The 72,089-nt window shown below is 38.3% G+C and overlaps 1 long non-coding RNA gene across 1 annotated transcript; it reads right to left on the bottom strand.

The window, feature by feature from the left end:
• Window positions 1-40,877: 40,877 nt before the first annotated feature.
• LOC139077817 (uncharacterized) lies at window positions 40,878-66,697 on the bottom strand. The gene is made up of 2 exons (XR_011530337.1): window positions 42,900-66,697; window positions 40,878-42,531 (listed from the first exon to the last, which is right to left on the bottom strand). It is a non-coding gene; the product is annotated as an uncharacterized lncRNA (long non-coding RNA).
• Between the last annotated feature and the right edge of the window lie 5,392 nt (window positions 66,698-72,089).

Here is a 72,089-nt window from a genome sequence, read left to right as displayed (position 1 = left end):
GTATTTTCATTCTTGTCCTGGATGAAATCAGAAAGCAGAGAGGCACTGGAGAATTCTGTTTTTAAATAAAAGTAAACATTTCCAAGTGAGTGTAGGTCTCTGTTTAGTATTTTTGCGACCCAATTACTGAGCTTAAATGTTCCACAGATGTCATATTTCTTTGCGGCACAAGTTTATTGAATCAAGATCAGGTTAATAAGAATGTTAATATTGTCATAAGGTGTTTAATAAGCATTTCATATCATACTTTCAGTGCTTGGTCAAGAATTGTGCAAACGGTGGCCTTTGGGTTTTGCTTTTATTTTCCATGGTAACTGCTGAGAACTCCCATGAATAACTTATATGTTTGGGCACCTAGGGCAAAGGTTATTCTGATTTACTCTTCACCATTTGGGTGAAAGTTGTATAGATGGCAATGCCAGATTTTTCTGAACCAAATTTATCATTCAGCAAATGAATTATTCAAAAGGAAGCTAGGCATTTTCTAAAATGTATTGATGCTTTCAAGTCAAAAAGACCCAACCAATTCTAAGAGAACAACTTTGGAATAGAAGAGGGTAGTTCTTGGATTTATCTTCCCACTGATACCTTACTAGGGTATATGTCTGTGGTTGGATCTAAATTCTAATAGTTAACATCACCCCTGAAGGATATGGGGTGCTCTGTCACCTGGATCCAGGCTGCAGAGGAATTGTTACTTGGCTGCTCCACTGACACTCGAATGAGGAGCTCAGTCTGTTAAGGGGCAAATGGAGGATGATTAAACTCTGAGGCAATCGTCTACATGACTGTAGGAACATTGTGAAATCTTCTCTGTTCTTCCTTTTTTTTTTTTTTTTAAATTTGTGCTAATTTTTTTTTATAAAGATTTTATTTTTATCCTTTTTCTCCCCAAAGCCCCCTGGTACATAGTTGTATATTCTTTGTTGTGGGTCCTTCTAGTTGTGGCATGTGGGACGCTGCCTCAGCGTGGTTTGATGAGCAGTGCCATGTCTGCGCCCAGGATTCGAACCAACGAAACACTGGACCGCCTGCAGCGGAGCGCGCAAACTTAACCACTCGGCCACGAGGCCAGCCCCAACTGTTCTTCCTTTTTTAAGGGTTAATGTTTGCAGTAATTTACTTACCAGGGTGGAATTTGCCATTTAGAACCCTGATCATTATCGTAGTTTTGTTTCATGGTGTGACAAGCATGAGTTAATACCTGCATTATTATAATGTGCTCTTCAGTGACTAGGGAGTAACAATGTGACCGTAGTGCGTCATTAATACTTTCCTTTTTCCTTAAGCTCTTTCACTGAAGATGGCAGAAACTCCCTAATTTTGAAACCAATCACCTGGATTCAGGCAAAAGCACAGAAGTGCTATTTATTTGTCTATGACTTTTACAATATTGTCACCAGCAAACTGGCTCCCAGAGCAAACTGCATAGGTTGCCAGGATACAGAAACTAGTATAACATCTTCAAGATCATCTAAAAGTTATCAATAAGCAAAAATAACCTTTGGATTTGGTTTGTTCCCTGCCCACAATTCTATCTGCTGATATCAAAAAATAATATTCCTATGGAAGCTTTTATCAACTTGGTATTGAAAGGGTAAATTAGGCAAAAAAGGAAAGAAATAAACCGTACCTGGAAAGATAATGGCTATTGACTCAGCCACACATTTTTTGGCTCCTCATTCTAGCCTATGGAGATCTCCAATGTAATACACACATTTCACATCTATTTTAGGCAAAGTAGCAATTCTTCCTTAACAGAAATTGTGAACTCCCTCCAAGTCCACATAAATAGCTACAAAATGTGTTCTGCTTAATTATGTCTAAAAATCGGGGAGAGGTAATAGAGAGTTACTCCGACTGAAATCTAAAAAATAGTGTATTTGGTGGTTAAACATAACAGGGAGATTACCTTAAAACAGAATCATTTGTACTAAAATCAGTGAAATCAGAGAGGCAGACAAAGAGAATTTGGTTAAAACTTTAACTTTGAAAATATTGTTATAAAAAGAAGTATAGCACTTGCTCCAAAATGCCTCCTGATACCATATTCGTTGATCAAAAGATTACGCAGGCTTCCTGGCAAAATTCAACACGAGAACTCTCTTTGAAAGTAATTCAATGAAAGGCCATATATAATAGTTTCAGAAGGTAAAAAGAATAAACATGAGCTATGACTACACATTGTAGACTTAGGTAGAAATATGTAGTTTCGTTGTAGTAGAGGATTTCCGGATGTTCACTCAACCCAATATATCTGCTGAAACTGATTAGACAGGATAGTGGCGGCAGTTGTAGCAGGAGAATTCAGAATTCCACAGCACTGACTGTACAATGTCAGTTCCGTTCCTGTGAAACCAAAGGGCTTTTATCTGCCTAATTTCTTTCCTATTACTTTTGACTTTTGATGACAAATATGCAAGGAATGGTGCCAAAATCCAGTTGGCAGTTCATTATCTGAACTTGTTTCATGATGTCTAAATTCTAAAGCATTTGATTCTGTTATAGTAAAAAATAAAAATTGTGACTAAAACTCACGGGAATGTTAGGATAACATGAAGATTGGTAAACTGGGGGCTAAAAATATCACTAACGGGGTCTTATTTTCTGCCTATGCTACTAACTCAACGAATGTTAGGAAAGTTATCCAATGTTTCTTAAAACTTTGTTTAGTGATTAAGCAAAAGCAAAAGTGTTTACCTGCAAATTTGCTGATGGAAAAGCTAATAAATATGAGAATTAAAGATATTCCCACATCTCAAGTGCTATTATATAGTTGCACATAACTAATAAAAGGGATAAGAAGTGTGAGTAATTCAATATATTAAACTAAAAACAGTACATATACTTTGTATATTAAGCTTTGATATGTATTTCAAATTTTTCACTTAATCAGTGGCATACACATATATGACCAAATACATAATTACACCCAAAAAAGCCACACAAATACACACATACAATCACACCCTCCAATAACCAGCTCTGTGCAGGATCGAGGTCCACTCTATTCAACCCGACAGTTACTAAGTCCAAGATCTGGCTTGACAGCAGGAAAAATATCATACATCGTCGACAGAGCATTTTAAAACTCTGATTGTCTTTTTTTAGCTCTATATTACAGGAAGTATTAAATGCTAACAAAAGTAAGCAGAATTAATAACAAACTCCCATATACACAGGACTCAGCTTCAACAATTATCAACTCATGGTTAATCTTAGTGGCCCCATATTTCCATCTACTTCTCCATCTGTATTACTTCACAGTAAATTTCAAACATCATATTATTTTATCTGCAAATATGTCAGCATATATCTCGATATAATAATTATGGTTTAAAAATAGCCAAAAAATCATTATACCACTTAAAACAATTAACAATAACTCTACAATATCAAATAGCCATCCATGTTCAAAATGTCTGTCTCTTTTTTAACAGTTAGTTTGAGCAATTTTTGCAAAAGTGCCAGAACATTTTTAGCCTTCTTCCTTTCCTTAACTTGAGCACTCATCTGCAAATCAGCATGGGCAGAATATGACTTGGATCACAGAAGAAATCTCACTGTGGATGTGTGATAGCCCTCCATTTTAAATGATGTAATTCTTGCTTTAAGCTTGCACAACTATAGGTATTATCAGTTTCTTCCGAGAAAAAACAACCCAATAGTACACATCTCTTTCTAAAACTGGGCAAGAAAAATTTAAGAAGCTTTGTGGAAAAGAAAACCTTCAAGCCCAAACCAATGAATGCTTGAGAATATAAACCTTCACTGAGTCTGTCTGTCACCAAAGGAGAGTGGAGAACTGAGGAAGGAGGAAGTGCTGGTCTGTGGCACACTCTCTTCCCAGATCCCACACATCACTGCCACCTTTCTTCGTCAGACCGCATCCAACAGCATGCCAACAGCATTCCTCCAACAGCATACCACGCTTTCCAGAGTGAATTTCAAACAGTGTTAGAATTTGAAATTGATTTTAAGCACATCAGCTTGGAAGCACTGAGTAGATATTCAACAGGATAATTGAAACCCAAAGAATAAGATTTAAAATTGAAACCCAAAGAACGCAGCTCTAAGATTCTTTTGGGGCCTTTCCTCCTCTATAAGTAGAGATATATAAGCTACTTCTTGAGAGATTAGTAACTAACATGAAAGCATATATTATTAATAAATGTATTCATTAATATCCTACATATAACAAAATCAGTCACAGTCCTTTTTATTGCCTGGAATTTGAGATTGTGCACTGCTTGAAAATTCCAAGTCAGGTCTTGGACCTAGAAGGAATAACGAAAGTCCGCCCCTGGGATCAGCCTAGGATGCCCACATAAATGGGGCTTTCCTGTCTGCTTTCTGTGGTAGGGGGTTCAATTCTTACCCAATCAAATACAAATTGTGAGAGGTTGGTCAATATAGCCACAAGAGCGGGGAAATATCCTCTAGTCCTTATTCAAGCCTCTGATTCCTTCTCAAAGGGATTCGGAGGTGGCTTAAAATAAATGGCACATCTACAATAAACCATTAATGTAAGAACAAAGAACAAAATTGAGGATGACATAGACGTACCGGAACATAGGATAGGAAAAGTTTCTGCAATTGAGCATAGCATATAGGTCTAAGATTCCCTAAAACCAAGAAAGACAAATTTCTTTTTCTTTTCTTTTTAAAGATTTTATTTTTCCTTTTTCTCCCCAAAGCCCCCCAGTACATAGTTGTATATTTTTAGTTGTGGGTCCTTCTAGTTGTGGCATGTGGGATGCTGCCTCAGCATGGCCTGACGAGTGGTACCATGTCCGCACCCAGGATCCGAACCAGTGAAACCCTGGGCAGCCAAAGCAAAGTGCGCGAACTTAACCACTCGGCCACGGGGCCGGCCCCCCAATTTCTTCTTCTTATATATACTTATAAAAATTTAAAAGTCTTTGGAATACCTCCAAATACTTTTTTTAGCTTTGAATAATTAGAAAAGTTTGGCATAATTGATAAATTTATATTTGTCTATTCTAAACCTGAATTCCAAGAGCATCAAAACTTATTCCTTTTCTTCAATAAGACCAGGAATTTCTTGGTTTTACTAATACCTGTATACATTTGGCCTTGCTATTATAATAGGATGCTTTATTCTTATAGCTTACACTCAAAGTTTTCCCAATTGTTCTTGGGTCAAATTGCTATTTACTACTATGGCTAGATAATTACAGAGGTTAGGACCTTCCTATTCTTGTGGATTCAGGACTGCTTAGGTTTCCAGGGAGACACTTTGGAACACTCTTAGGTCATTTGATCCAAAACAAATCAACAAACAATGACAACTAGTCAAATAATGCAAATAATCGATTCATTTCATCCCTTCTCTTGGCTATAGCAGTGCAGGTCATTTTCATGTTCAGAAAACAAGACTAACAAACTCTTCACAGCTGTTTAATTTAGCCAGAAATATTTTTTAAATGTAAACATGTGACAGCTGATTGAAATATAGTCAGTAGGGAAAAAGGTCCTCACCAGTTCATGAATCGTGTGCCAATTATTTTCCCCTGTGCTGCTCTAAAAATCTCAGTACATTAATAACTTGTAGTCAAATGCCTTGGGGTTGCATGAAACAAAAATCTGATTAAGCTCTCTAAAAATTTAACTTAAAAAAGAGTGGGGAAGGTGTGAGGGAGGGGAAACAGGCATCTTGTTAGGCACACACAGCTCCGCCGGAAACGAAGTTCAGCTGGGCTGGACGGAACTGGCCCTCCCAGCTCTTCAGAGCCTGAACCCACACCTCTCTCTCATTCTCTCCTGCCCCCAGGGTTTCTTGTTTCTACTTCTTTCTGGCATCTGCTCTATTCTCTTCTCTGCAGAACGGCTTCCCCTGTAAGACTCTTGAATTTTTGTCCTTCGTGATTTGAGCTTATGGTGGATTTGGCCTGCTATGCCACAGGTTCTGGGCCTGGTCCTCCATGAACTTTTGGTCCCGCTCACTCCCATCGGCTGGATTACACAAGGTTCTAACACTTCCCGGGCATAAGAACTCCTACATTTTTTCACTGAGGAAGAAAATATTCTTGGGGTACCTACCACAGGTCAATAATGTAGTAGGGACTGGAGATTTAAAAATGATTGAGGTAGTTCCCACCCGAGGAGAGAATGAGCCAAAGATCAGTATTCAAATGATATGTGTGTATGGCAGGTTTAGTGTCTTGGTGACTATGAGAGCACTGGGTGGGGGACCGTTGACAGCCTGGTGGTATCAAAGAACATTTCTGTTCCTTTTCTATACCTTACTGTAACCTGTGCATAGGTCTCAAATAGCTCATTTAACTGTTTACATATTTGTCTCCCATAGACTGAAACCTCCTCCAGAGCAGGGACCATATTTCACTCATCTTTATATCCCTAGTGACAATAATGTTTGATGAATAAATAATAAATGAAATGATACTTGAACTAAACCAATAGACACATGGGTTTTAAAAGAAAAAGGAGGAGGCATCCTACAATCGCAGGTAAGCAGGTTTCAGAGATACAGTAGAGCACAGTACATTCAAGGCACTGCAAGCAGTTCAAAGAGTCTGGGCCTTACAGGCTCGCTGGTGAGCAGAGGACAATGGGGCTGGGAAGTTGACAGAGGTTGCCTTATGAAGGGCTTTGCAAGTCTCATTAAGGAATTTTAACTTTATACCAAAGGACATGAGGAGCCCAGAGCAGAAGCGTATTTTCTAAAGTGTATTCTTGCAGCCACATGCAGATGGGCTGCAGTGGCAGGAGCAAAGAGTCAGGAAGATGACTTCAGAGGCGCTTGCAAAACAGAGGTAAAAATAGACCAGTCAAGTCACTTCTGGTGCAGACCACAGCCCCATCCTTGGGCACTATCTAGTACAGGTCCAGTGGTGAGAGCCTTCCTTAGAGAGGCACACTCCTCTTGCTGTTAGGATTTCTATTTCTTAAGAACCAGCATCTACATCAGAACAATACAATTTCCTTCTCTCACATGCCCCTGGATCTATCCTCACAAGATCTTTTGGATTTTAGTTGCCTAAAATCTCATTCTAATATAGGATTTCCCCAACTGGAGGTCCTTGGTGGTCTTGGAAGAGCAGGCCATCTAGCCTGCACTCCTGGAAAGGTCTTGCTGTTTCTATTCCCACTTGCCTGGGGGCACAAAAGCAAACATTCACGGACAAGGAAATCAAAAGTAGTGTAATTCTCACAGTAGATGCAAGACTGTAAGGCTGTTCATTGCCGTATAGAATCTGTCCGTTCCCATACAAACTTCCACACCAGTGGCAAAATGAAGTTGGACCGTATTTTATATTGTCCCTCCCCTGGTGCAATTATCTTCATTATGACTTTTTTCTTTTTAACTTAAAATAGTTTATCACAAAGAATCTTTGGGCTTTCCTGACATTGCCACCAAATTCTGCCTTTAAGTAGGCCTGCATTCTCCAGCTAAGTCAGACATACTAGTCTCTATTCGAGTAAGTCACCAGATATGACTGTACTGGAGAGAGAGCCCCCACCCTGGCATCACACCCAGCTCTTGCAGGCCTGTGTAACCTCGAATGTTTCTGAGTGTGGCCCCTCAGCATCAGCTTTCTCATTTATAAAAAGGGAAAGAAAGATATCTATCAATTCTAAATGATGGTCTTTAGCACCCCGTCTGACTCTGATTCTATGATAAACGTCCAAATGAAACCTGAGATCCAAAATAGCAAATGCCCTGATGTTGCATGTGAGCAAAAGCAGAGCTCTTGCCTTAAACTGTATCTGCAGAAAAGTTCATCCAAGTATACCCCCAAAGATTTATCTTAGGTTCTTAAAAAGCTGCAAACACGTCAGAAGCCAAACCACAATAACAACAAAAAAAATGCTCTCCTAAAAACTGGTATGCTTATGTTTCCTTTTCAGTCAAAGAAATTGGGCAGAATTATTTATCTACTTTCCCTCTCTTTGTCTTTGTTTATATTTACCTTTTTCATATTTTCTATTTTTGAATAGATAATACATCTACATTGTACAAAGTCCAAAAGAGAGTTAGTGAAATGTAAGCCTCGCTTCTTCTTCCTCCCTCCCCTTTACCCTAGCCACCCAGTTTGTCTGCCTGAGGCAACCATTGTTCCTAGTCAGAATTACTTTTGCTATTAGACATCATCAGAAATATCTTTTTTATTAATGCAGAAAGCATTCCTAGTTGCATTAACAGTACCTCCATTTGAGCAGGTGATTATAGTAAACATATAAGGCATGTGGGCCTATTTGTTTGCTCTAGATCCTACTTAACAATTTCCTTTGGCTTGAATGCTTTGAGGTAAATCTAAGGTCAAAGTCTAGCTGAGTCAACGTACAACAGTGACACAGCAACATATTTAAGCCATCTGGTAAGCAGGGCAGCCAGGCAGGAAGAGTTAAGACTGGGAATTTCAAAATCATTCTTTACTCTAGCCACAGTGCTTTAGAATGAAAGGCACCTGCTTGAAATACACAACCTTTAACAAGGGCCACTGACTCAAAGTTTTACTCCCCCAAAGAACTTGGGGGACCCAAGTGCAAGTCTATGGAAGTCACTTGGGACCTCCCAAAGGGGAAGTTGGTTTTAAGAGAAGCTCAGGTAGTTTTTACTAGACTGCAAAGACTCTAGGAACTATAACCTAATGTTAAAACAGCATGAAAGGGACTGTTCCAGCTTAGTGGAGACAAATTAAGAGCCAAAGCCCATCAAGGACCAATCAACACTAGGGGAGGTGTAGGAATTCCAGCAGAAAGGGCAATAAAACTGGCTAATATAATTTAGAGAGAGTCTATTGCATCCCTTGGCACCTACTTACTGACGGTATGAATGACATCCCTTCAGGGAAAGAATTCTCTACCTAAGAAGAAACATAAAAACTGAACTTTAAAGATGAAGCCAAAGATGATACAATATAATGCAATGAAACAAGCCTTCAAAAGCTTGCATTGTTAATATTTTGGCATTGCTTTTCTGATGGGCTGAAACACATTAGGAAGAAAGCAAGTCTAGATGATGCAAGAGGCTGCAACTGATCAAATACAAATTTCAAGTCATGTTTGTTTCCACTACATCCACAGTGCCAGTTTGAGAGATTATTTTTTCAGTCTTTATTAGGGTAATCCGAAGACATTAGACTTTCTATTTCAGTGGTTTACAACAAAACCTCTTTTAATGGATATTAGTATTGGATATTAAAGAGGAGATAATAAGGAAATATGAGATCCATTGATGAGATCCAAGGAATGTTCACATAATTTGTTTTATTGACTCCAAGTGTTGAAATGAATAACATTTGATATGCTCCAAACACTTACCAATTATCAACCTCAAGTAGACTGTTCTCTAAGGAGCTCATATAATCTTCCCATTCTCTTTTCCTTGATTCTCTTTTCCCCAGGGTTGTTCTCATGCACATGAAATCAAGTGGAAAGAATCTTCTCAGCTCCCTCTCCCAGGAGAATTATATGTTCCCTTGACATGGAGCAGAACAGACCTACAGTGAAGTCCTGAGGTGTCCCTGACACCAAGGAAATCCAGAAGCTTTAAGATATACTAGCCTGAGTTGCCAAAGATCATAAAGAAATTTAGCTAAATTGAGGATTTTTGGTAGATTTAACAATTTTGTTGGATCTCTTGAAAAAGGAGCTATTCTTTATAGAAAATTATTTAGAACTTTGCAACATACATTTTTTTGTTAAATGATTTATACAGGTCAACCTAGTTGACCTCTAGATTAGCTTCACTGATGTACACAATCTTTAGTCCTGGAAAACTGAAATTTAAATACTATTATCCAAAACTATAACAGATCAGTGGCTCTGAAATATTTCTACCGTGACCAAGAACAAGAAATATATTTTACATAATTACCCAGACCGCACAGATATATATTGACATATATATCTAAAACAAAATTTCACATAATAGAACTTTTCTTCACAATGTGAAATACATCCTGATATTTTCCACTATATATTCTATAAAGTGATCTATAAAGTCAGCGGGAGCACAGAATTAGCAAACACCAAACCATTGCTTCCAGGGGAAATATAAGGTTAAGTTCTTTTGAGCCTCTGGTCACAATGTTTTCATCAACCAATCAATACATAATCCTATTTTATGTATGTTTGTGATAAAAGACATCTAATTTAACATATATGGTGGAACTCACAGCAGACAGTACTACGACTAATGCCTGAACAAAACATCTCTAACATACATATTTTCTCCATAAGGCACACCACAGCCTTCTTGCACTCAGAAACACCAGACAGCACTTCAGCACTACTCTTAGAGCCCATTTGAAACATGGAAATCACCAACAAAAATGCAAAAGACGTGGCACTAAATAGACTGCGAAAGGATACTTGTTTACAACGACGACTGAAACAAAAATGTAGAGTAAAAAAGGTAAAGTATTGCCTTGTTTGATCTCATCTGGGAACATGTACATTGGCAGATTCAACTTTTTTTATGCTCTCTGCATGTCTGCAAATGACTGCAAAAACAGCATTAGCATTGATTTTGGGGTTACAAATAAATTTTAGGGAGTAGACAAACTTGCAAATATGGAGTCCACCATTAATGAGCACTAACTGTAAATACACTCACATATATCCTACTTAAATGATTTTATTACAAACTAATGGTTTTTGATTGGCAGTTGGAAAAACCCTACCGTAAGGTAAGCAATTTGAATGTCAGGATTGTGACTTGACTACCATTTTATCTCCATACTTAAATGAATGAGAAAAATTATCAACACTGAGGATCTCATTAAACAAGGCTACTTACATCAGAACAATGTAGAGATCATGAAATCAGCAATGCATTATCAATATTGCACATATGTTTATGAGAGCAACAAGGAGTAAATATTTTGGTATGCTAATTCAAAATAAGCATTTTTCCCCAAGATTGTTCAGGGAAACAGAACAACCCTGGGTGGATGTGGGTCAGAGCTATATCTATAACAGAGCTGGGTGGGGGGTGGGGTGGGGGTGAGGTGGGAGGGTGAGGGGAAGAACGATGTCTACAAATCAAAAATCTTTAACCCATCAGAAGATCTTATTAGTCTTCACTACACCAGTATTTGTATTAATAAAAAAATTAGAAACAACCTAATGACCATTATCAACAATAAAATGAATGAAAAACTTATACTATTTTCATATGATTGAATGATAGCAATGAAAATGAACAAACTAATGCAACAGGGAAAAAATATCAAAAATATAAAGTTGAGTAGAAAAAAGGGGCAAAACTGAATATGATATGTGACCATTGATATAAAGTTAAAAATATACAAAACAATACTGCATGATGTTTAAAAATGCATGCAAAGTTAACAAAATATAAAAACATGCATAAAAATTCAAGATCATGGTTACCTTTGTCAAAGGAAGAAGGAAATAGTATCTGAGAAGTCTTCTTAAGCTAGGTTGGGATAGATAGATATCTATTTCATTATTCTGTGCTTATTTTTTTAACATGAAATGTCATTAAAATATTTTTAAAGTACCTATTTAAATATATGCAAAAATTACACCTCCTCATCACAGAAAAGATAATTCAGTAGGGATATTAGTATAATTTAGTATATGTGTTAACTGATGAGAGAGGATTTATCAAGGTAAATATGTTGCATCAATCAAAAAAGTACACATTGCTGTCAGAAAGGATGTGTGGCACACACCTGCTGTGGATTTTTGAATGGGGGATCTTTCCTCCCTAGATATTGAATTTTTTGGTTTTTTTTCCAAAAGATTCCAAATGGATAGTGAATCAAATTATTCAGGAATAAAAATTACTTTAACTGTTGTGACTCAATCCCCTCCTTCAGAGTCCTTCTGGGTCCTTCTAAAATACAATATCAAAAGTGTACTCTACCGCTCAGCACCCAGATCATAGTTTCTAATACCATTCTCCATAAAAAGAACCAGAGCTCTTTGGTGAAAAAGATGATCCTAGGGTTGGAGCAGGGAATATACAAGATAAGCCTGGAGCATCTTGTAGCCTTACAACATAAGGAAGTGCTCAAAAAACAAAGACTCACAACGACGGAGGAATGTTAAAGGGACATAGAAGACAACTGAAAGAGCACCCGATGGCCAACACTGGAACAATTTGAGCCAGAAAATAAAGTGGTATTGGATTAAAACCTGAAGTATAAAACAAATATTCATGAGTCCATAATGATATGAAATAAATAATGGGAAGAGAATAGACAAATCTCCCATGCAGAAGAATTCCAAATAACTCATGTAGACACTCCACTTTCAAGGAAGTGGAACATGACTTCCCACCCTTTGAGTGTGAGATGTACATAGTAGCTTCCAAAAGAGCACAGCATTGGAAGGGGGAATAAAGAATAACTTTACAGTGGAGAAACATGACAAGCACTACCTCAGCCAGGTGATAAGAGTTGACATCATCAGTGATAAGAGATTTTAATAGACTACTCCTGATATGATGTGTTGAAAATGTCACTTTATCTCTCTGGTTCTTCTCCCAAAAACCCATAATTCCAATCTAGTCAAGAGGAAAACATTGGACAAACCCAAATTGAAGGATACTCTACAAAATATCTGACCAATATTCCTCAAAACACAAGGATCATCAAACACAAGGAAAGTCTGAGAAATTGTCATAGTCTAGAGGGGCCTAAAGAGACATAAGGACTAAACATAACGTGGTATCCTGCATGGGATCCTAGAATAGAAAGAGGACATTAGGGAAAACCTAAGGAAAGCCAAGTAAAGTATGGACTTTAGTTAATAATAATGTCTCAATTTTGGTTCCCTAGTTGTGATTATTATACCATAGTAATGTCAACAATAGGGTGAGGTGGGCACCAAGTATAGGGAAACTCTCTGTAATATTTTTCCAACTCTTCCATAAATCTAAAACTATTCTAAAATAAAGTTTATTTTAAAAATGCCCTCTTCAGCTATGACTAGGACTTCAAGCAACAGGTTACAGGGGAAAAACTGGATACTATTCAGGAGAAAGAATAAAGTGTTTATTTCTAAAATTTCACTGTTTTTCCATCAAAAAAAAAAGTTGAACTTCTTAATGTCCTAGTGAGGCTGATTATCTAAAATCTGAACTGACCCACTAGCAGCAATTATTTAGGGATATCTTATGGATCAATGTCTTCTTCAGGCATTGATTCACCAGTCTCCTTAAGTTATCTGCATGAGAAATATTTTAAGTGGCAACGTCAGCTGCCAAGGAAGGAGGAGACCAGATGCCTTACCAGACAATTCTTTTTTCCTGGATCCTTGTCTCTTCCCCAAAGGAGGTGGAACAGGGACAGAGAAGGATAGGGGTAAAGGAGCATTATAAGTGAAAAAGAAAAAAAAGTCAGAAGGGAAATTTTAGCTGACTTGTGAGAAGATGTATTTATTTTGGTTTCCTTTTTGCAGAATTGCTAGCTGGTTATTTTAGGGAATCGTGTTTAAGTCTTCACATCTCTCAGAAACAATTCCTTCGATGAAAAAGCGAAGAAAGACAATAAATCTTGGTCCATTTATTTCAGTCATTTGTATATGGGTTTTGTTACACTTATACAGTGGTTTTATTTGATAATGAAGCCACCCGAAAAAAAGAATAAGTAAAGAAAAGAAAAACCTAGGGGCTGGATTTCATTTCATTCTTTGCTCTGACAATAAAGTTCTACTCCATCGTTAAGTCAACAATTTTCTTTCCTTTTTTTTTTAATAAATCAAGAAGGTTCAAATTCTGGCTCAGAGCCACCCTATGTTATTATATGTGCTGTTCTAAAAGGGAGATTACAGTTTGGCTTCTGGTAAGCCTGGCAGTGAGTATTCGTCCCGTCAGGATTCGGGTAGGGATGAGAAGAGAAAATAAAAGAAAAAAACCCAAGGGAAAATTTCCAAGGAAGACAGCGGGCACTGCAGACCTGTTTTGTGACGAGTGTCCTCAGAGAATGAGATTGCAAAGAGCACAGCTGGCATTACCTAGGGTAATTTTTAGGGTCATCACAGAGGTGAGGTGAGGATAAAAGAACAGTTGTAAAGGAACTTCAACGTTGGCTTGTTGCTCCCCATTTTGGCCATCTGTGTAAGCTCAGGCATATGGTTAGGGCAGGAACGGCAAAAAGACAAAGAACATGGTGGTGACTCGAGTATTAAAACACCTCTGCCCATTACATCTCACAGCTGAGCATTCACGCCTCTAAAATATGGGAGAATTAAGCTAAATGTTGATGGGTGGAGGTGATCCAGAATCTTGCATCCATATTACATTATCTGCAGTTTTTTCAGTAAAGCATTCCAAATATTCGATAAAATTGTTTTCAACCAGTGGATACATTCAGATTATCAACTGATTAAGAACAAAATATAATGAACTTTAATACATAAGTAAAAGGCAACACGCTCTCATCAATTTGAACTCCATTTATTTGGAATTTGTGATATCTGACTTGGGCTTCCTTTGCAGTATTTGGAAAGAAAGCAACTTATCGTAGTTAAATCTCTCTGATGTAAACAAGGTTTCAGGAGGGAATGCTTGACCTACTTAAGAGAACAAACTGTTTTCAAGCACTATGTAACAGCATCCGTTTGTATATAAACAATTAATGTGTTGTTTCAAATGCCATCTTATCTATTCACCAAAACACAGCAGGCCTTCTCGCCTTGAAAAAGCTTTGTTGGCAGGTAACTCAAATTAGTCCATGTCTTTGAAAACAAGGATGGCTTCTTTAAATCTAATGTTTGAACTTTTCAACAATTCAGACTTGCCTCCTCCCCTCCAAGTAATTCAATCTTTGTACAATATAACTTGTCATGTAAGTGATGGTACATGTGGTAATTATAGGAAGTCAGAGTTAGGACTTTGTCTGATACTTTTTCAGTCCAAGAAGATTTTTGGATAGTAAATAATATTTGTGGGGAGCTGAAAGGAACTAAGTCATAGAGATTGAGATTCAAATCCCAGAGAAGTAGTTGAGTCGTACATGACTTTTTCCTGAGCAGAGTTTGGAATTGTCTTCCAAAGGTTACGTTTCCATGACTTCACTAACTTTTACTTTCAGATGGTTTCCATTTCTATATATTTTTTAAATCCCTCCTGTCAACCAAGGAAAAATCACTATAATTTAAACACCAGATATTTATTTGGGCAATTAGAATTGCAATTCGGGAGACGTGGATTCAGGTAAAAACCCAAAATGTGTTACGCTAGGGAGTAAAAATCAGGGGCTTTTCAAGGCAAAGAATGGAGGTTGTATTACAAAGAATTTTAATTGGAGTTGGAGGCAGAGAGCTAGTCTTGGCTAAACGTTGACTGACTATTGATTCTATCTTCAGAAAGTCCACAATCCTCAGTCTTTGTGATCAGGGTGTCCATTCTCCTGCTGATTTCTCAAACAATTGCTTGTAAAACAATTGCCGTTTTGGCCCAGCCCAAAGGTTTGGCCCAGTCCAAGGTTCGAGACAGCAAAGTGGCTTCTCTGGAAAGGCAGCTCTGACTCCATTTTAAAATGGCTCCACTATAGTCAATTTGACACTCCTCGGCAACTTCTCTGCCATTTGTAGCCTTACCTCTTAGTAAGTATCCCTCTCAGAAGAATGTCAAACTTCATCAAACAGTTGCATAAGACCCAACCCCACTCACTTTCTAAATAAATTCACTTAAATCAAGATACTTGGAGCATTTGCTTCAGAACAAGATGTTCCCGAATCCAACTGTTTATGTTGCTGAGAAACTAGTTCTCAAGCATGACAGTCTCACAATTTCTAGCAGAAGAATTGAAGCCACTCACAATTTAATCTATTGTTTGGACTATTCTGGGCTCAGCCAGATCTCCTTACTAATCATCACAGGTTTAATAGGTACATTACAGACTCTGTAAACGGCAAAAATTATTTTTTTTAAAGAAAGAAAGAAAATCAAAATACTCATTATACAACTACAGGAAAATTGAAATTTTGAAATGTTAAAGCGAAGCATCAGAAAAAATATGGATGTAAAACTATCATTTAGAATATACTTGTGCCACATTGATTTGTAAAGGAAATGTCGTCTGCTTTCTATTCTCTATTTTGCCTTCCCTGTATCTCCACATAGCCTCAGATGAAAGTTCTTTTTTTGTCTTGTAATGCTTATGGCACGTTTATCTTCTCTTGTACTAATCACTTTCTACTTTAAATTGTAGTGATTTACAACGTTATAGCTGGAAGACATTTTTTTTAATGACAGCATTATATACATCTTAATTTCTCTATTAGATTATATTTATTTTATCTTTGAGTCATGAGTACTTAGTATGGCACTTTAGGCAAATTGGTGCTCAATGCTCGTTAGAATAATGATGAACCCTAAGAAGATTGCTATCTCAATACCTTTGGCTGTGTTCCAAATCTATGGCTTTTCAAAAGGTGAGTAGACCTCAAATATTGATCTAGCATTCATAAGAAGACATTTCAACAAACTTAACAAGTCCTCTCGGTACCAAGTAATGTAGTTTGTTATCTTATTTAATTTTGCTTACTTTTCACACACACACTTTGAAGCTATATATTTGCCTATTATGGATGTGGAAACTGATATGCAACGAAGTTAGAGCAATTTCTCAAACTGTATATCTTAAGGGCTAGAGGACACGTTTAGTGTTCTTTCCAATATATCCATCCATACACTTTATTCAGATCTGTTCCTTAATGCCAAGTCACTCTCCTCGTGCATCATATAGTTTAGTGGGCAAAAACACCGAGTCACGGACTCTCTCATCAGTTTTCTTAGACCACCTTACTCTATTCCTGGCCTTGGTTTTATTTCCTACTCAATTCCATTGTTTACCCAATATACCACCCTTTTTATTCTTTGAAGCTCAAATTTATCCTTTAAACTCAAAAATAGGCTACTTCTTGATTTTGGCATGACTTGTCCTAACCCACAGGACATCAGCCCAGCCCTGGCTGGACTCACCAGGAACACAGTTCAACTTTGTCCAGCATTCTGTGGTGAGGGAATCAGAAAAAGGAAGGAAGGAATAAAGACTTTGCCAGCCTTGGGAATCACTAAGCTTTGTGTCTCTGAATGCCATGCTAATGCACAAACTGCCATTTTTAGGTGTGTCCTGTTAGAGGTATGCATTTTAAAGAATCACAGCAATTTTTGAGATATTGTTTGAAGGCAGTACTCTCATTACTCACTCCCAGTTTTAAAGTCTTTAAGCTAAAATCTAAACACTTCACATTATAACTGTATATTGGACGTTTGAAATATCCAAAGCATAGTTAACTGACAGTGGATCTGGTATTTTCACTCATTGCAAATACTTGTAACTTTCCTGCACTTTGATCTGTTCATTCATTTATTCAACAAATATTTATTAAGCACCTGTTCTATGTTAGGCATTGTTCTTGGACTAGCAGTTCAGTAGAGAGTAACATGAGGTCGCTGCCCTCTTGGAGCCTACATGGGGCAAGGTATGAGGAGAGACTGGAAATAAACATTTAACACAGTTGTAAATGTTATGAAGAACGTGTTGTGATGAAAAGGAAACAAAGGCAGCATCAGAAGGAAAGTGATGGTGACATTTCAACTAAGGCCTATTGAATAAAATGGAGGCAGCCAACATAAATATCTGAGGAAAGAAACTCTACAGAACAACCAGGAACATGATGAAAGACCAAGCCTTACACAGCTCTTTAAACCAAGAAAATGAAAAAGAAAACCAAGAAAAATAAAAAATACATATATCTAACCAGGAGCGATCGTGATTTAAGTCAGAGCCCCAAAGTTGGCTCAATACAATTTCAGTCTCAGAGGTTTAAGTGGTAATTGTACAATTTCACTGAAAATTTCATTTGGATTAAAATTCTTTCCGTCCTAATCCTCAAAATCAAAAACCCATTAGGCTTAGTGCTGGCCCAGTGGCTCAGTGGTTAAGCACGGGTTACATTTACATGCTCCCTTTTGGCAACCTGGGGTTCACCGGTCCGGATCCCAGGTGCGGGACCTACACACCACTTGTGAAGCCATGCTGTGGCAGGCATCCCACATATAAAGTAGAGGAAGATGGGCACGGATGTTAGCTCAGGTCCAGTCTTCCTCAGCAAAAAGAGAGGATTGGAGGCAGATGTTAGCTCAGGGCTAAACTTCCTCAAAAAAAAAAACAACCATTAGGCTTATTTTACAGAATAAAGTTACAAAGTTCTAATCATGAGTCCATTTAGTCAAAACAACTCAAGAGTTCTGACCTGTACTTGTTGTTGCAATGTAACTTACCTTCTTGCACCATTTTAAAGTGACCAAATGTAATTGTGACAAAATAGTGGTTAAGTGGGGTGATTTTGTGGGTCTTGTGAACTGCATCAAAGCACAATTACAGAGAGCATTTCCCTTATATTTTGTTAATGTTAATTCTATGAATGTCCACAAAGTGGACATTTCCTTGTTCACACCTGCTCTGATGTTTATAACGACTGCACTATGTTGGAAAAATCTATTCTTAGCATCCTTGCTCAATTCCATCATCCAATACCACCACCCCTCCAACAGGACAACTGTGATTCTAGATCAGTGACTTTTACAGTGTGGTTCCCGGCCTACCAGATAATCCTAATGAGTCAAGAATCAACCACAAAAATGAAAATCCTGTATTAACGGTGAGAAGCTAAATTCTTTTGACTTCCATTTTTTACATATCTTACAGGGGGAATTACCCTGAACGAGTAAAACGACTAATTAAAGGCCACTGAAATTTTATATTCATAGTTAACATTAGCTCATGCTTATTGCTTTCTGAGGACGTTCTTTCTATTGAGTCTGGCTATCATTCAATTTTTGGAAATGTTGAAGGGTTTGTACTACGCGTGCAGATGTGCAAAAAGTTAGAATTTCTGCATTTTGGGCAATCAGCATATGCTGTTGCCAAGTAGGTTGTGTTTTTCAACTGTTGCTTTTCTTGCCATTTAAATGTGAATTAATGTTAGTTTGGTTTCATTATGTTTGATTTGTGAGTTGTTTACTTACATCAATAGTAAATACATCTGTAAATAATTGTTTTTATGGAATATAATTTTGCAATATAAAGTAGAAGACACGAATACGTTCCAGAGCATTTTTTCATAATACAGGTCTGCAATCCCTCATCCAAAACTTTTAGGACGAAATGTTTTCTAGAATTCAGAACTTTTCAAATTTTAGATAGGTAATACAGTATATAACGCCCTATATTATGAAACACCAGTGCTGGAATCTGGAGCAGCACCCCATAATCAAGCACATCAACATCTTTGTAGCAGCATGCATGAATGCTTACACTAAATTCATAATGAAAGACTATGAAAAGCCTCACATTAGTTGCAGTTAGGATCTGCAGCCAAATGAAACTGCACCAAACTTGCAGAAAAAATTCCAGTTTTTAGAGCTTTTTGGATTTCAGAATTGCAAATAAGATCTTGTGAGGCTGTATACATCATTTCTGTTCCTTTGTAAAATGAATGTGACGGGCATTTTAAAAAACAAACAAACAATCAACAGCAACAAAAATCCTTGCTTAAGAGTTTGTCACAGTATCCTTTGGGAGAGAGCTATGTTCGATTAAGCCAATAATTGATGATCATTTTATTTGTGAAAAAAAGAGCTTTCAGAGTATTAATTGGGAATGAGACAAGATTATAACTAAAACCCTCTGCATACGAAATGAATAATACTTTTGGAAGGTCAGTGAACTAGTTAGAGAAAAACTGAAGAAAAGGGGGCACAGCAACATGCAGAAGTCCTGGTAGAAGGGATGACCTATCAAAATTGCCCCATATTGGGAGAGTGTTGGAAACAGCCAAAGGATTTATAAGAAAAGAGATGCTCCCTGTTCAATTTTAAGCCATTGGCTTTACCAATTTACTCCTGTCCTATTCCTGCTACCTAAGGGTGTTGGGACAGGTCTTATCTAAATAGGGAAAAATCAAAAGAGTTAGAGCTTCTACTCTGTAGAAATGCTGCCAGGAATTATGGTTTCAGGCTGGCCTTTCAACGTGGACAATCCAGGGTTAGTGATTGAACCTCTCTATGAAAGAACAGAAGGAGATATGGGGAAAATAAAATCAATATTTTTTTGCTGCCTAATATTTTACATGTCTCAATTCACTTAGGACTCCATTTTATTGGTGAGGCAATGAAATTTCAGAAACTAAGCATTGTTTTCTTTGGAAGTCATTGGGCCGTGACACAGACTAAAGACTCTTGCAGAGGAAGCCGGAGGTTGAAAGTGTTGTTTCCAGTATAGTGGAATACATCCCTAACATACAAAACTACCTGAAAATAACATAAATTCTGGACAAACACAAAAGACAGCTACCTCAAGGCTCTACAGAGTTAACAAGACCAAGCAGACATTGGAGGGGTGCTGGAATTTGGAAGAGAAGAACACTGCAGAGTGAGTCTTCTATCTTTGTGGTTTTAATCTGAGAGCAGGTTGCTCTCACGGCAAGTTACAGTGTGGCTAAAACTTTGTTAGAAAACCCTCTATCTTTCTTGTCTGAAGAACTAGAGGACAGAGCCAAAGCAACCAAAGCCACTGGAAAGTGCAGGGGAAATCCTGGAAAGAAGAGACTGAGAGAAAGGGTACTCCAAATTCTCTGTATAAACTTTGCCCAAGTCTTTGGCTGACCACTGAGCTATGCGTGGCAGACTCAAAGCAACTTGCAGCTGAAGCTAAAAGAGTAAAAGTTATATTTAACCTGCCACATACCACAGGAAAGACAAAGTGCACAGTCTGCATCTAACCAAGTAAATTGCCTGGTAACACGGAAACATGAATAATCTCCAGAGAAATATAACCGAATTCAGAGTATACACAATATAACATTCACAGTATCCAGGATATAATCCAAAATTACTTGATATATGAAGAACTAGGGAAATTTGACCCATTCTCAAGGGAGAAGACAATAAACAGAAGCCAACACTGAGTTGAACCAGATGTTGGAATTATCAAACAAGTAATATAAAGCCATTATTTAAACAATGCTCTGTAATTAAAGGAAAATACACTCCAAATAAATGAAAGGACAAAAAATCTCAGGGGAAAAATAGAAACTATAAAAAGGAACAAAATAGAAATTCTAGAACTGAAAAATACAATATCTAAAATAAAAATACACAGGACTGGCTTAATAACAGAATAAAGATGACAGAGAACAGTGCTAGTGAAATTGAAGATAGTGAACTTGAAGAAATCTACACAATAACCAGGTGATATTTATCCCAGGTATGCAAAGTTGGTTCAACATTTGAAATCAATGAATGTAATCCATCACATCAGCAAAGTAGAGAAGAAAAACCACATGATCATATCAATAGAAGCAGAAGAAAGAAAGGGGAAAGAAAATGAGGCAGAAAAAATATTTGAAAAAATAATAGTTGAAAACTTCTCAAATTTGGTGAGATTTAAGGAACCAGATGATTCTAATAAGACAAATGTAAAGAAAAGCAAGAGTCAGCACATCAAAGTCAAAGTGCTGAAACTTAAATATAAGGCAAAAATATTGAAAGCAGCCTTAGAAAACTCACAGATTATCCTGACTTCTCATCCAAAAGTGTGGAACACAGAAGACAACAGAAGACGATCTTTGAAATAGTGGAAGCAAAACAACTCCGAACAAAAAATTCTATATGTAGCAAAGTATCTTTCACAAATGAAGGTGAAATAAAGACATTTTCAGAAGAAAGACAACTAAAAGAATCAATTGTCAACAGACCTGAAGGGACAGTAAATGGATCTATATTATTGCAACGGATCTACATGATTACCTGAAATTGCATGATACTAAAACAAAGAAAATAATAAAAAAAAAAAAGTAAGGAATGTATATTGTAATCCCCTGCAACAACCACAAAAAATGAAAAATACAGCTAAAAGCCAATATAATAAATTAAAAATAGAACTCTAAAAATATTTAAGTAACCCAATTGAAGGAAAAAAAAAGGAGGGGGGAGGGGACTGAAAAACAAAAAACAGAGAGCTGATACACAGATGATTTTTAGGGCAGTTAAGCTATTCTGTATGATGCTATAAATGTTGGATACATGTCATTATACATTTGTCACCAAGAGTGAACTTTAATGTAAGCTATGAACTTTGGGTGGTAATGACATGTCCATGTAGGTTCATCAGTTATAACAAACATACCACTCTGGTCGGGAATGTTGGTAATGGGGGAGTCTATGCTGGCCTGAGGACAGGAGATATGTGAGAAATCTCTGTACCTTCTGCTCAGTTTTGCTGTGAACCTAAAAATCCTCTAAAAAATAAAATCTATTAAAAAAAAAACCAGAGGGCCAAACATAAAACAATAAACTAGAAGAGAGAAATTCAATCATATCAATAATTATACTAAAAGTCATTGAACAACTTACAGTTTCAGCTCCAACATGTAAAGAGTTTGAAAGTTAACACTTCTGCCATTATAACAAGAAAAAGCTGGACAACTTGAAAATCCATGACTTTTCTTGGAACTATCCAAGAACTAAAGTTGCAGGGCAAACCACTACCACCCCAAAATCTGGAGAGACAGAAGAATCCTGAGACTCACAGCTGAGATATAACTACCTGGAGCAGAAGCCACTGGAGCCATAAACTGGTAGGAACCCTTTAATGGAAATTGCTGGAGGCTGAGTGCGGACTACCGAAAGAGTAAGAGTCTCCTGAAAGCCTCTTTCTTAGAGGTGCCTCCAAACTTTCAAGGGCATTACCTCCAGGAACCCCAGCAGGTTATTACAGTGAGGATCCCAGAGAGATTCTCTCATGGCTCTGGAAGGTGGAGATGGAGGAAGATTAATCATTGTGAAATATGCTCAGAGTCTTCTCTACAACAAAGGTCTACTCCCTTAGGTAAAGACTTGCCCAGAACCTTATCCCATCTGGGGGAACGACACTCCTCCTAGTACAGTGTCTTCTATCCTGCCTATCTCCCCTAACGTGGAAAAAAAAACCCACAGTCAATACAGGTCATAGCTTCAAGGAAATAGATGTTGCAGTGAGGGAAGGGAATTCTGATGGAGTTATACTACTGGAGAAGAACATGTAAAGGTCACAGCCCTGAGACACAGACGCACTAAAGCAATGAGATTTAATTTTAGTTGTAAGATTATAAAATGGTACTTCTCCCTCACACCTTACCACCACCCCAACAGGCTCCAATATAACAATGGATTCAGCTGAAAGAGCCGCAAGGTTCAGACTCTATCTGAGCAGTCTAAAAGAAGTTCTTCGGGAACCCTAAAGACGACAGGGGAGACAAAAGCAAAGACATTAGGGGAATTTGAAGCTTCCGGCTCTTAGAATTACAGCAAACATGAAATACAACCCAACTCCTAGCCAGATTAACGTAAAACCTCACACTAAAAGTCTCAGTTCCTATTACCCAATGCATCAGGTCTACATTTCAAGAATAAAACTACAAGTCATGCTCAAACATGAGAAAAACCACAGTCTATAAAGACAAACCAAGCATCAGAACAAAATTCAGATATGACACAGATTTTGGAATTATCAAACAAGGAATTTAAATAACTATGAGTAACATGTAAGGGCTCTAAGTGGAAAATTAGACAACACGCAAGAAGAAATGGATAACGTAAGCAGAAAGATGGAAAATCTAAGAAATAATAAAAAAGAAATGCTAGACCTCTTGAAAGAAATATTTAAAGTAGTTCTTCAGGCGGAAGGAAAATTATATAGGTCAGAAAGCTGGATCTCCATAAGGAAAAGAAGAGCATCCGCAAAGGAATGGTGAAAGTTAAATAAATCTGTTATTTTTCTTATTCTCAATTAATCTAAAAGATAACTTTAAATTAATAATAGTAACAATCTATCAGGTGATTATAGCACATCCACAAGCTTAATACATGATCACAGTGTTAGAGGGGACTGGAGAGAGGAATTGGGAATAGTTATAAGGTACCTGCCCTACACAATTTCTTTGAAGGTGGATTTAGATTAGCAAAAAATATATATATCGTAAACTCTAGGGCAACAACTAAAATTTTTTTTTAAGTATAATTAATTTGCTAGGAGAGAAGATAAAAGAGAATTATATAAATGATCAATTTAAATCAGAAGGAGAGGAAAACAAAAAACAAATGCAATAAATAGAAAACAGTTACAAACAGTAGATATTTATTCACCTGTATCAACCATCAGTTTAAATGTGAATGGCGTCAATACGTTGATTAAAAGACTACAATTGCCAAAGCATATTTAAGAAAATAATAAGACCCAACTATACGTTGTCACATAAAACCCACTACAAATACAAAGACTCAGATAGCTGAAAAGTAAAGGGATGGAGAAAGATATACCACACTAACACTAACCAAAGGAAGCTGGAATAGCTATGTTAACTTCAGACAAAGTTGATTTCAGAACAAGAAAAATTATCAGGGATAAAGATGGACATTACATGATAAAAAGAAGTCCATTCTCCAAGAAGACCTAACAGTTACGAAACAGTTTGTAACAACAAAGTGTCAAAAACAAAGCAGCAAAAACTGATAGAGCAGCAAGGAGAAATCAACAAATCCACTATTATAGTTAGGGACTTTAATGCATCTCTGTCAGTAACTGATATATCAAGCAGGCAGAAAATCAGTAAGGACATGGTTGAACGCAGCAGCACTCAATCAGCTGGATCTAATTGACATTTACAGAATACTCCATCCAACGAGAGCAAAACACATTCTTTTCAAGCTCACATGCAACTGTTCACCAAGACAGACCACATCCTGGGCCATTAAATTCACCTTAACATGTTAAAAAGAATAAAAATCATACAAAGTATGTTCTCAGACTACAGTGGATAAAGTAGAAATCAACAACAGAAAGAGAGCTGGAAAATATCCAAATATTTGGAAACTGGACAATATACTTCTAAATAAGATGTGGCTTAAAGAAGATATCTCAAGAGAAATTAAAAATATTGAACTAAATGGAAATAAAAATACAGCTTTTCAAAATGTGTAGGATATAATAACAGCAGTGCTCAGAAAGAAATCTAGAAATCTAGAGTGTTAAATGCTGTAAAAAGAAAAAAGATCTAAAATCAATAGTTTAAGCACCTCCTTAAGAAAGTAGGGACAGAACAATTTAAGCTTAAATCAAGCAAAAGAAAAGAAGTAATAAAAATTAGAGCATAAGTTAATGAAATTGAAAACAAGAAAATAATAGAGAAAATTAGGGAAACCAAAAGCTGGTTCTTTGAAAAGATCAATAAAATTGACAAACCTATAGACAGGCTAACAAAGAGAAACAGCGAGAAGTCACAAATAACCAATATCAGAAATGAAGTAGGGGTCATCATTACTAATCCCATGGATAATAAAAGGGTAATAAAGAAATACTACAAACAACTCTGTGCCCATAAATTTGATAACTTAGATGAAATTGGCCAATTCCTTGAAAGACACAAACTACCAAAACTCACACAAGGAGAAATAGGTAAGCTGAACATCCCCATAACTACTAAATTGAAATCAATAATTAATAAACTTCCAAAAAAAGAAAACACCTCAGGCTAAGATGTTTTACTGGTGAATTCTACCGAACATTTAAGGAAGAAATGCCATCAATTCTCCACAATTACTTTCAAAAAGTAGAGGCAAGAGGGAACACTTCCTAACTCATTCTATAATGCCAGTATTACCCTACTACCAAAACTAAAGATCTTACAAGAAAGGAAAGTCACAGACCAATATCTCTAATGAGCATAGATATAAAAATCCTTAACAAAGTACTAGCAAATCAAATCTAACAATATATAAAAAGAATTATATGACACAATCAAATGGGATTTATTTCAGGTATGCAAGGCTGATTCAACGCTCAAAAAAAAGAGAAATCAACCTACCACCACATCAAGAGTTTAAAGCTGGGGCTGGCCCAGTGCACATTCCGCTTTGGCAGCCCGGGGGTCACAAGTTCAGATCTCAGGTGCGGACATGGCACATATAAAGTGGAGGAAGATGCGCATGGATATTAGCTGAGGGCCAGTCTTCCTCAGCAAAAAGAGGAGGATTGGCAGCAGATGTTAGCTTGGGGCTAATCTTCCTCAAAAAAAAAAAAAGTAGGTTAAACCTGAAAAATCATATGATCATATCAATTGTCCACAAAAAGCATATGACAAAATCCATAATAAAAACCCTCAGAAAACCAGAAATAAAGGAGGAACTTCCTCAGCTTGATTAAAAAAAATCTACAAAAAAACTAAAGATAACATTATACTTACTTGTGAGAAACTGGATGCTTTCTCCTTCAGATCAGGAACAGGGTAAAGATGTCTTCTTTCTGCACTCCTATTCAACATCATACTGAAAGTACTAGTTAATTATACTAGTTAGACTGGTTATATTCCTTGTTTCAAAGTATATTTTTTTAATATTAATATAGTCATTCAAGCCTCCTTCTTTTCACTCTTTACATGTCATATCATTTTCTATCCACTTACTTTCCCAACTTACCTAGTATTTATATTTAAAGTGTGTGAGTCTCTAGAAGAAAGAGCTTGCTCTTCTAATTCATTCTGGTAATCTCTGCCTTTTAATCGGAGTGTTTAGTCCATTAACATTTTCACCTTCTAGAGACTAGGGATTTGATTTATTCAACATTAAAATGTCACTAAAAAAATTCTAACCAAGGAGATTACAGTGTTTTATTTTAAAAACCTTTTTTAGAATAAATTTGTCAGAATGTCATATAATTCAAACCACACAGTATGTAGCCTTTTCAGACTGGCTTGTTTCACTGAGGACTGTGCATTTAAGATGCACTCATGTCCTTTCATAGCTTGATAGCTCATTCCTCTTATCACTGAACAGGTATGCTGCACCACGGTTTGTTCATCTATTCGCCTACTGAACAGATGAATAGTAGATGCCTTTCAGTTTTTTATGAATAAAACTGCTATAAACACGTATGGGCAGGTTTTTGTGTGGACATAAGTTTTCAACTCACTTGGGTGAATATCTAGGAGTGCAGTAGCCGGATCATATGGCAAGATTATGTTTAGTTTTGTAAAAAACTATCAAACTGTCTTCCGAAGTGGCTCTACCATTTTTTATTCTCATCAGCAATGAGTAGGAGTTCCTGTTCCTCTACATCCTTGCCAGAGATTGGTGTTGTCAGGGTTTTGGATTCTTACCCTTTTAATACCTATCTAGTAGCATAGCGGTATCTCATGGTTGCTTTAATTTGCAATTCGCCAATGACATATGACATTGAGCATCTTTTCATATGCTTATTTTCCATTTGCATATTTTCTTTGGTGAGGGAGCTTTCAGATCCTTGGACCATTTTTAAATTAAGTTGTTTGTTTTCTTATTGTTGAGTTTTAAGTGTTCTTTGTATATTTTGGATACAAGTCTTTTTTCAGATATGTGTTCTGAAAATATTGTCTCACAGTCTGTGGCTTGTCTTTTCATTCTCTTAACAGTGTCTTTCACAGGGAAGTTTTTAGTTTTGGTGTCGTCCAACTTACCAATTTTTTCTCTCACATATCATGCTTTTGGTTATATATCTAAGAAGGCATCGCCAAATCCAAGGTCACTTAGATTTTCTCCTACGTTATCCTCCAAAAGTTTATAGTTTTGCATTTTACATTTAGATTTATGATCTATTTTGAGTTAATTTTTGTGAAAGTTCTGTGCCTAGATTCATTTTGCATGTGGATGTCCAATTGTTCCAGCACCATTTGTTGAAAAAACTATCCTTTCTCCTTTGAATTGCATTTGATCCTTCACGAAAGATCAGCTGGTTATAATTTCGGGAGTCTATTTCTGAGATCTCTATTCCCTTCTGTCGATCTATTTGTCTATTCTTTTGCTAAAACCACACTGTCTTAATTACTGTAGATTTATTGTAAGTTTTTAAGTCAGGTAGTGTCAGTCTTGAGACTTTGTTCTTCTTCCACATTGTGTTGGCAATTCTGGGTCTTTTGCCTTTCCATATAAACTTATAATCAGTTTTTCAGTATCCACAAAATAACTTGCTGAGATCTTGATTGTGATTGCATTGAAGCTATAGATCAAGTTTGGAAGAACTAACGCCTTAACAATATTGAGTCTTCCTATCAATGAACACGGACTATATTTACATTTACTTAGATTTTCTTAGATTTCTTTCATCAGAGCTTTGCAGTTTTCCTCCTATGGGTCTTGTATGTATTTTGTTAGATTGATATCTAAATATTAAATTTTTTGTTATCATGTAAATGCTGTTGTGTTTGTAATTTCAAGTTCCAATTGTTCATTGTTGACATATAGGAAAGCAATTGATTCTTGTATATTTACCTTGTATTCTACAACATTGCTTTAATCACTTGTTAGTTCCAAGAGTATTTGTTATCAATTCTTTGGAATTTTCTGCATAGACTATCACATCAACTGTGAGCAAAGATAGTTTTATTTCTTCCCTCTCAATATGTAAATCATTTATTCATTCATTTGTTTGTTTCTTTATTATTTACATATTGTCTTATTGTACTAGCTAGGACTTCCAGTACAATATCAAATAAGAGTGAGAGGGGGACAAACTTGCCTTGTTCCCAATCTTAGGAGAAAAGTATCTAGTTTCTCATCATTAAGTATTAGCTGTAGGTTTTTTGTAGATGTTCTTTATCAAGTTGAGGGAGTTTCCCTCTATTTCTAGTTTGCTGAGAGTTTTTATCATAAATGGGTGTTGATTTTGTCAAATGACTTTTCTGCATCCATTAATATGATCACATAATTTTTCTTCTTTAGCCTGTTGAAGTGATAGATTACATTAATTGATTTCCAAATGCTGAACCAGCTTGGCATACCTGGAATAAATCCCACTTCATTGTGGTGTAAAACTTTTTAATTCTATTTGCTAATATTTTGTTGTGAATTTTTGCTTCCCTGCTCATGAAAGATACTGGCCTATAGCTTTCTTTTCTTATAATGTCTTTGCCTGGTTTTGGAATTAGGTAATGCTGGCCTCATAGAATGAGTTAAGAAGTGTTCTCTCTGCTCCTGTTTTCTGGAAGAGATTGTAGAGAATTGGTGTCATTTCTTCCTTAAATATTTGATAGCAAAATCATCTAGGTCTGGTGCTTTCTCTTTTGTAAAGTTATTAATTATCAATTCAATTTATTTATTAGATATAGACCTATTCAGATTAGCTATTTTTCCCTGTGTAAGTTTTTAGCAGACTGTGTCTTTTAAGAAATTGGTCAATTTCAGCTACATTACCAAGTTTGCGAGTATAGAGTCTCTGAACTTTTTGACCCCTTCCTCCACTGTCTATTCCACTTTTAATGTGGGACCAAAAGGTTCCAAGAGCAATCCAGCAGTTTACTAGAATTATCTCCCAGGTATCTAGGATACCTGGATGTGTAATATGTTAGAATTTATATGTTAAATTCTATATCACAGGATATAGTAGCCTTATGTCGAAAAACTGTGCTTCATACTCCTCCGTATATTACTCCTCCAGCCTTGATCCAATATCCTCAGGATCTACTCCCAGGAATACTCTCCTAATTCCTATCAGACTATAATAGTTAGGTCCTGATGGCCTTTTAACATAAAATCACTGCCTCCATTAGTTTTCACTGCACATGCCCAGCTGGTTCATGATGAAATTTAATCCTAGTACTGGTCCAGCAGTCAGGAGGTAAACTGAGGGCAGATCCTGAGGAGAACCAACAAAACATTGCTACCTGCCTCATAGTCTTCAAGAAAGAGAGACTCCATCCAACAATGGAGAGTCGATGCTACTTCTGAAACCTGAAAGCACAAGGGAATCTCCATGCTCAAGTTCATCTATCAAGATCACCTCACATCAGGTCTTAGAGTCTCACTCCTTCTCTATCACGGCCTTATCTTAGCTAGGCTGAGAATTCAGCCTTTCCACTCTTAAAAATTAGGTCCTGTGTCTGATCTTCATACCTCTCTCTCCTCCATTAGTAGAAAATGAGGTCACTCTGAAGCTGTCTACAATGATCCCTAACTCTCACACTTTGCTTTAAATTGGTGAGTGACTGCCCCGAGCCTATGACTTTCTATTTTCATCAGCAGTCAACAATAGCCACCCAATTTCACAGTCCTTGTAATTATTCTTTCTCTGCTACCTTCCACATGCCAGAGATATTGTACAAACTGGTGCAAATTCTTCCACTATATCCATCCCAGCTCACCATGGGTGAAAAATCTAAGAAACTGTACTTCTATTGCATATCATAACAGACTACCAAATCTGATGACAAGATATTCTGTTATACTGCCAGAAAGTGACCCAACCTGGAATCCCAAGCTTAAGGTGTGCTTCCTAGGAGCACTTCTGGAAAAGACCGTATTAGGTTGAGTTCCCTAGAAGAAAAGCCTGAGACAGGATTTGTAATATACAAACCCAAAGAGTGCTCTCCAGGAAAAAAATTCTATATAGGGAAAGAGTCAAGCAGAATTGGAAAGCAGAAAGAGCTAAGCAAGGATGCAGTCCTGGGTAAAAGCTAGCTATAGCTTAATCTACAGGAGAAGGCTCAGAAGCATAAACCACACCACAGGTTGATCCTTCTTGAGGCAAGGAAGTCCCCCACATTAGTCATTCACTGGCTGAAGAACATCCCCAAGGGGAACGTAACTGCCCAGAGGAGATGGTTCCCATTAGAAGATGAGCAATTCTCTGAAGATGGTAGGAAGCTGTGAACTGTTAGCAGTTGACACACAGCATCTGAGGCTATGGGTGCACTGGCTTGGTAAATGGGAATCTAGGCAAGACACCAATGCACTATTATAAGTGGTGAAAGAAGGGTTTTTTCAATATATAATGCTAGGTCAACTAGATATCCAGTTGACTGAAAATACATTAATTTTGACCTTTCTTCATACCATAATAAAACCTCAATTTCAACTGGATTATATATATTTATATATACATATACATATATGAAACACGGTACAAAAAAAGTCCTAGAAAAAAGTATACTATCTATATATTCTTAGAGTAGGAAAAGCTTCCTTAAACATTACACAAAAAAAGCATTATCCTTAAAGAAAACGATGGTGAAACTAGTAACTTTTGTACATTCAAAAACATCATTAAAAGAATGAAAAGGTAAGCCACAGAATGGACAAAGATATGTGCAGTGTAGATCTGACAAAGGACTCGTATCCAGAGTAGATGAAACATTCCTACAAAGTAATAAGAAAGACCAATAACTCTTTTTCTTTTAATTGACAAAAGTCATGCACAGGCATTTCATAAAAGAGGATACCCAGATGACTAAATCTGAAATGGCTCTCAAGTTCATTAATCTTCGGGAAAATCTGAAACCACTACATATACATCAGAGTGACTAAAAGTAAGAAGATTAACAGTAATGTGTTGGCTGGGATGTGGAGAAGTGGAACTCTAATACACTGCTACTGGGAAAGTGAGTTGTTACAGCCACTTGAAAAAACTGTTTAGCTGTAATTTATTGAAAGAGAATATATCCCTACTCAGTGAGACAGAAAGTTCATTCTTAGGTAAATACTGAACACAAATGTGTACATATGCAGACAAAAGAACATGTACAAAAATGTTCACAGCAGTGTTATTCACAATAGCACAAAACTGAAACAATCAAAATGCCCTTGAAGAGTAAAATAGATAAATATATTGTGGTATATTCATACAGTGGAATCCTATACAGTAATAAAAATGAACAAATTACTGCCACACACAACAATATAAACTAATCTCACAGAAAAAAAAAATCCACACAGTGTAATTCCATTTATTTAAACTTTAAGTGATCTCTGGGGAAGGGGGGGGGGTATATTGATTAAGAATTGGCATGAGATGTCTTCTCAGACAAGGGGAACAATAGAAAGAATAAACAAATGGAACTTTATCAGTCTAAAAAGCTTCTATGAGGCAAGGGAAAACAGGATTGAAACAAAAACACAATCCACCAACTGGGAAAAAATATTTGCAAATCATATATCTAACAAAAGGTTAATCTCCATAATATATAAAGAACTCACACAACTCAACAACAAAAAAAATCAAACAACCCTATCAAAAAATGGGCAAAGGAGATGAACAGACATTTCTCCAAAGAAATACAGACGGCCAATAGGCACATGAAAAGATGCTCATCATCACTGATCATCAGGGAAATGCAAATCAAAACTACACTAAGATAGTCCCTTACACCCCTTAGAATGGCTAAAATAACCAAGACAAAAATTAACAAATATTGGAGAGGTTGTGGAGAAAAACGAACCTTCATACACTGCTGGTGGGAATGCAAACTGGTGCAGCCACTATGGAAAACAGTATGGAGATTTCTCAAAAAATTAAAAATAGAAATACCATATGACCAAGCTATCTCACTACTAGGTATTTACCCAAAGAACTGGAAATCAACAATTCAAAGAGACTTATGTACCCCTACGTTCATTGCAGCATTATTCACAATAACCAAGACATGGAAGCAACCTAAGTGCCCATAGATGGATGATTGGATAAAGAAGATGTGGTATATATACACAATGGAATACTACTCAGCCATAAAAAAGAGGAAATCGCCCCTTTTGCAACCACATGGATGAAGTTTGAGGGCATCTTATTAAGCAAAATAAGCCAGACAGAGAAAGACAAACACCATATGATTTCACTTATATGTGGAAGATAAACCAACTTATGGACAAAGAGAATAAATTAGTGGTTACCAGGGGAAGAGGGGTGGAGGATGGGCACAAGAGGTGAAGGGGCATACTTATATGGTATATGACAAGCAATAATGTACAACTTAAATCTCACTATGTTATAAGCTATTATGACCACAATAAAAAAAAATTAAAAATAGAAATACCATATGACCCAGCCATCCCACTACTGGATATCTATTCAAAGAACTTAAAATCAGCAATTCAAAGAAACTCATGCACCCCTGTATTCATTGCAGCATTATTCACAATAGCCAAGATGTAGAAGCAACTGAAGCACCCATCAACTGATGATTAGATAAAGAAGGTGTGGTATATACATACTATGGAATACTATTCAGCCATAAAACAGGATAAAATCGTCCCATTCACAACAACATGGATGGAGCTTGAGGGTATTATGTTAAATGAAATAAGCCATATAGAGAAAGGCAAACTCTGTGCGACTCCACTCATATGTGGAAGAAAAACAAACAATGGACAAAGAGAAGAGATTAGTGGCTACCAGGGGAAAGGGGAGTGGAGGGTGGGCACAAAGGGCGAAGTGGTGCACCCATAATATGACTGACAAATAATGTACAACTGAAATTTCACAAGGTTGTAAGCTATCATAAACTCTATTAAAAAAAAAAAGAATTGGCATGAAAGGGTTGTCTAAATGCTGTTAGTACTATGGGTCTTGATGTTCATTTTCTGAAAATTCATCAAGCTGCACAATGAGGACTGATGTCTTTACCTATATGTATTTTACATGTCATTATATAATATTATTTAGTAAATGGAATTGCAATTTTCTGATTTAGCTCAGCAAGATAACCTTTAAAAATCACACTTCAGGTCTAGTGCTAAAACCCATCATAATTACAACTGGATAATTCTTTGTAGTTTACAAAGCCTTTGCACATGCATTATTTTTTCATGAGTGTAATGGTAAAAACAACTAAACCAGTATTAGAACATGCCTATAGTGAAGAGGACCTGGAGCCCAGCTATGCCCACACAAATTTGTATGAAGTTTTCTTAAAGCTTGAGAGGGAAAATGAAATAAATTTTCTCGAAAGGAAAATGACAGAACATGAGACAGAGATAGCTAACTGTCCACTAAAAATTCATGGCCCACATCCATAGTGTAGAGATCATTTGAAAAACGATTGCCCAGCCAGGAAGTACATTTCACAGTCTTTCTTACAGTTAGGTGAGAACAAATAAGTGAGTCCTTACCTATGAAAAGTGAATGGAAACGTTACATGCCCTGTCCAGATCCGGTCCATAAAACTCTCCTATGCATTTTCTCTCTGCTCTTTTCCCCTAGTTGGGGGACCGTGGGACATCCACATGCTGAAGTTGGTAAGGCCTCCATCAACCTGGATTTCTGAATGACTGTGTGGAGGAGGGAATCTGCCAACCTATTCCCCTGCCCAGCACATATGGGTAAGAAACGAACTTGTATTATATTTGAGCCATTATGTACTTTGAGGTCTATTTGTTAAAGCAATTGGCCTACCCTAATTGATAGGGAGTATTTCCATAATCTTTAGTAAACAAGGGTCACTGGATTATCTTTACCAAGTTGAAAGGCTTGAAAGATTATAAGCTCTCTGTGACTATACTTGAACAGAGGGGGACTAAATTTTCCATTTCAAGTAATATTATTAAGCGTGTTCTTCCTCACATGGTCTGCTCTCTGAAACAGGGAACAGAGCAGTTGTAGATTCTATGTTCTGTGTCATCTAGTCAAAAAAAAAAAAGCCCTGGAAAATACCAATTAATTCTTACAAACCAAACAAAGAAGAGGGGTGGCATCTTTTCTCCTTAATTCTACATCAGTATTTTCAGTCAGTGAAATGGTTCTACTAATAGACCATCAAGGTGTTCTGCAGAGAGCGCAACAGTTGAATATGATGATGGGACTTAGAGACATTTCACTCAAAAATAGAGTGGTTTCCTGAAAGCCCCGCTTCAGAATTTTATGGTTTAAAAACCAGGGATGAGGCTTGTTTTGTAAGAATGTTCTATTTTTAAAACAAAAAGGAAGAACAACTGAGTGATCTGGTGAGTGCCCCACCACCCAAGCCTCCTGCTTGGGAAAATAATGCCAAGGAATTCCCGTGGTCTGGTGCACATGTGGCTTGGCAAGGACTTTACACTTACAGGCACATGAGGCTTTGTCAGATTGGCTCAAACTGTTCTAATCATACCCTTGGAGAACCAGTTCATTTCTACCCTAATTCCATCCCAGGGACATCTGGGAATCTCCTGAAAAATTAATAATGAATTGTGGGTAGAAATCTGATAAAGTACTTACGACATTGGCATTAATACCAAATGAGTTTATCACAATTAACTTTACTTTAATAAAAGCCAAAGAAATTAGAAATTATTTAGTCCAGTATTTTAGACTATCATTGACATAAGTCAAGGTACCCCAAGTGCAAAGTTTTAATGAATACAATGTTTGTTATGAGGTCACTAAGATGATAGCATGTAAAGTGTCACTGATTTCCATATGACTCCATTTGGCATTCTAATAGTTCCATTGTTTATAGTTCAGGGCTTTCCGATCACATGGTGGGGTACATTCCATAGCTCCCTCTGACAAAATAATTCCAGTGTGTCATTTCAGAAGAATATTGAACTAGACCCTAACTTGGCTAATACTTGAGTACTCCAAATTCTCAAGAGGTTGCTTTTGATGGGAATCTGGCCCCAACTGCTCTGAAATGTTCATGCTTAACCTCTACAACGCAACCCAAGAACTATCTAGCCCAGATTTTGTGTTTAGTCCAATAGGTCATCCTGGGCTAACAAATGTGAGGACACTCTGGTGAAAAAAAGGGAATAGACTGAGACTGAGGACTATCACTTCAGGTTAATGATCCTCACTGAAAGCCTCTAGGCCACCACACCTCCATGTCTGTGGGGATCGCCAGTATCCACAGAAAGCCCTTCATACACCATCTCCATTCACACACACATACGTATGCACATGCGCGCAAACACACACACACACACACACACACACACACACAATCCCCTGACTGCCTGTAGTACTGACAGAAGAGTCTGTGTTAATACACTTCAGCTGCCTTGAAAGCACAGACTACGTCTTCTAATAGAGGACTTCTTAGAGGTATGAACAAATGGGAGTTGCACCACAAAATCTGAAGTCCCTTTACAAAACACTTTAAAATAAACATAGGTTTTTAAGCTTATTATTAAAATAATAGATGTTTATTGAAAAAACTAGAAAATATAAGTAAGCAAAAAGATGAATTCATAATTCTACCACCTATAGATAACCACTATTAATATTTTGATGTACCTCCTTCTAGCTCTACATTATTCAATATGGTAGCCACTAGCCACATGAGGCCATTGAACAAGTGAAATATATCTAGTCCAAGTTGAAATGTGCTCTAATGGTAAAATATTCACTGGATTTCAAAAACAGTACAAAAATATGTAAAATAGCTCTTTAATAATTTTTACTTATCTTAATATTTTGTTTTATGTTAATATTTAATAATATTTTGGCTATATTGACAAATATACATTATTAAAATTAATTTCACTTATTTCTTTTTACTTGTTTTAATGTGGCTGCTAGAAAATTTTAAATGACATACGTGGCTTGTATTATATTTCTACAGAATAATGCTATCCTAGAAGTTTTCTTATGCATATACATTTACCTCTTTATGAGTGTTATCATATATATGCTTTTTGTTTTTAGTGAGTTTTTTTAAGTTTAACAATATATTATGAAGATATTTCTATATCAGGAAATATTTACTTGCAACACCATTTTAATAATGTCTATTGCACATTATTTAACCAACGTCTTAGTGTTGAACTTTTAGGTTGTTTCAATTGGATATATTTCCAATAAACATATAAAAAATATCTAAAATTCTCAATCACAGTGTGTCTTACTTCACTGTTCCCACACTTCACCTTTTCAGGAGAAAGGAATGAGAATAAACCAGTGGATATCAGTAAGATGAGGGTTTGAGATTCAGTCATTTTATTTATATCGTATATGCTGTATTAATATATATCTTGATATAGATATAGAGAGAGAAAAAGAGAGAGAGATTTATAGGAATTGTCTCACATGGTAATGGAAGCTGAGAAGTCCCACAATCTGCTGTCTGCAAATTGAAGAACCAGGAAAGCCAGTGGTATAATTCAGGCCATGTCCGAAGGCCTGATGACCGGAAGTGCCAACGTCCAAGGCAGGAGAAGATAGATAGTCCAGCTTAAGCAGGCAGCGCGTTCACCCTTCCTCTGTCTTTTTGTCTTATTCAGGCCCTCAATGGATTGGATGATGCCCACCCACATTGGTGAGGCCTATCTTCTCTAGTCAGTCTACCAGTTGAAATGCTAATCTCTTCTGGAAACATCCTCACAGACACACCACAAATAATGTTTTACCAGCTGTCTGGGAATCTCCCAGCCCAGTTAAGTTGACACATAAAATTAACCATCACACGTGCATTTAAATAAAAATTATCAGGCAGAGGATACTGAGGTGTATCTGAAAATCTCCAAGAAACATTTAGTTTCCTATAAGGCTGATTGGCTTTGCACTTGAGTCAGTTAACATTCATTCAATGCTGTAAACACTAATCCTTATAAAAATTAACACGTATAATTATATGTACCTAAATTCTTTAGATGAGTCTAATGAGAAGTTTAATCAGCCATGGGCTCTCTAATTTTTTTCTAATAGATTTTATGAGAACTAGTTTCTGTGCATTGATTTTAAGAAACTAAGCTACGAGAGCTCTCATGGCCTGGTGATATAGCAAAAGAGGAGGAAACAGATCTATTCATAAATACCCACTAGTGACTTTGTTTACAGCAAGTGGACTGGTAAATGTGTTCAGGCAGTCCCAAAAAGCCCTAGCCTAAAAGCTCAGGAGAGTGTTTGAAATTTAGCTTTTAAGTTTCTTCTCTATTATTTAGGAATTTGTTCTTCTGTTACTCTGTTTCCGTTTCCTTCTAATTCTAAAGTCAAAACAGAGTCCCTATATATTTCAAAGGAAGGTCAAAGCTAAAAGGAACCGGGAAGGTGAGAAACTGTCCCTAATCAACAAGGAAAGGCTTGAATAAAAGATTTTCTGTGATTCTGACTAGAGAATATTATAATGGAATTTTAGTTCTGTAAAGAAAGTCTCCACATCTCTAGGAAAAAGCAGGGTCTCCTCCAGTCTTAGAGCTAGTCAGTCAAGGTACAGTTGCTTCCTACTCTGAGGAAAGGTTGGAGAAGCAGTCCCCTCAGCCCTCAGCCCTGGTCTTATTCCCCAAGGCCTTGAGATAAGCAAGAGACCACAGACCCGGCAAAGTCATCACTGTCTACAGCTAGCCATGCCTGATCATTGGCCTAAGGAATACAGCCTACATCCTTCTAAGTGTCGCATTTCCAGAAGGAAAGGAAATCTCTTTCTTCCTGATTTTCCTGAAAGGCTTTCAAAGTATCTAACAGTATCTTTCCTCCACCCAAAATAGAAAGATGAGAGGACAATAAATATCATTTACCACAAGTAGCTATCACCAAGCTAAGGCTTGGAGTTTCAGTACAGTTAATGGAACTGGCTTCGAATAAAAAAGCATAGAATAAATGCACCTACTGTCCAGCCCTGCTCAGGAGACTATGCTGTACTTTGAGAAAACGTGTAATATTTGGAGGTTAACTCTAGACATTGAAAGCTGTTTAACTGTGTTCTATAAACATTGCGAAAGTAAACCACATGCGTTTATTCAGAACATTTTAAATGTGGGATGAAATAAAACCCTAGAACCTTCATTGGTACTGTATCCATTTTAAGATGGTAAACAGAAAGAAGTACCTGTAAACACCCCCTCTCTTAAATATTTCTAGCTTTAAATCCAGCACTCTTGGTTTCTATTTTTCACTGAAATTTTTTGTTGTACCACACGAAACATAGGTCAAGTTGTTGTTAAGTGCCGGATAAAATCTGTTTATATCAAAAAGTAAATGGTAAAATCCTTCCAGACTGACAGTTTAAAAAAATTACTCCTGCCAATGTCTAGTCAGGGTATCCCCAGTAAATCTGAGGAATGCTTAACACAGACCTCTCTGGATGCTTAGATTTTAATCACAATTAAATAACTTTACCTTGAGGACAAACTCATAAGAATTGAAATTCACAAGACCCTCTACTCCTGGGGACCAATAATGGATATAATTGAAATCTTATTCAAGTTCTTATGCTTTATGTCCAGGGAAGTCGTAGGAAGACCCCACATGCAACTAAGGGCAAAAGGTGTGCTATAAACTGAATGTGTCACCCCAAATTCATATGTTGAAGTCCTAATGCCAAATGCGATGGTGAATGGTGGTAGGGTCTTTGGGAGGCACGGGCACACCTTGTTTTATTGCACTTTGCTTCATTGCACGTCATAGATATTACCTCTCTACAAATTGAAGGTTTGTGGCAACCCTGCATCAAGCAAGTCTATCAGTGCCATTTTTCCAACAGCATTTGCTCACTTTGTGTCTCTGCTTCCCATTTTTGTAATTCTCACAATATTTCAAACTTCTTCATTATTGTTATATTTATTATGATGATCGGTAATCAGTGATCTTTGAGGTTACTATTGTAATTGTTTTGGGGTGCCACAAACCACACGCATATAAGATGGTGAACTTAATTGATAAATGTTGTGTATTCTGACTTCTCTAACAACTGGCCATTACCCCATCTCTCTCCCTCTCCTTGGGCCTCCTTTTTCCCTGAGAAACAACAATACTGAATTAATAACCCTACAATGACCTCTAAGTGTTCAAGTGAAAGAAAGAGTCTCATGTCTCTCACTTTAAATCAAAAGCTAGAAATGATTAAGCTTAGTGAGGAAGGCACGTCGTCGAAAGCCAAGATAGGCCAAAATCTAGGCTTCTTGTGTCAGTTAGCCAAGTTGTGAATGCCAAGGAAAAGTTCTAGAAGGAAATGAAAAGTGCTTCTCCAGTGAACACACAAATGATAAGAAAGCAAAACAGCCTTATTGCTGATATGGAGAAAGTTTTAGAGGTCTGGACGGAAGATCAAACAGCCACAACGTTCCCTTAAGCCAAAGCCTAACCAAGAGCAAGGCCCTAACTCCCTTCAATTCTGTGAAGGCAGAGAGAGGTCACGAGGCTGCAGAAGAAAAGTTTGAAGCTAGCAGAGGTTGGTTCATGAGGTTTAAGGAAGGAAGCCATCTCCATGACATAAAAGTACAAGATAAAGTCACAAGTGCTGATGTAGACGCTGCAGCAAGTTATCGAGAAGATCTAGCTAAGATAATTAATGACAATGGATACACTAAACAACCAATTTTCAATGTAGACAAAATAGCCTTATATTGAAAGAGGGTGCCATCTAGGACTTTCATAGCTAGAGAAGAGAAGTCAGTGCCTGGCTTCAAAGCTTCAAAGGACAGGCTGACTCTCTTGTTAGGAGCTAATACAGCTGGTGACTTTAAGTTGAAGCCAATGCTCATTCACCACTCTCACAATCCTAGGACCCTGCAGAATTATGCTAAATCTACTCAGCCTGTGCTCTATAAATGGAGCAACAAAGCCTGGATGATAGCACATCTGTTTACAACATGGTTTAGTGAATATTTTAAGCCCACTGCTGAGACCTACTGCTCAGAAAAAAAGATTCCTTTCAAAATATTACTGTTCATTGACACTGTACGTGGTCATCCAAGAGCTCTGATGGAGATATACAACAGGATGAATGTTGTTTCATCCCTGCTAACACAACATCCATTCTGCAGCCCACAGATTGAGAAGTAATTTAGACTTTCAAGTCTTATTATTCAAGGAATACATTTTGTAAGTCTACAGCTGCCATAGATAGTGACTCCTCTGATGAATCTGGGCAAAGCAAACTGAAAATTTTCTGGAAAGGATTCACCATTCTAGATGCCATTAAGAACATTTGTGATTCATAGCAGGAGATCAAAATATCAACACTAACAGAAGTTTGGAAGAAGCTGATTCCAACCTTCATGGATGACTTTGAGGGGTCCAAAACTCAATTGGAGGAAGTAACTGCAAATGTGGCAGAAATAGCAAAAGAAGTAGAATTAGAAGTGGAGCCTGAAGATGTGACTGAATGCTGCAATCTCATGATGAAACTTCAATGAATGAAGAGTTGCTTCTTATGGATGAGCAAAGGAAGTGGTTTTTTATTTATTTTTTTATTTTTTTGTTTTTTCATTTATTTGTTTATTTTTGGATGTACATGATAATATATTTTGAATTCTGTATAGATTACATCATGTTCACCACCCGAAAACTAATTATAGTCCATCCCCTCACATGGGAGCTTAATTACCCCTTTGCTCTCCCTCCTGCCCCCTTTCCCCTATGGTAACCACCAATCCAATCTCCAATGCTATGTGTTTGTTTGTCGTTGTCTTTATCTTCTACTTATGAGTGAAATCATATGGTATTTGACTTTCTCCCTCTGACTTATTTCACTCAGCATAATATCCTCAAGGTCCATCCATGTTGTCACAAATGGCCGGATTTCGTCATTTCTTATGTATTAGTCCATCATGCATAAATACCACATCTTCTTTATCCATTCATCCCTTGATGGGCACCTAGGTTGCTTCCAAGTCTTGGTTATTGTGTATAATGCTGCAATGAACATAGGGGTGCAAGTATCTTTATGCCTTTGTGTTTTCAAGTTCTTTGGATAAATACCCAGCAGTGGGATAGCTGGATCATATGGTAGATCTATCCTTAATTTTCTGAGGATACGCCATACTGCTTTCGATAGTGGCTGCGCCAGTTTGCACTCCCACCAGCAGTGAACAAGGGTTCCCTTCTCTCCACATCCTCTCCAACATTTGTTGTTTCCTTTCTTGTTATTTATAGCCATTCTGACCGGAGTGAGGTGATACCTCATTGTAGTTTTGATTTGCATTTCCCTGATAGCTAATGATGTTGAGCATCTTTTCATGTGCCTGTTGGCCATCTGTACATCTTCTTTGGAGAAATCTCTGTTCAGATCTTTTGCCCATTTTCTAATTGGATTGTTGGGTTTTTTGTTGTTGATCTGTATTAGTTCTTTGTATATTTTGGATATTAACCCCTTATCTGATATATAGTTTGCAAATATCTTCTCCCAGTTGTTAGTTGTCTTTTCATTTTGTTAATGGTTTCCTTTGCTGTGCAGAAGCTTTTTAGTTTGATGTAGTCCCATTTGTTCATTTTTTCTTTTGTTTCCCTTGCCCGGTCAGACATGGGACTTGAACATACGCTGCTCAGACCAATGTCAAAGAGCGTACTGCCTATGTTTTCTTCTAGAAGTTTCATGGTTTCAGGTCTTACATTCAAGTCTTTAATCCATTTTGAGTTGATTTTTGTGCATGGTGTAAGGGAATGGTCTACTTTCATTCTTTTGCATGTGGCTGTCCAGTTTTCCCAACACCATTTATTGAAGAGACTCTCCTTTCTCCATCGTATGCTCTCGGCTCCCATGTTGAATATTAGCTGTCCATAAATGTGTGGTTCTACTTCTTGGCTCTCAATTCTGTTCCATTGATCAGTGTGTCTGTTTTTGTGCCAGTACCATGCTGTTTTGGTTACTATGGCTTTGTGGCGTATTTTGAAATCCAGGAGTGTGATACCTCCAGCTTTGTTCTTTTTTCTCAGGAATCCTTTGGCTATTCAGGGTCTTTTGTTGTTCAGAAAGTGGTGAAGATTGTTGAAATGACAACAAAGGATTTAGAATATTACATGAACTCAGTTGATAAAGCAGCAGCAGGGTTTGAGAGAACTGACTCCAATTTTGAAAGAAGTTCTACTGTGGGAAAAATGCAATCAAAGAGCATCACACACTGAGGAGAAATCGTTTGTGAAAGCAGGATTCAATCGATGCTGCAATCTTCATTGTTGTGTTATTTTAGAAATCGCCACAACTACCTCAACCTTCAGCAACCACTCTGATCAGTCAGCAGCAACCAACATCAAGACAAGACCCCCCACCAGCAAAAAGATTACAACTCGTTGAAGGCTCAGATGATGGTTAGCATTTTTCAGCAATAAAGCATTTTTTAATTAAGGTATGTACATTTTTTTTAGACATAATGCTATTGCACACTTAATATGCTACAGTATAGTGTAAACAGAACTTTTACGTAGTTGGGAAACTAGAAAATTTGTGTAACTCACTTTATTGTGATATTCACTTTATTGTGGTGGTCTGGAACCGAAACTGCATATCTCCAAGGTACACCTATAATTAGGTTTAGATGAGGTCATGAGGGGGGAGCCCCCATGATGGGATTAGTACCCTTATAAGAAGAGGAAGGGACTAGAGCCCTCTTTTTCTCTTTCTACCTTGTGAGGGTACAGCAAGAAGGAGCCCACCTGAAAGCCAGGAAGGGGCTCTCAGCAGGAACCAAATCCACTGGTACCTTGATCTTAGACTTCCAGCCTCCAGAACTGTGAGAAACAAATGTCCATTGTTTAAGTTGTGCAAACTATGGTATTCTGTTATAGCAACCCCAGCAGACTAAGACAAAGTGAAACTGCAATACTGAAGACAAGTCAGGCACACAGAAGGCGCTGCCAACTTCAGGTGGAAGTGCCCCAGCTCACAACAGCGCCTATCAACACACATTGCTATCAACACACAAGCAGTCATTTCTGAACAACAGCATACATGAAAGCCTCAATGTTGTAGCAGTAGCAGAGAACATGGTAACAGTATAAAATCTTAGTTCTTTGAAATCTACAGAAGAAATACCGATCAACTTTTGGTGATTGGAGGGGATGTCCCAGGTCCTTCTTCTGCTTGACTTTTTGTTCATTCTTCTACTTTACATACATTGCACAGAGAATAAAGGGAAATAAATATCAACCTCACTGTTAGGAAATCCAGCTTAGCAAAAAGCAATTTAAAACTCTTGGTAAAACGAGAAGATGTTACAAAATATATTGACATTCTTGTGCCTGAAATAAAAAGCTAGCTCTTCTTGTGGCTACTCTGAAATTTGTAGAAAATCATAAGCTCCCACAGAGTGAACTAGAAGTTCCTTCAGCTGTTGCCTCAATGACCATCCCCTCAGTCATGGGCCAGCTGTTCACAAATCATCTAGAGTAGCAGCTGGTGAGGGGAGGCAAAAAGAGTTGAACTTTCACAAAGTATCTGGAAAGAAGTTTATTATACACATACCTCCAGCTTGTTTGAAGATAATCTTTTACTAATTTAAGCCCCAAATAAAATAAGCTATATATAATGTCCAAGCAGAAAGATGCATTCATTTTGGAGAAGGGAATAAATTATTTGGTTACCAAGGATTCCTCAAACATAACAACTTATAACTATCACAGCTCTTGCTTAAGTGATTGTCCTATATAAGCACTAGGGTGTATGAAGTGGGATGAGCCAGGTGCTGAGGTCTGGTAGGAGCCAGGTGCTGAGGTCTGGTAGGAGCCGGGTGCTGAGGTCTGGTTCAGAGCGACTCTCGATCCTGGAGCAGACCCTCTTCTGGATGAGGTCCTCTGGTTTAAGCGTAATCTTGACTTGAATTAAAGGATCCTATCTGGCAGGACTCTTTTGGTGTTCCAAGAAGGAAAGACAGGTATTCCTGGAAGTAAAGCATCTGCTGCCATAAAACCAAACAATATACAAACCACAAGAGAAGGGAATGAAAAATCTATCAAGGAAAAAGATGTAAAGTCGAGGATTATACTAAGAGGGCACGGATCCAAAGTTCATAGGCGTACGAGGTGTGCCCTTTAGGCTTTTCTGGCCAAAGTGACCCACCTTAATCGCCAACCATTTACTTCTAACACACGCTAAAACGACAAATATATTCCTGTTGAAAGGAGGACTTCTGTCACTAAATGACAACAGATCCCTACAAGGACTCAGATCTAGTGCTGACTAGATCATGCACAGACTAAATCAGCTAAACTTTCAAATGAAGATGTTGCTAGTGCTTAGAAATAGTCACGATGGTGAGACTAAAAAGGAGGAAAGACAAAAAAGATCTCAGTTGCAGTATTTCTTCCTAGGGCATGTCGAGGTTATGAGCAAAATAAATTAGAGAACTCTAATTCAGAGAACAGGAAATTAAGAAAATCTGCCCTTCTTATAAAAATAGCATCACATCCTTCCTGCGCATACTTTAAAAATAAATATTTTACTTGTTTATGGTGATTTAAGTACCCTTCACTATATTCCTTTGGAACAACTCTTACCCTGGGCTGAGCCACCCTCTCACTGATAAACCTCAGCGCTGTGACTTGCCGTGTTTTCTTAGGGTCTCAGCTTGGGTGGCCAGGGAGCAGTGCATCACTGGATCCAATCTACAGTAGGATCAACTAGGAGCTGAGGAGATAACCAAGCTATGGGCCAAGATTGGGAGCCCTGTTCTTTCCATTCAGAAGTGCTGTGGGTGAATCCCAAGGAGAGGGGCATCAGGGAACCACCCAGTGGGGGCTGTGGCTTATGGAGCTCCCTATTCTCCACTGGTACAGTATGAAAGGAGTGAAGCCCAACCCTGAGGGAATATACCAGGGACGTGAAAGACAAGAGAACAAATCTGAGTCCAAGTTCTAGCATTCCTTGGATTCCTTCTACGGCGAGGCACTGTGCTAGGTGCTGAGGAGAAAGAGAGAAACAATGAATGATGGAGTAGGTCCCTAGCCTCAAGAAGCTCCCCATCTGAAATGTTTTGTAAGATTTTCTCACATCTTTTTGTTTAGCAATTTTATAGTTTTGGCTCTTATATTTAGGTCTATGATCCATTTTGAGTAAATTTTTCTATATAATTTAAGGTAAGGGTAGATGTTCATTTCTCTGTACACAGCTATCCAGTTGCTCCTGGACTACTTGTTAAAAAGATCAGTCTTTCCCCCACTGCTTTGACACCTTTCCTGAAAATCAATTGGCCATATATGCATGGGTCTCTTTGTGGGCTCTCTATTCTGTTCCACTTACTTATTTGTCTATGTTTATACCAACACCACAGTGTTTTGGTTACTAGAGCTTTATCATAAATCGTGAAATTAGACAGTGTAAGTCTTCCAATTTTGTTCCTCTTTTTCTAAATTGTTTTGGTTTTTCCAGATCCTTTGCATTTCCACATAAAGTTTACAATGAGTTTGTCCAAAAAAAAAGGCTGCTGATATTTTGACTGGATCTGACTTCACTTTATAAAAATCAATCTGGGGAGAACCAACATCTCAACAATATTAACTATCCCCATTCATGAACATACAAAATTCTTTTTTGGCACCTTTGCCTATGTTTTCAATCTTTCTAAGTATTTTTCTTGGAATTTTTTAGAAGAGTATCTCTAAAAGACTGTTATATAGCATGCAACATTGAGGATATAAATGATGTCTAATAAAATTCAAAAGTTAATAATACTACCAAAGAAATGGTATGAAAGTATATTATTATTACAACAAATAGAAAATGTAGGTCATTACATCTAATTTTGCCAATATGCTTTTTGACTAATATATTTTTTTAACTGATGGGCTGTTTGGTCTTTATGTGTTTATTCTCCTTGGACTGCATAAATGTCTAATTTCGTTTTTGTTTGAAGGATATTCACCTTCACTTTCAGTCTTTCAGCCCCTGAAATGGAGAATCCTCGGCTCTGACATGAACTGTTTGCAAAATTTGATCCCTGAATAGCAGAAAACGGTGAAACCTCAAGACTTCACATCTAGGTTCTTTGCAATGGACATAAGAAAGGACTACGTGTCTTTAGATGTAGGAATATGATGAATCCTAGGACTAATATTCAGTAATCCATACAGAATAGACCCAAACAATCAGCAAGGATGTCCTCCAAAAATAACCCATAAAACAATTTTGTTTGCAAACCAGCTGAATATAAGGCCTGTTCATAGACAGATTTCTCTACGTAACTTCAAACATCTTATAGGAAGAGAGCTGAAGTTAGTGAAATTTTATTGTGTGCAAAAGTCATTTTCAACTTCAACCCCCTGACGTACTTTTATTCTCAGACTGTTGTGTATCTTTTTTCCTTTGCATTTACGTGCAAATATTTCTACATATAATTTTGTTTTTAAGGTGATTTTTACACAAATAATAGTATACTTACCTATAGTTGGTAATTTACTTTGTCTGTTTGTTGACTGCTCATCCAGAGGATGTGCCACAGCCTGCCAGATGGGCTCTTATCATTCAACATCATCGCTTCCTCCTTCCATGTTCTTACCGTCATAAGGGAGAAGCCCAGAAATACACTTCCCAGAATTCCCTTTAACTATGGTTCTGGGTTAAATTCTGTCAGTGAGAGGTACTCCTGCAAGACTGAGAAGGCAATAGAGAAGGAGAGCTAGTATTTCCTAGCAGTTATTGTAGACAGACATGTGGACAAACGGAAAAAGATGGGAATTTACAGCCGTTTCCGGGAAAGCTCCAGAAAACCACCTGCTTCCCAACTTGTAAAAAGCCTCACGAAGAGAAAGGATATTAATGAAGGATGATTTGAAGGACAGAAATTCCAGCCATTTCTCTAGACACAAGTTTAATTCCTGGATCAAGTGGGGCCATCATCTCCCATGACCTATTGTCAAGCTGAACCTCCCACTCCCTCTTTTAATTTTCCTTCCCTGACGTTTGTTTTGATTCCATGTCCTTTTAGTTAATCTAGAGGCAGCACTGTAAATTCCATTCTGGTATTTTCTTAGGGATATTGCTGAGGACATTGCTTCCTCTATGATGATCTATTGAGAAATTTCTTTCAGAACTAATTGCCAAAGGACATTTGCAGATATAAGAAACCGGTGTGTAATCGTTTAACTAATCACTTTGGTTGATAGGAAAATCAGAGTTAATTTACACTCAACTTTCAGAAACTGTGTAGGATAGAATGGCTCTTCTTGTTGCGTTGTATCTTCACTGGGTCTTTACCTTCTGTACTAATTTATGCCTTCCCTGGCCCATCTTTTTTCATTTACTTGTATTTTCCCATTTTATCATGTATATGTTTGCATTTTTTACTATTTTCCCAATTAAGAAATATAATATATGCTTAAGTATAAAATTTTAAATTTACGTGTAGCCCAAGCTTCCTCAGACCTCATCAACAGGTGGATACAAATGGTGTAACTTGAACAATAACCAAAATTTTACTAGTTTGTAGTCCTATTTATTCATGAAAGTCTTTGGGTTCCTATAAAACACACCATCTCTGCCCCCAACCAAATGTTTCTAGAAGTCTCCAGTGGGTGTTTCACACAGATTTACATACATTTGTTCTCCTATCAGGAACCACCAAGGTATCTGAACACCATAGACATGTATTTCTTCCCTCAAGTTACAGTTCTAGATGAGTACTCAGGTCAGCTGAGCAACTCACCTCTTTATGATCATTCCTGAACCTAAGCTAGTGGCTACTCTTCCATTTTCGACATGTGACTTCCAAGGTTGCCCTGAATATTGATATTCCAGTCAAGTGAAGGTAGTTTTTTAAATAAAAAAAAAAAAAAAAGGCAGGAGAAACATGGGAGATTTTTAGGAGTCAACCCTGAAAGTGTAATAGATCATTTATGTTCATATTCCCTTGGAGAGAACTTAAGTGACATGGTCACACACAACTGCAAGGGAGAGTAGGAAATGCATTACGGCTATACACCAGGAAGAGGAGAAGAAGGGATTTTGGTAAATAGTAGTCTCCTCCACGATAAATTTTCTTCTACACTTTTTGCTATATTTTTCCAACAAAATTAGGATCATACTGTATTCTGCTATATTCACTCAAAATTATATTAAGCATTTGCCTGTCATAAAATTGTCTTCAAAAACAGTTGTAAAAGACAATACAGTATTTCGTGTCACGTGTAGCATAACGTATTTACCAATTCTCTTGTTGGATATTTAACTTCTTTCCAATTTTTGGTTGAATAAATGAAGCTGAAGTTCAAATATCATATATAAATCTTTGGCAGCGTCTCTAAAATTTGTCTTAGGATAGATTCCTGCAAGTGGAACTATAGGGCCAAAGGACATTTACGCACTTAGAGGGTGTGTTTTACTCCCATTCCACTGGGTGAGGGGTTGGGGGTTGCGTTAGCCCTGCTTAGTCACATCCCAGTATGGATGCAGGAGGTTTCCCTTCTCTTCCACCACCCCTCTAGGTGTCAAGGGCCCCACCTTCTATCTCAGGGCATCTAAAAGGGCCCTAAGCCATTAAAAAGAAGGTTTTTTTTTTCATAAAGTCAAATGGGAGTTGAGCATAATCTCTCCTGAATGATCACTGGGACATATGCTGGCTACCGGACCTGGAAGGCTCTCCCCAGTGCCAGGGGAAGGCATCTATATAGATCCTCACCACAGGCTATGGATAATATTCACTGAAATGGAAACAGAATGATCCATAGACACTGATTTTGCTCCCAAGTGATTCCCTGGTGCTAGCAATGGACGTACTCAAGCCAGTATAAACTGCAGCTGCTTCCATTCCTATCCACAAAATCTCCCCAGGTCTCAGTGCCCCTTGACCTTGCCATATGCATTTTTAAGTATTTAGTGTTGCATAGATTCTTGTAAGCTGCTTCAAACATTATGCAATGCATTGATCTACAAACAAGTAAATAGGAAAAATTATATACTGTAGAATAGGAATTGGCAAACTACAGCCCGCAGGCCAAATCCAGTCTGCAGCCTGTTGTTGTAAATAAAGTTTTATTGAAACACAGGCACAAGCGTTCATTTACATGTTGTCTACGGCAGCTTTCTACTACAACTGCAGAGTTGAGCCGTTGTGACAGAGACCTTACGGCCCCCAAGCTTAAAACACTATCTGGTCCTTTACAGAAAAAGTTCTCTAATTCCTGCTCTAGAATCTAGGGTACAACTACTGAGCTAGGTACTGCATTCACATACTCCCCTCCTCATCTGTTGAGCTTGTTCAGCATCACGTATCTTTCTTACTCTACTTATGAACATCCTATATTATATTAGTGCATAGCTAATGCATCTGGTCTCCTTAACTTCAGACTGTTTTACCACTTGTCATAATTAGTTTTAAAATTCACTTCTCTTCTCCCTTTAAATTTTGGTCCACAATTAATGTGCACACACTATGTTTCAACCACCCAAATTAATAATGAACATGTTATGTTAAGTGGCATTTTTTTCTCTGGAAATGAAGGACTTCAGTATTTTTCAATGTTTGGTGATCAGCACTATTGATATTTCTCTTTCTCTTATTCCTAGTAAATATTATGCTGCGTCTGTGTGGTCATAGTCATTTCCATCACAAAAGACTCTACAAACCCAGGATTACTTCATCACAATAGAAACAAAGGGGAAAAGGAATTAGACTGAAGGGAAAGCTAAAGTAAAACCATCTTCGGTGATATCAAAGGGACTTAGAAATAACAAAGTGTATTTCTTTCAAATAAGAGTGCCCTTCTTTCAAAAGGCTATTGTGGCATAGAAAATTATCTTTAAAGAGTTCTAAAAATTGACATTAAATGTAAAGGAAGAGACAAAGGATCATTAAAATTAAAAATCAGTTAAAGAAATTCTAAAATTTAAAATGCTTGCCAAATCAAATTAAACAGCACAAGAGAAAACACATAGTTACTTAAGAAGTACGTATAAAATTACAAGATGCTCCTGTCTCCTAGTTAAACAGCTAGTTAGTTAGTCACTGTTTTCCAACTGACGTAATAAGGATGTACTTGCGTGTATTATTTACAAGACCAAATACATGATTAATAAAAAGACGCAGTTTAAAACGCCCTCTTTTAATGTTTTTGTTATACAAGTGGACCCAGATTTGTGATTAAAACTCGTCAGAGAGGCATGTGAAAAAGTGGTATGAATCATTACTGATTTCCTGTCTTGCCCCTTTCCAAAGAAACTCATCCTTTCCTCAACTGAAAAACACATACAATGCTGACAGTTATAAAGCCATGTAGACAGAAAGCGATTTGTGCAAAAAAAAAAAAAAAATTAATCTCTAAGACAAAGTCTTCTTACCTAAACGTTCATGTCACTTCAGTCCTTCCTAGAGGTACAACAGCAATTCGTAGTTTAATATGGTTGCAGACAATTTTAGAAAGAGCCCTTTTTGTTTAAATGAACGTGAAACCTTCTGCCAAGCCTTGGAAACTGCTCTTTCATTGGCATGTTGACTTTTAAAAGGTCAGATAGTCTTTGGTAGCTTTAACTAGTCTTGTAGGGGAAAAAAGAAGGCCTAAAGGATTTCCAGAGACTTCTTTTACGTATATTACTATGATCCTACTGTTTGATGAAATCCAAGAGTTGCTCAAGCAAAAGCCAATTTTCAAAACTTTGCATAGAGTTGAAAGATAGATCCATTTCCAAGTCTTCATATCCAGGAGTCCTTCCCAAACTAACCTCCATCTTTTTGTCTTTTTTTCTTTCTTTCATGTACTCTGGGAGTTAGGTATTTAATTTATTTTCTCCCTCTCCCCCACCACCATTCCCAGCCCCATCTCTAGATACCCTTTATAAAGTGTAAGAGAGAGTCTGTCGTTGACCTCTCCGATCTTCTCTTTCAATATCTCCTCCCTTAACTTTGATCTTTTCTTCTAGAAATCTAGCACCATAGGCTGGGCCCTGTATTAGTTATTTATTACTGTTTAACAAATTACCCCAAAACTCACCAGCTTAATACAATCAATAGTTATTACGTCACACAGTTTTAGTGGGCCAGGAATTTGGATGTAGTCTAGTTGGGTAGTTCTGCCTCCAGGTCTCTCTTGACGTTGGAGTCAAGATGTCAGCTGGGGTTTACAGTCTCCTGAAGGCTTCACTAGGGCTGAAGAATCCACTTCCAACATGGCTCATTCAGGGACCTAGCTAATTAGAGCTGATTGTTGGCAGAAGGCCTCAGTTCCTCACCACAAGAAACTCTCCACAGAGCTGCTTGAGCATCCTCAGAACATGGCAGCTGGCTTTCCCCAGAATGGTTGATTTAAGAGTGAGTAAGGCAGAAGCCTCATCGTCTTTTGTTCACCTAGCTTTAGGAGTCATTTACACAATGTCCTATTGGTTACAAAGGCAACACTTATTCAACATGGTAAAAAACAACACAAGAGTGTGACTAGGAGGAAGCGAGAATCACTGAGGGCCATCTTGGAGGTTACGACTGACCCTAACTGCCCAAGGCCTTCTACTCCGGCTTTCCCACTCTTGTCCTGGCTGTCCTGTCCTCTCCAAATGGGCTCTCCAACCAAAGCAAACCTTTAGTGCACTTATTCTCTTAGTTCCCTATTATTTACTACATGTAGCTTTGCTGATCTGCTAAGTTAACTTTTACTAATGTCTTCAGAGAATGCGGCAGGGGAGAAGGATTACTTCTAGCTCATTCTCCTTCATCAGGGAATAAAAGAACCAAACCCTTAACTAAACACTAACTCCAGTGGAGGAAACATCAAGTACACTACAAACAGACAGGGGAAATGTCCTTGTATTCAGTCCAGGAAAATCTCACCACTTATGCTTCAATGTACTTGCCTCCACAACTCCTAAGCTGGAGTTTGTAGGGACAATATGGACAACAGGATAGTACTAGTCACAAGTTTTTACTTCTGCTCTCTGACTGTTGGCTGGAATTAAACAGACCACACTCTGATCCCTGTACACATTTGTGTATCCTCGGAGCCTGGCAGAGAGCGAGCGTTTAATAAATGATAGTCCAAAGAAAGAAGGAAAATCCAGACACATTTGATTTCTGAATAAATGATAGATAATACGGTCATGTGTCGCTTAATGACGGGGATATGTTCTGAGAAATACGTCGTGAGGTGATTTCGTCGTTGTGCGAACATCATGGTGTGTACTTACACAAACCTGGATGGTAGAGCCTACTACACACCTAGGCTCTATGGTACTAATTGTATGGGACCACCATCATACATGCGGTCCGTCGTTGACCAAAATGTCATTACGCGGCACATGACCGTACTGATGTACTTACCTGCCTGCTTTCTAGAAACTCAAGAGGTACAGCTTCAATAAAGACGAGCAGACAAACAGCAAAAGAAAAACTTTTCAACTCACTTTAAATAGATGTAACACAATTACTATTAGAAGAGAACAATCAGAAGCAGAGCTCTCTGAAATTTAAAAATCCAGGCAGGGGATGCCTTCATTCCAGTTACATCTTTGAGATTAAAAATAAAAGAATTACAAACAGTAATTATCAGAGACTAACAATGATAACTCCATTACTGAGCACCCAACTTGGGCCACGCACTTCGCATGCGTTAGCCATACCTCTTTCAATAACGCCGCAGGACAGACACGAGCAACCTCATTCCAAAAGGAAAAACAAATCGGAGGAAAATGACTAGTTAGAGATGGAGAGCCAGGCTTCAATCTCAGGTTTGCCTGACTCCAAAGCATAGACTTTTTCTCCAATGCTATGCTGCCTAACTTATTGTTACCTCTAATCAAAAACCAGGTTCACTGGTTGTTACCAATGGAAATTCAGATAGACCCTGGGCTCCTCTGTCCTCTGCCTGTGCTCATGTGTACAGGTGTTGTCAGATTGGCTCAGTGCAACTGTGCGCTTGCCCAGTAGGGAAGCTTGCCAGACAGGGGACTTTATAGGGTTCACCATTGACTATACAACTTTCTTGGGGAGTACAGAAAAAATATGACCGGGTTAAGGTTGACCTCAGCACGAAGCCTGTAAACTATGGTGATGTGTAGACTGTGATTGCAAGAGGGTAGAAATGAGAAGAATGCAATACTTACATTTCTTGAAAAACAATGTTAAATTTATTTTCCCCCTATTGGTGTATAGATACATGCAAAGGGTTGATATCACTATATAAAAAATCACTATTTTTTATTCTATAGTAACAGTCATCTGTGCATGAGAGTTATAAGCTGTAATAAAGGATTTTAAAGAGAAATAGAAGAAAAGGAAATTATTTTCCATCCTCACATATGGCCACCAAGCACACAACCTCCAAAGAAAAAATCATCTATAAGCTACAGATTTAGATTTAGAGTTTCAACACAGAAAGTCTAAGAGAGTTCCAACTCACAAAGTTAGAAACATAATGTGCTGAATTCTATCATCTGATTACTCAGGGCTGAACAATCCCAAAATCCCTAAGAAAGGAAAAAGAAAAAAAATGAAGAAATTCTCCTTAAGAGGATTATTAATAAACTTGCAAACTATTTAATCCTCCATGGCAATCAGTAAGAAATAGTAGCTTTTCATTTCTCAAAGTTTCATACCAAACTTTTGAAAATGTTTCCATTCTCTCCTTTGCACATCATTGAGAGCTTGTCTTAAAATTCAGGTTATCTATAATTTTAGTAACTTCTACATTTCAGTTTTGTCCTGGCATTGTGGAGGATACAAAGAAGTCTAAGATCTGTCTTTTCCTTTATAACAGCAGTTCTCAAATTTGCGCAGCATCTGAGTTATCTGGGAGGCTTGTTAAAATACAGAGTGCTGGTCCCACACCTGGAATTCTGATTCAGCAGCTCTGGGGTGGACCCTAATAAATTATAGTTCTAACAAATTCTTAGTGATGCTGATGCTATGGTCCGGGGACTAGACTTGGAGAACCGCAGCCACACAACTAAGTCTGTAGTCCAGTTAAGGAGGAAAGACATGGACACCTGTGAAGTGAAAGAATTCTATGCAGCAGCATAAGATCAGACACCAACTCAGAGACAAGTAAAAGAGAGCATAAGAGAGAGAGTGTGTAAGAACTCTAAGGAGGGAAGGTTAGCACAGGCAGGAATCATCAGCAAGGAGGTGAAACTTGGGTTGGCTCTCATTAAACGGAGTAGGACGAAGTGCTCACAGACGAGTGCACATGTATTGTGTTTCACAAAGCAACCAAGCCACTCTGAGAAGAGATTCTCCACTGGTCAGCATCGGCTCCTATATTTGAAACGGCATCCTGGGGCCAGTGAATGCAGAGAACTACTGAATGCAGACTAAAGGATTCATGGGCTTTAGGAACCACTGAAGATTCTTTAGTGGAAGAGTGGTGATTTTAGTCAAGATGTAGTGAGGATTTGGGTGAGGACTAAAAAGCAACAACATACACATTTGATGGGTGCTGGGAGAGAGTAGACAGAAGGAGGCACTAGCTAGATGGTAAATACTGTGATCTAGGCCTGAGGTGATAAAAGCCTCAGAGGACTGAAGCCAATGAAAATCAAGAGGAAGAGACAGGTGAAAGAGACGGAGAACTTAGTGACTTACCTGATATGAAGGCCAACGTAAAGAAGAGAGGGGAGTCAAAGTTTACCGAGGTTATGACCCCTACAACTTGAGAGAAAACTATAACAGGATATATCACTCTGTTGGACAATGCCCAAGTATTTCTGCTGACAATATAATATCAGAAGGTACTCACTTTTAGGGATGAATGGGAGACTCTATTTTGGCAAGTTTCAAACTTTCCCTAATCTTACAGGGTCAGGATTTCAAATCTGAATCTCATTTGTGTCCAAACCCATTTAAACTCTTTAAAAAGTGATTTCCTGTTTTAAAGAGAAAAAAAAATATATTTTTAAAAAATTATTCAAAGGGCTTAAATGCTTCTTAGACATCAAACAACTCTTAAGAAAAAAATATTTTGATGATTTAAGTAAAATTAATCAAAAACATATGGATTGAATTTCCTTTCAAATACACATTGTGTTTAGAAAGTAAGGGTAAGACTGCTTCATAAAATGAGTTTGCTCTTTTATCAAACCCAAAATGGCTGAAAACTCTTCAAACATTCAAATTCCAGCCAGATTTGTCCTACCCCAGTTTCAGTGTTATTGAATATCAGAATCTTTCAGGCCATTTTGCTTTTTTTGTTCAATGAATCATGACATTGTTTTCCACAAGACATAATATTTATGGACTGTTTGGACATGTACATCTGCAAAATAAGGTAATGCAGTCAAATCAGTTGAATGCTCCAGTGAGAGCTTCCATACACATCCAAGAGTGCCCATTGCTGTCCGAAACTGATGACGGTGGTTTTCATATTTGGCAAAAGAGACTGTTCTCCTGAGTAAACTCTCTTCCCCAAGAGCCAGCGGGAAACTGATTAGCTTGCTAAATGTGGCCCACTCAGCACCCCCACCATCAACCTGCACGTGCACACACACACACACAAAACAGGAAAACTGTATGGCTTTTGTGTCTTCCTTGTACATTCCAATTTCCCTTCAGCACAAACTCCATTATTTTCATCTTAGACTTTGTCACCCCCCAAACTCTGCTGCTTTCTTCCTATACTCTTAATCTTCGCCTCCCTGATTCCTGCGTTGCATTCCTTCAAAGCCCTGCTCCTCCTCTGTAAAAATAGGTAATAATGGTTATGCATTAGATAAACAGATCCATAATTTCTTCACACCTGAGGGGTAGGAAAAGCCCTATGGGTCACTTAGCTCAGCTTCCTTGTTATCAGCCAAGAGAAGAGAGGTCCCCTGTGAGACACAGCTGGTCAGGAGCCAAACCAGGATTGGAGCGCAAGTCTCCTGAGTTCCTTTCCATTTTTTTTTTTTCCCCATTACACCACATTATCTCTTGGACACCTGTTTTTTACAAGTGACTGCATGATTCCTGAGTGACTGTCCTTTTCTTTAAACCAAAAAGGGACCATTTCCCTGGCTGATTGCTCCATCTTTTGCTCTCAACTTTCTGTAACTATTCCAGCTAAAATATTTATGGTCAGTCTTCCCAAAGGATGCCATGGGCAGCGGAGGTATTATTGGTCAAAAGAGCATTTCCAGGGTTCTCATATCATATTTCCTTATTTACTACTGCTGACTCAACTCATGCCTGAAGTTGGATGGGTTCCACACAACCACACTTAGTTTAGGGCAGTGATTTGCAACTGGGAGTGACCTTTGCCCCCGTCAATGTCCAAAGACATGTTTGCTTTTCACAACTGGGGAATGCTACTGGCATCTAGTGGGTAGAGGCCAGGGATGCTGCTAAAACTCCTGCAGTGCACAGGACAGCCCCCCACAACAAAGAATTATCCAACCCCAAATGACAACACAGCAGAATTTAGTGCCATATTTTAGGAGAGGGGGATGTTATAGACATCCATACAGGAATTTCAGTACATTTCTAGGTTGCAGGTAATAGCTAGACCCTTCTATCTTGAAGCATTCATTCAGCACCTACTATGTGCCAGGCATTGCACTAGGTACTGCCAAATTTACATTAGAAACATAGCATTCTTTAGTCCTGCAAGGTTCTAGATACAGTGAAAGACAGAGTCTTCAGCCAGATATGTTCCTGAGCATGCTACACTACAGACAAATAAAATACAGAACGTGTTGGAAGGCATGACGTGCCTCACCCATTCCTGGGATCAACAACAGCCACTTGGACCTGGTGGAGAACTTTCAAAAGATGAATGTGGTGTCGGTGCCTGAAGCCATCCAAGAACAACCAGACAGGCATCTGTAAAGAATGCTTTGCAAAGTGAAAAATGGCCACGTGCTTTCTTTTGTTGTTGTTGTTGTTCTGCCAAATGAAAAGCAAACTATGCTTTCAATATTTCAAGAAAGAAAAATCTCCCTGTGATACCAGGTCTTATTGACTTTCACCAAAATGTCATCCTATCAGGCTAGGTGCTATCTGGGACATATCAAAAGCCTCTTTTATCAGTGTTATTCCTACTTTGAACACATTCCTTTAATTTAAGTCAGTATGACTGGTTTGTATTAAAATATTGGAAAGGTTCTTGGGTTTCAGACTGATAGTAAATCCATAAAAAAGCAAATGGCTTTTCTATTTCCGGGAAATCTGATTAAATGTTGTGAAAACAAATGTGCTCTGGTGTGGTATATAATGGAATAATATTGAAGAATAAATATCTAGATCCATTGATCGGTAAGCTCTTTGAACTCTGAACAATGTGAGAAAAATACCTTCCCAAGCTAGGGGATCTGGAAACAGGGAGATAAGGAATGACAAATGCTCCCTCGAGGCTACTCCAGATCCTCCACGGTATAGAAACCTAAATCAAATTACGGGAAGACCTCCTCTACAGGCTCAGGCAATACAGCTCTCCTGCCAGGTGGAAAATTTTGTAGCTGAGGGGTTTATCTCTCCTATAGCCCTGCAGAATCCTCAGGTGGGGAGAAACAAACCTGGGGCTTTTATCTCCCTCTCAGCCTCTCTCCCACGACCACCACCTCACACTCAGTCTGACTTGGTAATGGTAGATCCCTCCACAAGATGGCGGTCAGAGTTTATCTGTTTTCTGTGTCTATCTTGACAAAATATTTATGAGGCTCAGCAGTGGTGCCACAGGATCTCTTTGGGGGTACACGAGGTGTTGCAGTGACCCATAATCTACATTGGTGTCTTTCCTCCCAAGGCACATACAATCTAAACAAAAACAAGGTGCTGGCTATGCAAACACTGCTTCGAGGCAAGTTCTTTTTCAATCAGATTGCTGCCTATAAACCCATTCTATAACTGAAATTCAATGCCCGTGGTTGGGATTTGTATTTTCACAGAAAATAATATCACTGTGACTTATGTCTCACAATTTACAAGCTATTGCATGTACTATCATATTTCATGGTTTATCATATTTCTGACACCCTCTGCCCAACACAACACACAGTTATAGGGCCTGGAGGAAGGATCATGCACTTCTCTGAACCGGCCTGACCAATAATCCTACCCACCCCTTATCTCTTTTCTGGTCAGTTTAACCGGGATTGTGCTTAAAAAGAAATAAGACTACCTACTCTTCTGCCAGCCTAAACCCACAGGGAGCTCACTGTCAGTAAATCTGAACCACCTCTCCTGGTTCCTGCTTGAAGAAGAGAATCAATTGTCAGTGACTTTTGTACAAATAAGATGAGTTTTATAATTTTCCATAAAGATACACAAACATCAGACCTTTCCCTGGACATAAGTAGGGCACTTACTATCCTACTCACTCGTTCGGATCTCTATAGTTCGTAATAAACTGCAGCACTGATGTGTTAAATCAGCTTTGATTTAACTGGCAAATAGAGATCTCATGAACGTAGGCCTCCCCAGCTGGAGTGTCTCTTCACCTCGGTAACATCCCAGTCACCAGCATCCTGTCTAGTCCTTTCTCATAATGCCACGTGGCTCAGCTGTGTCTGTGTGACCCTATCTGTGGGTGTCTGAATATTTCCTCTTAAATGTGTGCAGTGAAAGGTCATAGAGGCTGTCAAAGGGCTCCCATCTAGCTGACTGAGAGCATCATTGCAATTAAAGATATAGTATAAAATACTCTATATTGAAACTAAATTACTTCATAGAGTATTCTTCAGAACTAGTAGCATAAGCAATAATTACTGACTTAAATATGTAAAAAGTCACACTTAAGGTTAGAACAATAAGCTAAAAAATAGTAAGCAACTTTAAATAGATTGTGGATTTGCTAGTAGAGAGAAGAAATTATACGCCATTTTCAATTTTTTTCCCTCTGAGATGAGCAACTACCCCACAACCAAATATTCTTAAGTAGGCAGTTTCTCTAACATGACAGCTGTAACATCTTACTGCATTTATTTTCTTTGCAAATCTGTATTCCCTCCAACCACCTCCCGCTTAAGAGGGCGGGCACTGTGTATTGTACTCTCTGAAATCCCAACAATGAGCATTATACCTGCACAATGCCAACAGCTGATAAATGTTTGTTGACTGGATGAAACAAATGACAATGAAGAGCTCTTCCAAATTAAAAAGCGAAAGTTTATAAAAATGAGCAAAAGATATGGCCAAAAATATATATTTCCACTAAAGATAAAATAATTCTCATCCACATTATATATCAGGGAAATGCAAACCAAAACAATAATGCAATATTTTCCATCCATCAGATGACATTATTTAATTTAAATAATTATTTAGGTATTAGGTCTTGACAAGTAGAAACAAGCATATTCAAATAGTATAAATTGATTCAATTTGACAACATCTATCAAAATGTAAAATGTGCAAATTCTTTAATCTAGCAATTCCACTTTGAGGACTCCGCAGGAGAAAAACTCGATATATACACAAAAGTGGGAGGTTCAATAAAGCATAGTTTGTAATAGAAAAAAATGGATAAACCATTATATGTCCATTAATAGAGGGATGGTAAATAAATGATAGTCCATCTACACTATGAAGCCCTGTGACAACACCAAAAAGCATGAGGTAAATTTCTCACTCATATTGAAAGACTTCTGAGTCTCACTAGGGAGAAGAGCACAGTTACATAACGAAAAAGACATGATTTTTGTCTACTGGGACAAGGAGAACAAAAGAAAATAAATAAATAAACAAACAAACAAGTGGGACTTCATCAAACTAAAGAGCTTCTGCAACGTAAAGAACACCAGGATCAAAACAAGAAGAGAATCCACCAACTGGGAGAAAATACTTGCAAATCATATATCTGACAAGGAGCTAATCTCCATAATATATAAAGAACTCACACAACTCAACAACAAAAACGCAAACAACCCTCATCAAAAAATGGGCAGAGGATATGAACAGTTATTTTTCCAAAGAAGATATACAGATGGCCAACAGGCACAAGAAAAGATGTTTTACATCATTAATCATCAGGGAAATGCAAATCAAAACTACACTAAGATATCACCTTACACCCATTAGAACAGCTATAATCACCAAGACAAAAAATAGCAAATGTTGGAGAGGGTGTGGAGAAAAGGGAACCCTCATATACTGCTGGTGGGAATGCAAACTGGTGCAGCCACTATGGAAAACAGTATGGAGATCTCTCAAAAAGTTAAAAATAGAAATATCATAGGACCTAGCCATCCCACTACTGGGTATTTATCCCAAGAACTGGAAATCAACAACTCAAAGAGACTCATGCACCCCTATGTTTATTGCAGCATTATTCACAATAGCCACAACAGGGAAGCAACCCAAGTGCTCACTGCCTGATGATTGGATAGAAAAGATGTGGTATACACACACACATACACACACACACACACACATACACACACACACACACACACACACAATGGAATACTACTCAGCCATAAAAAAGACAAAATCATCCCATTTGCAACAACATGGATGGTCCTTGAGGATATTATGTTAAGCAAAATAAGCCAGACACAGAAAGACAAACACTGTATGATTTCACTCATAAGTGGAAGATAAACACACAGACAAAGAGAACAGTTTAGCAATTACCAGGGAGAAAGGGGCTGTGGGGTGGGCACAAAGGCTGAAGGGGCGCATTTATATGGTGACTGACAAATAATAATGTACAACTGAAATTTCGCAATGTTATAAACTGTTATGACCTCAATTAAAAGAAAAGTGTTCAAAATTAAGACATGGAAAACAACTTATTCTCTGGAAAATAGAAAAAGTTTTGAAAACTAAACAAAAAGACATGATTTTTCTAGGAGGGGTTTCATTGTTTTTGGGTTTGTTTGTTTTGTTTGCACATTTGTGTGTGCGGAGTAAACTTTATTGGTGAGTGCCTGGGGTTGGACACGGAAAAAGGGGGCGCTAGAGCAAATCAAACAATTTTGAGCTAAACATTTTATTCCTCTTCTCCTTAACAGCCCTCCCAGGATGTTTTCACTTACTGCTTTGCCTAAGGTAGTGGCCCAGCCTCATGCCTTCTCAGTGGTTTTTCTCTCTCCATTTTGTTTTTTTAGAAAATGTGAGTGCTTGTGTATATATAGCTATGAAAGAGGGGTCTAGAGAAAAGGCACATCGAGTTTGATGATGGGTTCCTCTGGGAGGGGAATGGAAATGAGGGTAGGAAGAGTTTTTCATCTTTTATTCTTTACTTTTTCAAACATCTGCATGGTTTGAATCTAAAACAAGAATGTATTCATGTTTTACTTTAACAAAAGAAAATAAGAAAGGGGGAAGTGTGACAGATTATGAGTGATTCTTTTTTTTACTTTGTTTTATGTCTTCCTGAATTGTTCAAATACTAATTGCTTTTAAGATACTGGAAATATTCAGTTGCCCGGAGCCAGAAGACCAGTCAGGTGGCTAACAGCCAAGTAAAAGAAGGTGGTAGCTAGGAGTAGAGACACACAAAAGTAGACAGACCTTCAGAGATATTTGGCAAGTAAAATAGAGAGGATCTGGTGAGGAATTATGTCGGAAAGGGGAGAGGCAAGGATAAGCCTAGGTTCCAAGGCTTGCATAAGCAAGTAAGGAGTGGTGATTTTTCCCTGAGCCAAGTGGCACAAGAAGAAGAGAACGAGGGGTGGAGAGCAGGCAGTGGAGCTCTTGAGGTCAACCTTCAATATGTCCAGATTGAATGGTCTTTAAAACAGCCAACTAGAGATGCTGAGTAGGAGGTCAGAAGGGCAGTCTAGGCAGGAAATGTAAGTGTGGGAATGACTGTCAAGTGGGACAGACAGGTGTTGAATAGAAACAGAAATGAGTGGCGATCAATGGCAAAAATTACCCAGTTATGACAGGACCAGATCTGGTAACCATAAAGTCCACTGAGATAAGGCCCAGCTGCCCTCTAGTGGAATCCAAGCCATTTTAACAGCCTGCACCAGGAAACACACTGAGCTAACTTTCGGATGACCATGGGCAGAAACACTGCAGGCTTTCTGCGGAGGAAAAAGGACCTCGAGGCAAGTCGCCTACCTCCCTTCCACAAGGCTCTGGAGAAAACAAGTTTTCTCTCTTAATGGAATCGAAGAAAATAAAGCTAATTAGTAATCATGTTTCTGAAATACCAGTCTACAATCTTTTCTCTGTAATCCAAACATCCAAGTTTCTAAAAACCAAAAAGTTTTCTTTCTAAACTCTTTTGGTGGCAAAACCTGACTTGATCTGACCTGAGTTTCCATGAGACTATTTATAGTCTTCATTTATCCCCCTTAGCACAAATATCATGCATTTCACTGCAAAAACTTGATTGACTGTGAATGCTGGTCCGGACCCAGATGAGAGTATTACATAACAGAGTAAATGCACCTTATTGCCTTTCTAAAAATCTAAAATCTAAAATCTCTAAAAAACTCAAATCTAAACTTTCCAAGTCTCAAATAGCCCTGAGGTTTTTAGGTAAAGGATCAGGCAGGTCACCAATGGGAGAAGGTGTCCTAACATTTCAATTTTTAAACATAAGGATGTTCACAGAAGGAACATTACCACTGAGTAATTTAGACAAAAGCCTAGACAAGCTCTAGTTATCTAAGATTCAACAGGAGTGCAACACGGACTCAACAAAAGGCACAAGCAAGTACTTAAGTTTGACTTTTCCAGCAACAAAGTTAGCCATCAGATGAGCTGCCCTGTCCTAATAATTTGTGTGCGCACATATGTGTGCGCACACACACATGTATGTATATCGTGCCTATGAATCAAGAGACAGGCATACACGGCACAAGGCAGAGGACTTCACTCTCCCTGAGCTGCAAGCTAAGGCCAAGGCTCTCCCCGCTTTGAAGTCTCCAGGAAATACACAAGGAGACTTAGAAAGACTCTGTATCCTCTGTTTAGTTCTCTTTTCCATGTAAATCTTAAAAACTGAGATGCAAAAAATTTACATGAAGGTTCTATACAATGATTTTCCCTTAAAAAATACATAATAAATATAATAAGCATTTTCCACTGAAACCACGCCAAGGAACAAACACAGTGTGCTCTGAAAGGTCCCTCACTACTGATATGGAAAAATCTATGAGAATCTCATCCCTTGTACTCTTCCGACGTTGCATGGCCTAGGGCCAGGAGCGAGTCAGGGCAAAAATATTGTCAAAAATGTTTATCTTATGTGTGCTAAAAACAGACTAGTTTAAAGTACATCATCCTCTCCAGAAAGCAGTACCTTAAATTCCTGTAGAATTGAAGACTTGTACATGATGTTTATTTATTCATTCAACATATATTTATTGTGTGGCTACTAGGCACCACACATTGTCCTGGATATGGTGAACAAGGCCAAGTGCTCCTAAATCAGGTGTGGGGTAAAGAAGCCAGAGAGCATTACCCCCATTTTACAGATGACAGAAATAAGATTGAGAGAGTCTATGTGTCAACAAGTTTAATACGAGCAGAACTTGCCTGTAGGCCCTCTGCCATAATTCTGTCTGCTAACCCGTGGCCCTCCACCTGCCCCACTGCCCTGCAAACCAGAGGCCAAAGCAGACATTAGAGATAAGGCCTACAATAGTGGCAGAGGTGAGCACAGGAGGGAGTCACAGAGCCAGTCAGAACACACATATTCAAGCCCCAAAGTGAGAGGAACCAAGTAACGGCCCCAAGGAAGCCAAAGAGGAGGGTTCAGGAAATCTCTGTGATCCCAAAGCCAAACGCACCAAAATCCAAATCTAGATTATTTTTAGGTCTTTTCCTAGAATGGATAGAGTGGCAGGACTCATTTACAGCATAGTATATTTATTATGGTTTTCCTCCAGGGCTACCTTAAGATGAACATTCAAGAAGCGTCTTGTATTAAAAAATAGGAAGTAGTCCCAAGAACAACATATCATGATTTTACAGAGTGCCTTTTTTCCTGCCAAGGACCTCAGAGCACTTTGTGAGGGTACCAGATTTCCATTGAGCAGTAGCTAGACAGGAGGCGTTTCCACAGTCTCTTGAAATTTCCTGAAGCAAGATAAAGGTAATGAAGGGGTCACCAAAGGCCACAGGCACATTGTGTAAAGTCTGTATTCACGCATATTTTGTAGACAGGTGTGGTAAGAGCTAGAAATGTTACAGTTCTGTAAGCTTTTGGCTCCCAAAAGGTTGAGACTGGCCAAAAATGCAGGTAAACAAAATACCAGATGAAAACTCCTCTACAAGAATGCTTTGGAATATCACACCTGGATTTTGGCTCCAAGCCACCACAAACAGAGTATGTGGGCTTGCTGGCGTTGGAACAAGAGTATTCATGGGAGAAATCAGGGGAGTAGATGGCTTAGGGGCCTGACAATGGAATATGTTTTGCCTCTTATCTTCTGGCTCAGATTCAGCCCAGGTGGAAAGTGACTAAAAATGGCTGCCTTATAGTGGCCTCTGGGCTTGGATGTTTCCACTCAGGTCCTAGTAAACAAGGATCCACCTCCTTCTAACAAAAGGCCCCAAAAGAGAAACTTGGAGCAAATGTCTAACAGATCTGCCAAGAACTCAATGGGCCATAAAAAAGAAAAATAATAATAATAATAAAACCAGGAGAAAAAAGAAAGAAAAAAATGAGGGGGGAAAGCCTCCTCGCCTTAACAGGTGGTTAGCAACTGGCACAAAGGCTGTTGTTCTTGTGGTAAACCCATCTGGGGGTCTTGAAGGAGGGCTCAGGTAAAGAAGCAGTTAAGGCATGAGAAGTTCAGATACTAGATTACTATGTAGTCAGCAACGCCTCAGCCTCAAGCGACTCTCAAGGGGAAGGAAATGAGACACAGCTAGATTTAACGGAACATCTAACTATTACATGAATGTTTGAAGCCACTTCATCATCTTACCCATAAACTTGTCTTTCATTTCCAACTTCCTGAGCTACAACCATCGTTCTAGGTCAAGGTTTGTCAACCTCAACACTATTGCCATTTTGAGCTGGATAATTCAGTGGGGCTGTCCTGTGCATTGTTGAGCAGCATATCTGGCCTCAACCCACTAGATACCAGTAGCACCCCCCACCTACCCCACAACTGTGACAACCCAAAATGTCTCCAGACATGGCCAAATGTCCCTTGGGTGCGAAACTGCCCTTGGTGAAGAACCACTGCTGTCAGACAAAGGACCAAAGGGGCTAGTAAAAAGAATGTGAGCTCTGAGGTTGACAGACCTAGACTGGGTCTGAATCTCAGTTCCTATCTGCGTGACGTTAGGCAAGTTATTGACCACTCTGAGCCTCAGTATCCTTGTGTGCCCCACTACTACCCTGTTGGGGTATTGGGAAGATTTAATGAGACATAGCCTGGCGCATGGTGGGTGTTCAATCTTCAGTTTTCTCCCCTCCTGCTCTCTAAGGCTCTCTCAATTTATGGACACCTTCCATATTATTCTAACCTCTCTCCCACTCCTGCACTCAACAAATTCCCTAATTCTTTCTCTGGTCCTCCCCTGTGCACACTGAAATGAAATCAAAAGGCTTGGGGACTATGCCTTCGCTTTGCACTTACTGGCTAGATGAACATGGACAAGCTATTTAACTTCAAGCTAAAAACCAGAGACCTTTGGATTTTCTGATATTAAATCAGTATCGTCATCTTGGTATCTACACAACTGCGTGAGGTTATTACTCCTCTGCTCAGAAGCCTAATCTGGCCCACTATTGCTTTGTGAGTCATGGAAAACGTGAATTGCAGGCTCTCTTTACTCAATCAAGTTTATGTCTTATTAAATTGATTCTCAAACATGTCTATGCATTAAGATGGCTTGCGAAGATTTTCAAAACAAAACACGGAGGCTCAAGGCGCCACCCCCAGAGAATCTTATTTAATAGGTCCAGTGTGGCACTCAAGCAGCTATCACTTTTTTCTTTAACTTCTCAGGTGATGCTGATACATGGCCAGGATTGAGACCTACAGTCCTAGACTCAGACTCTCCAATCTAGTTAAGTGCACCTGCCTACCATCCCTAACTCACAGCTAACTCCTTCCCATCTCCAAGCTTTGCACAGACTACTGCCCATATCTGGATGGTTTCCCCAACTTGTCTCAGGCCGTCCTTGGCTTTTCCCTCTTTCAAAACTAACTCCGTTTAGGAAGCCTTCCCACTTTTCTCTGGTACTGGGACTTGCTCACACATGAAAATTCTTAGTATACGCATGATATGTGATGCTTAGAAAATAAAATTTATTTTTAAACCAAAATAAGCATTATACAATAGTATTATATAGCATTGTGCTGCAAAGGAGAAGCTCCGGAAGGACTTCTACAAAGAGCACCCTAATCAGAACATTAGTTTGAACCCCTCTTGTTTAAAGGCTGTCAAAGACAGTTTAGGAGCCATATAAGAAAGACCATGTTGCTGAAGTTACAAAAAACTCTACAGCTTATCTTCTTCAACATACGTTGCTCACCATACTTGTCTCTAAATATATTTTAGACCTTTCTAAATATTAAACCCACCACTAAAGGATGATTCATTATACAGGATAATATTTAAAAATTGTACTACAAGATCTGAAGACAATTTTTAAAATGTTTTAACAATAGCAGCATTGTTGGAATAAGAGTGTAGTCTTCCAAGTTGGTTACTTGGAAAGAAATACCTATTTGAATAAATAAATTATGATATGTTTGTTTTGAAAAAAGTTGTCGCCATCAATCAAAACATCTTATTACTTTAAGTTTAATTACTAATACTCGTTTGAAAGACGCTTGATTAGAATAGTCGTTCTCAGTGAAGGGATATTAGGCAATGTCTGGAAACATTTTTGATTGTCACAATTGGAGGGGGACGCAACTGGTCAATAGCGCCAGGATTGAATACACTGGATTAGATGTTTCCATGGCTCTGTGGCGTGTTTTCTTGTATACTTTGATCTGTCTATTCCCTTTTTAGAAGAAATTTCTTCCTCATCATATCACTCAGTGCAGAGCTGTATAGACGAAGGCAACAGGGGAAATGCTATGTGACTGGAGAGCAGGGGTTTTTTTGGAAATTTCCATTAATCAGGAGTCACTGCCCCAAGAAGAAGGTGTAACAGACAAAAGCATGATGTTGCAATTGGGAATATGGGCTCTGGAGTTCAACGGCCTACGTATAAATCTCAGATCTGTCAATCACTAGCTATGTGACTTGGGGCAATTTACTTAACCTCTCTATGCCTAAATTTCTTCTTCTATAAAATGTGAGTAACACTATTTCTTATCTCTTATTATTTTTGTGAAAGTAAATAAATTGTAAAGTGTTTAGAAGAAGTGGCATAGAAGAAGTGTTCAATAACTGTTCATTACTATTATCATCATCATTTTAAGTAAATATGCAAAAGATTAAGGTGCTACACATTTGCAGAGAATGCAAAACCAAGTAAACCCATGATTGGAAGTGATAGGGCACTAGTGCAGTGGCCCTTAACCTTGGCCGGATGTTAGAATCACCTAGGGAGGGTTTACAAAACCCCAAAGCCCAGGCCACACTACAGACAATTAAATCAGAATTCCTAGGGATGGGATCCAGGTATCAGCACTTTTTAAATCTCTCCACATGATCCCAATATGTAGCTAAGGTTGAGAACCACTGAATTAAAGTTATTAACAAAGTATGTCTCTCAGCGAGATGGTAAAAAGAGGGCATATTAAGAAAAAAACAAAAGCTTGCGAAAGAGGTGAGGAATAATCTTTGAATTAATAAATATACTCAGATTATAGAGATACAGCTATAAGTATACAACAGCTCCTAACCTTGAAGAATTTACAATCTCTTTACCAATAAAATATATAAGGTGCTACAAGAACAGGAAGGAAAAAGCACTGATATATAGCTATGCGGGAAAGTGACTATAAAGCAATTTATACAGAGTTGAGCAAGAAAATAAAAGCTCTGTAGAAAATGGGGGAGGTAAGCATGCCCAAGACAGACAGTCTAAGACTGGAGCTACGCCACCTAGGATAGGGTGACGAGATTTTCAAAATTAAAAAGCACTCACACTGATAGTTCAATAAGGAGTTCTGAATAACCAAGGAAAAGTTATTTGTTGTTGATATTTTTTTAAATGTTAATTTTACAGAGATTAAGTACCTTAATTGCTCATCCCAGAAACTGCAGCAAACCAAACACTCGATCTTAAAAACTGGTCTACTCTACTGGGTCCCATATTTCATAATATTGTGCCAACACTGTACAGAATGACAACCCCCAAGGAAACCCACCCCCACCAGCTTAAAAGAAGACTACTAAATGACCCATGTATAATCAAGTGAATCCACTAGCAAAAAGGAATGGACACTCTCTATTCTTACCCCAAGAATCGAATATAGTAGATAACATTTTGTATCGAAAAGACTTACTAACGTTCAGGACCAAACCACCTTTCAAGAGTGATAATACCAAAAAACCCTATTAACAGAAACTTTTATCCTGTTGACCTGGGTGTCAGTCTCTAGAACACCAAAAGTTGTTTTCTTTACTTTTGCCTTCCACTTTAACTTAAAATAAAAGCACGTGCAATCTTCACTCGGTAACGGCTACAGCAAGTGGCTCTATACATCAGAAGTTTTCAGTCTGTACATTTGCCTCTCCAAAGGCCTATTAAACAGACCGAAACCTAACTATGGATGCAAAGCTACCCCCACTCACTGGAACCAGGCACGAATCTTCACATCTTGCTTTATCTGTCTATGTGCATCCTATTATGGACCTATGCAACAGTGCAAGACCACCACACTGGGTGGGGAGGGGCTCGAGTTATAACAGCTGTGGTCTCAATGCAGGAACCACTGTGAAATTCTCCTTAGCTCTGGATCACAATTAGAGTAACACCTGTGCAAAACAGGTTTCTTCTGATCCCCTAGAAAGCCCCTTATTTTATGCAGGCCCAAATTGTGTTTGCTGTTCTTAAGCCGGTTCCCTGCCTCGGAATTCAGACAGTCGTTCAACTGCTCAGTTTCATCCCTCTAAAGCAATCCAGAGAGTTCACGGGAGATATACCAATGAGTCAGTTCATTCCTGCCTCACACAACCCTTCTCTATGTGACTCCCTGAGCAAGATAACTTTTGCAGGGATGAAAAGGAATATCCTTTGTCTATGATCCATAAAGGCTTTTGATGCAGTCAAATCTTCCATGGTATTGATGGCCTGGAGGAAGACCGGGGGAGGGATGTGATTCCTCCGTTTCTGCAGGACCTACTCCACAAGTGAAAGAGGCACAATTGCATGCCCCGAAGGAAATGGTTAGCAAAACTGAGGCAATCACTTATGCTAAAAAGTCTCTGCCTAAAAGGAGTCAGAAGAATGTCATTCTTGGACACTACTGAAAACGTGATTAAGCCAACTCTTCAGAGGTCCACAATAGGGACAGGAAATGTCAGAATCAAATTTTCAGGCTCAATTATTCATCTCATAAATAAATTTTGAGGATAGGTTTGTCTTATGAAAGTTGAGAAGTACAGTGTTTAGCAATTATGCAAACCCTGAGACTTGGCTCCCTGAAACGATTTCTGTTGGTCTTGGAATGCTCTCCAGATCCAAGTAGCTGACAAAGTTTTTTATTATTATTATTAATAACACAAGGCTCTAAGAAAGGTATGAGCTCTTTGAGTGAGTAAAGACACTCTGGCTTAACTTCATTTTTCTAGTCTTACTACGGACCCATGGTTGCTGATTTTCTACTTATACTTTGCTCTTCTTTCGTAGTAATAATAATTCATTATTCAATTCAGGATGAATTCAAAGTCAAGACGTTGGGTCCTTTAAGAAGTGTTACAGAAATATTTGCACAAAGGGAAATCAGTTAAAATCTCAGTAGGTAATGATTGTTCTCCTGGCGTGCCTGGCCTTTGGAAGTACACCTACAGAGCAGCTCATTGCTGTGTCACATCCATCATAACGTACTGGAGCAAGCATGCATCCTATGGGGACTTTCAATGAGGCTTTTTGCACTCTCATAGTCCTCATTTTTCAATAGAGTCAAACAGACTAAAACGTGTGAAGCCCTGTTAAAAAAACACCTGCAAGTCCTAGGCCCTACCCTCTAGGGGCTTGCATTTTTAATCAGTAGACCACACTTGCACAAAGCTAGCAATAAACGTGTTTAAATGAAATGCTTACTATGCCCTCAGCATTGTGCTAGGCATGTGGGGTTTTCAGAAGTAAAAACATGCCTCATCCTCAGAGGATGCAATGGAGTTAGAGAGACAAGGTCAATGCTAGAAAGGAGATCAGTAAGGACTGCAAGGAGCAGAGAAAGGTTCGGCAGAAGGTGTGCTGTTAGCTAGGGCTTGAAGGATGGATCAGACTTAGATGGAAGGACGGCATTTAGGCAGGAGGCTAAGATAAACCAAGATGTGAGGCAGAAAAGAATATGGTGGTCACATGGGATTCACAAGGGCGTTCCCCTCCTTTTTCTTTTAGGTCTTATTAGATACATCTGATGGGGACAAGGTTAGAATTATTGGAAAGGGGGGGCCGGCCCAGTGGCGCAGCAGTTAAGTTCGCACGTTCCGCTTCGGCGGCCTGGGGTTCACTGGTTCAGATCCTGGGTGCGGACACAGCACCACTCATCAAGCCATGCTGTGGCAGGCATCCCACATATAAAGTAGAGGAAGATGGGCACGGATGTTAGCTCAGGGTCAGTCTTCCTCAACAAAAAGAGGAGGATTGGCAGAAGATGTTAGCTCAGGGCTGATCTTCCTCAAAAAAAAAGAATTATTGGAAAGGATTATTGCCTTATCTACATGGACCTCCTATGGAAACAAAGAGACAAGGGAGCCTTTGAATGAGGGAACAGTGATAGCTGAGGGGATTAGAAGTGTCTGTGTTTGGGAAAAAAAAAAGGTAGTCAGCAGGACTGTAATTACAATACAGTATGTAAAGTCCTGCCAAGGGAACATACAGTCCTGAGGCAGGAAGATTCCCAGGAAGATATGACTCCTTTTACTCAGCTAGGTGACCACACACACACCCCATCATAGATCTAGTTAAACTTAGTTGCCAATTATGCAGACTCTGAGAGCGCAGAACACTCCAGTGATGTCCAAGTTTCTCATCCTCCTCTCTGGCTTCCTGTTCTCCCATGCATGCACTCCCATAGTTCAACACGGAACCTCCTCATTGGCTTCCACCAAAAATCCACTCATGCTCAAGCATTTCTTGAATTTTTTACCTTGATTACAAATTTAGACAGGCATGAAGAGAGATTGCATGATAGAGTTTGCGACCTTCCATCATTCAGGTGGGTCCACTAGTACCAGTCTCTCCTTTCCTCTCCTCCAAGAAGTGAGAAAGTTATCTAGCTTAAAAGAGTGCCATCCACATCCTTGGAATTTCAATCTATACCCCAAGCACTTTCCTGTATAGGACATTTGTCCATCTAAGTGAATTCTAATGAATGCAATTTTCTCTATGTTATTAAAATTTCCCCTAAGTGAAAGTGAGAAGAGAATATTAGCAGTCTTTCACAACTTCTTCCAAGTTCCCCCCAAAAGAAAAGGTAAAGAGAAGACAGCGCATGGTTATTACTTGGCACTCAATTCCCCTCCATACCACAGACCTTCTTCACTCCATAGCCCTAACTTCTCCCATCCTTCTCCTATGGCCTTAGAGAAATCCGGGCCTGGGTCCTGTAGGAATCCTTTTCCAGCTTGACCTCTTCATTCATTTATTTGAGGGGTCTCTCCCACACGGCTGAACCAGACAAGCTCCTTTCCGACAGCAGAGGTCTCCAAAGAACCTAGATGGAAGTCTGTGAATGGAGCACTATCGTTAACATAGTCAACAACACTAGGCTTA

This window comes from Equus przewalskii, chromosome 20 (assembly GCF_037783145.1).
Source record: "Equus przewalskii isolate Varuska chromosome 20, EquPr2, whole genome shotgun sequence".
NCBI classification, from domain to species: Eukaryota; Metazoa; Chordata; class Mammalia; order Perissodactyla; family Equidae; genus Equus; species Equus przewalskii.
The sequence above is the reverse complement of the archived record's forward strand: the minus strand, read 5'-3'. Positions and strand labels throughout refer to the sequence as shown.